Below are 72,089 nucleotides of genomic sequence, written 5' to 3' on the forward strand. Positions count from 1 at the left end.
ATGGTGCTTCTGTATTCTGTATGATGCAATTCTGTTAACTGTCCAGGGTCCTGAAGCTTAATTTCAGTCTTTTCCCTATGCCACAGTATATCATTTACCACAAAACAGTGTACTAAGTATACTGATTAACTATTTCATTGCTGAGAGGGAATAAAATGAAAGAGGTAGTATCTGCTCTTGAGATTATTACAGCCATTTGATATAAAGGCAATTTATTTGTAATATCTAAGTGAACAGTACACCAAATGAAGATTACTTAGAGTATAGCAGAATTATTTTGTTTTCGGATATACTCAGTCAATATGTCTATGACTTTTTTTTATTTTGTTGTTATATTTTAGGTAAATATTTAAGGTAGATTTGGGTGGAGAAAAATATTGCAGTGGCTCTAGCAATGTGATCACGTGGCAATGTGTAATTCTACATTCTTCCCTAAACTGACAATTGTTTGGTGCTCCTGTTACAAATCTGTAAAAATCCTGATTGTTTGCCTAACATAATGGCTGCTTCCCGCTTCAGTCAGTGTAAGGCTGAGTCCATGCTCCCTGCTTGCTCGCTGAGGCGCGCTGAGGCTCAGGGAAAGCGGGTGCTTTCCCTGGCCTTGCGGTTGCTTACCGCACGCGCCGTCAGCGGGCCTGCAGGGGGCGGGCTGGGCGTGGGCGCGTCACTGGCCGGGGGCGGGCCAGTGATGTCACGGAGCTGGTTCGCCCTCATTGGGCAAACCGCTCACGTGACCGGCCTGTCTCGTCGGCAAGCGGAGGAATTTTAAATTCCCCTAAGACCTGCGCTTCCGCAAGCGCGCGGAAGCACAGGTTAGCCCCTACTAAAGCCGCTCTAATTGCGGCTGTAGTGGCTCAGTGCTGAGCGGGAGCGCGCCCCAGCGCGCTTCCGCCAGCAAGCAACTAACATGGCCGAGGCCTAACTGAGCAGCTACAATGTATCCTTGTATTACTAAAGTAACATTATCTATTGTTACAGTTTATAGCTCAAACTGCTGGGAACATTTGCAACAAATCATCCCAAACAGGAAAGTGTTGCAAACAACTTGCACTGCTGGGGATCGATGTTAAAACCTGCTTTAGAAATCAAAGGACGCTTTAAAACTCATTAAAATGACATTAAGAGTTGACTAAGAACAAGAAAAATAGTCACTATTATGTAATACTACAGAACTGATTTATTGAAAAATACAAAAACAAATAAGATTTCACATGTCTTGCTGCTTTAAGTAACTAACTTTTGTAATTTCCTTGCAACATTCATTTCGGACCCACACGGTCCATTGCTCTAGGCTGCATTGGTTGCCCTTTATGCTTCAATAAATGTATTTGTTCATCTGGAGAGTGCTGTGGACCCTTTGTTGTATATTTGCTGGACTGGTTTGGCCTTCCCTGTCCCTCTAGGTGCACCTCTACTTCTGTTAAATATACTTTCTCCTATTTTTTATAGTTTTTTGAGTGCACCCAGCATATTATATATATATATAGTCAATGAAAAAATAGTTTGCACTCACGGTTTTTCAAATGAAGGCAGATGCTCGTCCCATATAGAAACATGTACAGGGTAACCAGGGAAATCCAGGTAACAAAGAGACAGCACACCGCAATAATGAAGTAAATAAAGTGTATTAACAACACAGGGCAGTATATATATATATACAGTGTTCGACAAACCTATACATTTGCTCGCCCCGGGCGAGTGGATTTAACCCCCGGGCGAGTAAATATTGACCCAAGCAGCACACGTTTGGTACTAGGTGGCGAGTAGATTTTTTTGTGTGGCGAGTAGATTTTTTGGTGATTTGTCAACCACTGTATATATATATATATATATATATATATATATACACACACATATATATATATATATACACACACACATACACACACACACACACACACACACACACACACACACACACACACACACACACACACACACACACACACACACTGTTTCTAGGAAGCCTGTGAGTGCCTGTGTATTATATTTGTGTGGGTGTACATTGCTGTATTACACTGAATTCGTTTTCTCTCCAACACACCACAGCCACACACAGATAAGTGTAATTGCAATTTAAATTAAGTCATTATCTACACTGCAACAGACTTCCAGCTATGTAAACTGATAAGTCATACAACACTGTTTATTCCATGATGTAATAAACCTAATGATTTTCTACTGCGGTATCTTCCAGACTATTTTTTTTCCTGGAGCAATTGAGTCTACTCCCAGATCAACACATTTGTTAATTGAAATAAACACATAAATCTCAGTGCAAGGGGAATATATCTCTTTATTGTTTAAAATAGAGCTTCAAGACTAGAAAACATGGATAGATTGGACTTCTGTTTTAGCACATGGTGACGGGGGCTGGGGATCACCCATGGTAACACCCATCCCCCATAAACTGTTTAGTATTCAACAGGGAGACTATTTTCCCAGAAAACCCTGCATGATTGGTACCATCGTGTGTGTCTAAGGAGGGCTCATTAGTATTTAACAAAGAGTTTATCTTCACACCCTAAACTCTACCACTCGGTCATGACCCAACAAACACAAAGCTATGCAGATTGTGTCTGGATTGTTGTAAGAAGCTACTGAATTTATGGAAGACTCAACTGGAAAGATGAACATGTGGCAGCAATATATTGGAGACAATAGAAAGGGTTGCTCTACAATGTAATCTGTAATACTCCCTGGACAAATATGTCGTTTTCGTGATTTACATAATCTTTTTATGCTGTCTACAGTAATACTTGCTCTATCTCTGCTTCTGTACAGACACTTGCTAATTATTATAGGGATTAAAAGAACACCATATACCCAGACAAATCTTCAATACTCCCAGTTGTAAAGTGTGTTTCAAATTGTTCTGACACGTGTAAGAAACTTATTAAGGAAGTGTCTTGGGTTTCATGCAGATCTGTTAGTCATCTCAGACCTGGGGGATTTTGGGGCATGAAAAACAGGAGAGAAAATGGACAAGCTGCTGACATACAAATCTTGAGTGTGACACCAAATCAAGCAGAGACAGCATATTGTAGGTGCAAATGACCCTCATACATTGATGCTGAAATCATGTGCATTGAATATGTTCCTCAGATTAAAACAAACTGGGACACCAGTGTTAAAGAATCACACCAGATTCAGCAAAGCAAAAAAAGTCACATTGCTGTCTGTGGGATTCATTGTCTTTCATAAACCTGGGGTTGCTTTTCCCCCCAAAAAACTTTGCTGCTTTGAGACTGATAAAAAAATACCATCTACCACTTCTAGCATAAGTGTATGACAAAGCAAAGGGTTATAAAATAATCATATTATATAATATAATGCACAATATTGGATATACAGTATATACATATTCCATTTTATTTTGCTGTGTGATTGGTGATTCGAGTATACAATGCTTTCTTACAGGCTCACAATAAACTCGTGCTGCTCTCTTATAGCATAACATGTTCACCAATGCTGTCTCTGCTTCGCCTGTCTGCTGTGTGGATGCAGGGGAGGGGTTTGAACAAGGAATGCTGGTTATTGAAATCAAACAATCTCTAAAAGCAGCGAGAACCCCCTCTCCTTGGTGATTTTAATACATCACAGACAGGCTCAGGGGGGGACAGGGATTCCCAGTGGGAAATCGTTCCAGTCACATCTCAGGGAGGTTGTAGTGACTCTTCCAATAGAAACGTGCAGGCAAAACGCATAATGATTGTGTGCAACGTGCCAGAGGAAAGAAGACAGCATACAGGACCCGGGAACATGGTGACTCTTTGTTATTGTTTAATTGCTTGTGGGTGGGCGGATACCTATAGCTATACCTGTGCAGGAAGGAAAGAAAACACCCAGTGAGACACCGCCAGCTCTGCATGAGATCTGGGATATCTTCCTATCCATCACACCGCAGCCTGACCTACACCATGCAAGGAGAAGCTGACCGGGGAGGGGGTTCAGCACTGGATGTTATTGGCAATGGTTTGATGCTTTGATCTGTGGAGCTCAATGTTGATGCAGACAGGGGAAGCCCAGCCTGGTAGCCCTGCCATTGTGTGTGGTTCGCATTGTGCTCTCCACACTCACAGCATTTGAATATGTATGCTGAGAAAGCCACCCTCTGCCGCAGGGACTCCCCATGTTCCTGCCATGTGCTGTTAGCCACCCATGCGTATCTCCAGCGGGGAACTCCACCAAACAACACGGCATCCTCCTCATCTCCCAGAGTCTAAAATAACAGCCAGTAAGTAGTAAGTATCCACCGCAGAACCACGTCCAGGGCCAGCTCATGCCATAATCATCTCCCTTCTCAGCCTTCTCCTGCTCCTCACCTCTCTGTAATGTACTCAATACTCATCGCTGTGGCTGACAGGAGACCCCTGTCTCAGCTTAGACATTCTCTCTTCTTCTCCTGATATAGAAGTAGGGAAGTTCTCCCTTCATCAGGATCCCTGGGAGGGAACTCCTCATCTCCCCCAAGCACTGCAGTGTGTGATCCTAAAGCCATGACGTTATACCGGGTGCGTTTCTTTGGCTCCTGACCATCTGGCTTTCATTATCATAATGCTCGTAGTCCCTTCCACCCAAAATAGGGCTGTATCGCGATATCCCACCCCACACACTCATATTAGTAATGCTGCAGTGGTCCATCAGTTGGACAAAATTCTTCTCCAATCCAGAAGGGGACCTGCCTACAGCTGATTTTATCATAGGGTCACCTCTGCCCCCCTTTTTGTCTATGATCCAACCACTTCTGGTTAGGATTGTCTCATCTCATCTCACTCCCTGTCTGGAGAAGCCCTGATTTGCCCAGCACAAGGCGCAGGCTCCAGATAGCTGTTGTTGAATGAACTGGTGCAGGCAGCTGCCAAACGGTGCGGGTTGGGATTTTTCTTGTGTTTTGTTGCACGTTTAAAGGAGAGATGAAATTTCCAATAGAGACTCCAAGGAAGCAGGTGAACTGGGATCCGCAAGGTGGGTTCACTGCTTGTTACTTTAGCCTTGATATTGACTCAATTTGACAGTTGAGATGTGCCTGGCTTGTGCTAGGTGTTATCTCACCTCTGTTTATGAATGCATTGTTGGTAGAACTGCATGTACAGGGTGAGCAGAAGATTGCTGAAGCTTGAGAATCCCACTGCTGCATATTGTTTGCATTATTTGTGATGCTATGTTGTCTGAGGGCTGGGCTGCAGGTCTCAGATCTGTGCCTGTCTGACTGATGCCCTCTCTGGGTAATGCATTATCTTGCCCAGCTGCTGCAGTGTCCACCACAGGCTGCTACTGCTGCTGAACTTAATGCAGCCCAGAGGGATCTCTAACGTTAACTCAATTCCATTAACATTTCAATAGCAACTGCAGCAAGAACATTTCTGCTGTATTATACTTCTCCTACAAGATGTATGGGGAGAGAGAGAGCCTACACCAGGGGCAGGGCTACTGTATAAAGTTCTGTTTCTGGCACACAGTGGAAGTTTAAGTCCAAAGCTTATTAATGGTGACTTGTTTAAATAACAGGTTGCAATATTTGGAATGGAATGTCCTGCATTACATAAGAGATGTATTTCATAAGTTTTCCAATGCAATAATGCACTACATGGCTAGCTGCCTTTCAGCCTGTATACCATGACTTTACATACTAGTAATTGAGCTGAAAATAAAATAATGGAGAAGGTATCCTGTAACTATATAGGTTTATGTGTGTGTGTGTGTGTGTGTGTGTGTGTGTGTGTGTGTGTGTATATATGTATATATATTCACCAGCAATGTACACAACGCTTTACAGAATTAGTACAGGGAAATAATATACAGGTTCGGAAATGCAGAAACATGAAGTTAGCAATGTGAATTCGGAAGTCCCTGTCCCAAAGAGCTTACAATCTATAGGGAATAATTGGAGACTTACAGAATACAATAGGAACAAGTGCAGAATTGAACATATCTGAGGGGGCAAGTAAGTGTATCAGTCAGGAGAGGGCAGGCTCAAAGTCCCTCCACACTACCCTAGTGCTTTGCTGAAGAGAAGAAGTGGGATGTGAAGATGGGCAGGGAAGGGGATTGGTGAATGTTGGGGGGTAGGGAGCCAAAAGTGAGAAAGATTAGAGAGGGCTGTAGTAGAGACCATTGGATCAGAGACGAGACAGCCTTCAGCAGATCATGAGGCAGGAGAAGGAGCATAGCGAGATAGTAGAGGTGAGATGTAAGCGGGGGTAGAAGAATGGAGAGCCCTGAAGAAGAGAAGGAGAATGTTATAGTTAATGCATGTCAGTACTTTATATATTACTCCATATATAAAGTGTGTGTGTATGTGTGTGTGTGCATATATTCTTGTGGCACACACAGTATGTTATTATAATGTACATACATAATAATAACTGTCACCAGTTCCCCACTTTTCAAGTTTCAGCCAATAAAATCAGGACACCGATAATTGGGATCCATGCTATGAACAGCCCACTGACAGCCAGTTGAGGAAAATTATTGAAATGATAAAAAATAAACAGAACAAACTGAATACAGTAGGGTAAGCTGCTGTACAAACCATGCACTCATCTGCCCTGACCCCTGTGCACTGCGGCTTCTACAGACACTTGCCTGCTTCTTAGGTCAGGAATGAAATCGTTTGTACTGAGGCTCATCATCATAAACCCATTACATGTACACACACAAACACACACACTATAAAAGCAAGAACAGAAAGAAGCTAACATTTCCATAGCATCATAAATTCCTTTTAATCATAGAAACCAGTAAGGTGTCATATTTGCACTCACAATGGGAGATGCTTTAAACAGTGATATAGTCAACGCTGGGCCAGTGTTATATCTATGTGGTGCTAACTGTGCAGTGATAACTAATGACCTCCATGCTGCCAAAGACAGAGGTCATTACACTCTGCTCATACTACTTGACTGCTCTGCAGCATTTGACATCGTGGACCACCCTCTTCTCCTCCACATTCTCCATACTCTAGGTATTCGGAACAAAGCTCTATCCTGGATCTCATCCTACCTCTCCCATCGTACTTTTAGTGTCTCTTCTGCTAACACCTCCTCCTCTATCGATCTCTCTGTGGGGGTACCCAAGGGCTCTGTCCTGGGACCTCTTCTCTTTTCTCTGTACACACTCTCTCTAGGTGACCTATTCACATCTCTTGGGTTTAAATATCACCTCTATGCTGAAGACACACAAATTTACTTCTCAACCCCTGACCTTACCCCTGCTGTTCAGACCAAAGTTTCTGAATGTCTCTCTGCGATATCATCCTGATTGCCCACCCCACGACTGAAACTTAACATGGCAAAAACAGAGCTCCTCATATTTCATCCCAAACCTGGCCCCACTACCTGCTTCAACATTACAGTTTGAAGTACTATAAGTCACCCAGTAGCACAATCACGCTGCCTAGGGGTCACACTTGACTCCTTTCTCACATTCTCCTCTCACATTCAAAACATATCTAAAACCTGTCGCTTTTCCCCCTGCAATATTACAAAGATACGCCCTTTCCTCTGTTGCTCGACTGCTAAAACTCTGACACAGGCCCTCATTCTCCCATCTCGAATACTGTAACCTCCTGCTGCCCGGCCTTCCTGTCTCTCACCTGTTTCTCCTACAATCTATCTTAAACGCTGCTGCCAGAATCACTCTACTCTTTCAGAAATCTGTCTCAGCATCTCCCCTCCTGAAATGCCTCTCCTGGCTTCCGATCAAATCCCACATCTCACACTCAATTCTCCTCCTCAACTTTAAAGCTTTATACTCTTCTGCCCCTCCTTACATCTCAGCCCTAATTTCTCGCAATGCACCATCCTGACTCTTGTGTTCTATTCAAGGATGTCTTCTTTCTACCCCCTTTGTATCTAAAGCACTCTCCTGCCTTAAATCTTTCTCACTGACTGCCCCACACCTCTGGAATGCCCTTCCCCTCAATATCCGACTAGCACCCTCTCTATCCACCTTTAAGACCCAACTTAAGACACACTTGCTTAAAGAAGCATATGAGTAGCACCGTGGCTAATACTACGCATAATACATAAAGTTTGGCCCCCTGCAGACACACTTACCAGAATTCCCTCCTACTGTCTCTGTACGTTCTCCCTACCAATTAGATTGTAAGCTCTTTGGAGCAGGGACTCCTCTTCCACAATGTTACTTTTATGTCTGAAGCACTTATTCCCATGATCTGTTATTTGTATTATTTGTTATTTATATGATTGTCATGTGTATTACTGCTGTGAAGCGCTATGTACACTAATGGCGCTATATAAATAAAGACCTACATACATACATATTGTCACTGCGGGGCCAGTGTTATATCTGTGTGGTGCTGACAGTGTGCACACCAGAAATTAAGCTCTGCCGCAAACACCTTGCTAGAAAAGCAGCCGTTGTATTTCTGTTCTTTTAAGCAGCGGTGGGAATGTGACAGTGTGGAGTGGGATGCAGACTCGGTACTTTTTAATTAGCCGGAGTACCACTTACAAATTTAAACTTCCACTTATATTTGAAAGAGAAATAGATGTATTTGGAATGATTTCATCTCGTTCTGTTTCCATAGCCCCAGTATTGCATAAATCCCCCTAGAACGCAGCACGATGCTTTTTGCCCCATTGTTTAGCAGGTTTAGGATTCCTTGGTATCACTCACTGGCCACCAGCTCTTTTAAGGTTCTTCGTTGTAACCAGTATGTAATCATAGACCTAGCTGGCTCCAGACAGCTCTGCTCCTTAGGCTTATACTTTCCACTGGAATCTGGTTTTGCAACACTGCTTTTTATTGGCACTTTGCGGCAGAAAATTAAAACACAATAACTGTTGAAGTTGCATCAATTCTTCAGCAGCGACACCTCCGGGGGCTATGACATCACTGTGATGTAAGAGAGTGGCTTAACCAGTTCCTTGCTTTTGTGGTGTTTCTAAAACAACAAGCATGTTTGAACAATGCAGGGACATAGCTAGGCCTGTCTAGACTCGGCACTAATCACGATATAATAACTCGTTCCTTCTGTAACTTAATTACACCTAATTACCAGAGTCCCTTACTCTAACAAGCTTCTCTTTCATCTATTACTCTCCTCTAAAATCTTTTTTTCTCCCTGATCCTTGAACCCGATGTCTAATAGCCAAAATGTATAAATACAATGCTGATTAATAAAGGATTTTACTGCATATAAAAGAAAAGTTAAGAGTTACACATCCTTCTTTTTTTTTTTTTTTAATAATTTTCTTGACTTTTCTTTTTTTTTCTATCATGATAAAAAATGTGTAATGTATATAACATGGTGTTTGATAATGTGCCTTTATGTAGGATACATGATGATAAAAAAAAATATATATATGAGGGGCTGCATCTTTAAGTCAGGTGGGGGAGGGACTCTGTACACGCACTTGCTGATCACACAGTGACATCACACAGTGACATCACACAAAAGGGAGCAGTCAGAGGAAATCAAACCCCTCACTGTTAAAAATAATGTAATATTATTATTATTGGTGTCAGATTTGGGTAATAAAAGGTAACAATTACCCAGCTGAGACCCCTTAAACATGTAAAGCGTTCACTTTGGTTCTAGGAGCGATTGCCCCTTTCAACGTTCTGTGCTGATAAACGTGAACATTATGAAACTATTACAAATTGTAGGGGAGTCATTGAAAGGCATCAGGCTTCCATGTTATTGCATCCCCAACATATTTTAATAATTGGGGTGATTTTATAATGAGAGAAATAAGCAGGCCAGCATTTTAAACAAGAGGTGTCATTTAGTTACAAACGGTTTCCCAAACGCCTGCAAGTTGCTTGAAATGTTGCCGATGTTTTTGCAGAGTTGTATACATGTGCTTTTCCCATTAATATCTAGAGCACATTTTGTGCTCTGCCCCAGAAACCTTTTAATTACACGGAAATGTACCAAATGAGGCATATTTATTCACTTTCAGAGACATTTGTAGTGAACACATTGTTTTTAGGCGTTTGGATACTTGTTACTGCCAGGTATCTGCTGGCTAACTAAACGCTCACAATCGAGGCGGGAAATGAAGTCTTAAAAACAGGAGCAAGCTGGAACAACAATTAGTAAGAAATACATGAGGGGGCTTCTGTAACGATAGCATTTATACATCTCCTCCAAAGGGGGTATTCAACCTTTAAAATATATAAAACTAACGGAACTACCTGGCACTGCCTGAGGGGGGTGGGGGGGGAGGGGGGGTCCAAGGTAGGGAGAGTTCAAGGTAATTCTTGATGTTCTGGTAACACTACAACTGTGTGACCCCTACATATCCCCCCAAACCTGTCTGCACCCTGCTCTTGGCTTCCCCCCCCCCTCCTTATTACAACCACCCTCTCCTTCTTCCTTGCTGTTATGGGACGCCAATCTCCTTCCTGCCTCCTATCCGCCATCCACCATTTCTCTAAGCAAGTTAGCCAATGGGTGTGTTGTACCGGGTAGGCTATATATCTGGCATATAACATCATACTGGTGACATCATAATGAGTTGCAGACACCTTGTACAGCTGAACCTTTGAACGGAAACATACCTAAGCTATATATATATATATATATATAATTGATAAGATATATGAAGCTATGGGCCAAACATACCAAAACCCCACCTACGCGCTTCCCTTTGATCCTATTAGATAGCATGCCAAGTTTGGCGGCACTTGGATTAAGCGTGTGAATTTGTATACTCGGAGAAACAGACAAACTATCTGAATTATAGTATAGATAGGGCCCTAAAACGTACCACTAATCTTCAGCAAAGTGGTTAAGGATTAATGATGAGTCTTTAATTAGAAACATCGTTTGTGTGCTAAATACTTTGGGCTACTGGACAAATGTGTTTTACAGCAAGGTATAACCAGGCACATATAAATTTACACACACACAAACTAATACACTAACACATTAACACTAACACATTAACACTAACACATTAACACTAACACATTAACACTAACACATTAACACTAACACATTAACACTAACACATTAACACTAACACATTAACACTAACACATTAACACTAACACATTAACACTAACACATTAACACTAACACATTAACACATTAACATACTAACACATTAACACATTAACACATTAACACACTAACACACTAACACACTAACACACTAACACATTAACACACTAACACATTAACACATTAACACACACACACACACACACACACACTAACATACACACACTGATACACACACACACGCACACACTAATACACACACTAATACACACACTAATACACACACTAATACACACACTAATACACACACTAGTACACACACTAGTATACACACACTAATACACACACTACCACTCTCAGTATTTTGGGATTTACAAGCATAGGGATGGCAATGTGTACACCTGGAGTAATATCAACAGCAACCGATGAGTAAAACACTGATATATTCAATTCATATTTTATTTATAAATTATTTGACCAGGAAAAAAATACATTGAGAGTTACCTCTTATTTCCAAATGTGTCCTGAGCACAGGGTCAAGTGTGTCCTGAGCACAGGGTGAAGTTGACAACATTACAATTTACAGTTGCAAACATGTTTAAGATGGAAAACGGCGACGTCTTGAAGGAATATCCATGACTATGATTTCTTGCGTTCCTTTGCTATGGAACTCTGTGTCCCGATTAAATATTAATACAGGGGCTGGGTCATGCTATTTTAGTAACCCTACCTGCCTTCATTATCCATAACTAAATTCAGACACGACCGTGTTTGTCCCTCCCTTCCTAACAGCAAATCACACCCCTCTCTCTGTGCCAGAAATCACTTACAGCGCTTCACAAAGTAACGCAGTGTCATGTACAATAGACAGACGGATTTCATTCCAATCCCTTGGATTGTACCTGGGATTTCTTGTGTGGACACTCTGGGATTAGCTGTCACAGTTCTGGTACTTCTGTGAGTAAGAAAGTGCTCCGGGTCTTCTGCTTTAGTGATTGTGTTTGCATGTCCAAGTTCACATCTGTGGCATTCTAACCCTTGACCTGATGAAGATGCTTCTCCACCGAAACATAGGATGCTCTTTTGATACATTTTAGTCATTAAATTGACTTTAGTTGTTTGTCTGATGTGCTTGACTTCCATTTTCGTTATATGATTGTTCTATCTACAACCAGGATAGCTGAGTTTGAAGAGCACATATGTATCTTCTATTTGTTGCACCTTTGATTTAGGTCATCTCAAATGGCTGATACTGGATTGTGTTTGTGCTATTTACGTAGGACTAAAATATTGTTTTAGAAATATTTTGCTAGGATGCTGAAAGGGCATCTTTCCTGCCCAAAGTCTGCAGGATTTATGGACCACTGAGATATAGTTGAATAGCAGCAGCGACCTTCCTGAAGTACATGACTAGAGTGAAACCGAGTTATGCAACAATGCATGTTTCTACATTTTGAAAGGGTGATGCTATTGAAGTCTATAAAGGCGACCGATGTGTGTAAGAGGATAATCTTGACTTTTTGAGAGAGGGATACTGTCAGTCATGGGAGATTTTGGTAGATATGAGGGTGATGCCCTGTATATCAGTGCTAAACATGTTGCAGATTCCAAATAGCCCCCCCCTAAATATCCACCATAAGAAATCTCCATTGTGTGGTTTCACACCAAGAATTAACACTTTTTGTTTTAAACTCGTCTACTATTGTCTATATGGTAACATTGTAAAATGCAAGCACAATATCAGAGATGGAAAAAATAGCTGAGCTCAAATAATACAATGTGTGGTTACTTTTTGTCCTAACAATACAAGTATTAAAAACCCATTGGACCATTGTTCAGGTGTTTGCAGAAACTTGTAGCATGATCCTGAAATGTGCTGGTGAACTGGTGATGTATCTACTGCATGCATGTTGTTTACATGATAAAAGGATCAATTGGATCCAACCCTTTCTTGGGCTTCTGTCCCACTGAGTCTGCTGCCCAAGCAGGTGCTATTACTTTGTGTATTGATGTCTCACTCCGGGAAAATGTACGTTTTACACAAGTCTTTCTCTTGTTATTTCGCTGTGTCCTACTATCCAATGAACAAGTAAATCATAGAAAAGACACTGGTTTATAGCAAATGATTAACGCTAGTTTCAATTCAAACTGTCTCACTCACCCAGACATCGTTCTCTTTTAAATTACATTAGGCTTAATGCACAGTCTTCTTTTGTGGAATGATTTGCTGATATGTACTTTCTATTCTGCAGTGGGGTTTTGCTGGAGCTATATAGGTGCGGGGAGAGAACTAGATGCATTTGCAGGTAGTGATATTAATGGATCAACATAAGAAGGCTTCATAAAATAGGCCTCGGGATTTTATAACTACCGATTTCAGTCAGAAAAAGAAGAGACTTGCGAGGTTTTATAAACGCGTGTGTAATGAGTCAGCCAATCGGTTACACTGTATCACACCTGCACGACACTGTATCACACCTGCACGATACTGTATCACACCTGCACGATACTGAGCTACAAGCTACAAAAAATAATAGTTCATTTCAAGCACTTTCAATGAACTTGTCAAATACTATAAAACAAATAAATAAGGGTATTCCCAATCATGTTCATTTATTAATGAATTGGAGAAGGAGAGGCTCAGTGAGTAAAGACACTGACTGACACTGAGTTTGAAGCAGGGGAACCTGGTTCAATTCCCGGTGTCAGCTCCTTGTGACCTTGGGCAAGTCACTTTATCTCCCTGTGCCTCAGGCACCAAAAACATAGATTGTAAGCTCTACGGGGTAGGGACCTGTGCCTGCAAAATGTCTCTGTAAAGCGCTGCGTACAATTAGCAGCGCTATACAAGAACATGCTATTATTATTAATTAGCTGGGTCAGTTTGGATGTTTCTGCTGTTCCTGAGTACAGTTACAGCAGTAAATATTTGCACGTATCAGGATACACAGCACGTTATATACTGAGGATCGGAAAACGAGGTGTTCTCTAGTTAAATGATCATTTATTTTTGTCCGCAGTGGGTGCTGGGTGCTATGTGAACAAGATCTTCCTTTATTCCACTTACAGTACACAAGAAATGTTAACTGCTTCCACTCTTGTCTGTAGGCCGTTTGAGACCTGTGTACTAAGCATCGCAAACTGCTTCTTTGGTGCATGTATGTACTAAAAAAGAATATTATTGTGTGCCACAAATATCAATTAAAAGTGCATCCGTTTAGTGTTGCTGACAAACATTAGGCGGATTAAATTGTGTCAGCGCAGAATTAAGTTTAAAAAAAAATGGATGTTTGACACAGCACGGCTCTCTATAGGTTAACATTTTTTTTTTTACTTTCACAGTATGGCTATTATAAATAATATTACACAATCATTTATATTTACTAGTACTAGTTATGATTAAAAATACATATCGTTCTGTTCATTTCAATTGTATCGATCAGGTGCAAACCATAAGGGGAAGCATCAAAAATAATTTCAAACAGCACATTACGTGTTGTACTGTATTATGAAGTCTTGATCAAAAAGGATGCACATTTTTGAAAGTGTGTATTACTTGTTAACCCTGATAGGCTACAGCCAGTGAGGCAAAACCATTACCCCAGGGGTTCACAACTCCAGTCATCAATACCCCCCAACAGGGCAGATTTTCAGGATATCCCTGCTTTAGCACAGGAAGCTCAATCAATCCCTGCTTCAGCACAGGTGGCTCAATCAGAGACTCAGTCTTTGACTGAGACACTGATTGAGCCACCTGTGCTGAAGCTGGGATATCCTGAAAACCTGACCTGTTGGGGGGGGGGAGGGGTTGAAGACAGGCATTGAGAGCCCCTCCCTTAACCTTTCCCTCTCTTATTACTGTCCGCGTAGAAGTTTCCCACAATAAAGTCTAACAAACAGTTTTTAATAAAATGCACAGCGTGTAGGCTGCAGGTAGAAAGTAATCCAGTTGTGGGACTGTTCCAAAATGTATATAAAACAATGTATTTTTGCAACAAATTAACTCTGCCCAAAGCTGGAGCTTCACAAACCCAGAAGGGCTATGATACGTGTGTGATTTGTGTCTGGACGTTGATGGATCTATTTATGACCCTGGTTTGCAAAGAGTACAAGAAATAATCCCATTAAAATACATTTTCACCATCATTGTGCAAGATTTGGAGTAGAGGAACCTTAATTATAGTAAATCCCCCAGAATTCAGTCCAAGGGTATTCTGTAAAGCGGACAATCGCTAGGGATTTTGTCAGAAACCGTCCAATGTATAGATTCAGCAGATTTAGAAAAAGAAGCTAAAAATATATAAACAAATCGAACATGAATCCCCAAAAACTCATTTAAATACCTGTTTAGTTTTAGTATTATTGTCCTTTTGTGCAATATCACCAGGAAGAAAATCTCCTAACCCAAACCCCAAACCCCAAACCACTCGAACTCTAATTTTGAAAGGAAAAGTGCAAAAGAATCAGCAGAAAGATGCATATGCACCCAAAAGTCGCCATCAATTCAGTGATGAATATCACTCCACGTCTGCGTGCCAAGCGCAATCTCTGCCTGTTCTCCAAGCGCATTCCACGTCTGTGCTCTAACCGCATTCCACATCTGTACCCCAACCGCATTCCATGTCCGTGCTCCATCCGCATTCCACATCTGTGCCCCAACCGCATTCCACATCTGTGCCCCAACCGCATTCCATATCTGTGCCCCAACCGCATTCCATATCTGTGCTCAAGCACATTGCAGGTCCGTGCAGAAAGCGCATTCCAGGTCCATGCGCCAATCGCATCCCATGTCTGTGGTCCAAGCGCATTCCACATCTGTGGTCCAAGCGCATTCCACGTCTGTGCTCCAAGTGCATTCCACGTCTGTGGTCCAAGCACATTCCACGTCCATGTGCCAAGCGCATTCCACGTCTGTGGTCCAAGCGCATTCACGTCTGCTCCAAGGCATTCCACGTCTGGTTTGCGTCAAATATTTTGATGCACATCCTTGATGCTTAGCGCACATTGAGAAAAAATAAGGGGAGTACATACATGCACTCAAGCGCAATTAAATTTGACATTCATTTTATGCCAAAAATGCAATTTGTGATGCCTAATACATAGACTTCTACTTGTGGATATGTTTCTAAATGTTCACATCTCTAGCACAGCTGAAATGTGTGTGCTACCTAGTTACTGTTCCTCCTGCTAGGGCTTTCTTGGGGTTTCTGTTTATTATGACGACAGCTTATTAAGTAGTTTGTTCAAATGATTGATTTAGTAAAAATAGCGGCACAATTTGACGATATATGCTGAAGATGCTGTGACTAGTAAATTGATTAGAATGAAAACTTTGGTTTGAGAGGTGCATGCTGCACGATGTACTGTATATAAATACATTACAAGTCCTGTCAGTAGTGAAATGGTTAAGTTAGGTATTAAATGCCAGGGCCATTAGTGGAAGGGCAGTTAGAGCTGTTGGAAGCAGGTAGTCTGCAGGAAGCAGCCAGTAAGGTGATCATTAAATCCTCGTCATACTATATATAGATAATGACCGTGTCAATGAAATGTAAAACCCACAGCAATTAGAAAAACCCGGTTAGCAATCTGAGCCCAAAGCAGGTGCTGGGAGAAGTGTTATCCCCTGTTCTGACTGCTTATATGATATCCTATAAAGGGCCACCAACAGGACAGGTATTAGAGATATCCCTGCTTCAGCTCAGGTGGCTCAATCAGTGTCTCAGTCATTCTGGCTATCCTTTAAACCTGACCTGTTGGTGGCTCCTGAGGACTGGAGATGACCACCTATACCTATACATCCTGCTTTTGTTAGGATGTAGTTTGGACTCATACATTACCAAGGAAAGAATGTATCAGTGATCCTCTGTGCTCAGGACTGATATATTAAGCAATGGTAGATAGTCAGCCATTGTAGTAGCCCCTGTAAAATGTTTATAGCTGGATATTTATCCAATTTAGGAGGATTTCACAGTGAAAATGGGAAGAAAATGCGGATAGATGGCTTTGAATGACATAGTCCAGTTAGTGCGGGAATGACAAGGAACGTGCCTTGGTCAGGGAGAGATGGGGTTATTCTGGTGCTGCTGTGTGATGTCAGAGTGAGGATGAGCCTGCCGGGAGATGCTATGAGGCTGGATGACCTAAACTGCTCTAGTGAGCAGTCTGCAGAACATTGAGCTCAGCCAGTGACGTCTTGTTTCCATTCCCTGATAATCTTTTATTCAGGAACTGGATAATTACGTTTTCTTAGTCATCCGCAGTGTGTCCACTTAGACCTGAGCTACCAGAGACATTATGTCCTGCTCACAACACAACCGGTGTGACAGGGGACTTCTACAAACTGTGCAGAAGGAGTCTGGGACACTGAAGAAAACCAGATGGGATTATTTGTGTTCGAGTTGTCACTTTCTTTATTCACTATCACATCTCAATGTGTTTCACAGCTTTACAAGGCTGTCCCTGGAGGGGTTGTTGGCATGCTTCTGTAGCCCACCTATCCCCACCTCTCTCCTGGTGTAGGCTACTAAAAGTACACTAGGAGTTACTGATGAGAATAGGGGTTAGGCTCCGCTCAGTGGTGAGACCACAGTGCTATCATCAGAGGTACACTATATAGGAAAGGAGCAGGGGATTCTGGGAGAGTTCAAGGATGGCAGCTAAAGGGAAGCATCACAGCTCAGAGCTAGGGAAGGCTTTCCCCAAAGTATAGTTTAGGTCAGGCCCCCCTTTTATTGTGTTTCAGATAGGATAGTGCCCCATGAGTTAAGGCCAGAATAAGTAAGGTAATGTAGACATGCCTATATGGGCCACGCAGAAGTGCCACCAGAATGTCTGGAGATCAGAAAAATGTGTCAGTCATGCGCTCCGGGAGGTGCTCTGAAATTGGCAAGCAGCTGTAACTGAAGCGGGGGCAGGTGCAGCGGGAATCCGTCCGGTATGGAAGTCTTGTCCTGGAGATATTAGTGACACTTGTAGGGCTGATCTCCAGACAGTGATTGCAGTAGAGACGGTGAATATCAGGGCACTCAAACAGGATCGGGAACAGCCAAATGCATAAAAAAAATTAATGAAAAAAGGGGACCAGCTTATGCAAAAGTAAAAAGGCTTTATTTGGAACAAAACGTGGGGGGTACTCCTTGAGAAAGCGCAACACTTGCGTGAAACGCGTGGGAGGACTTTTTTGTCTTTTGTACCACCCACGTTTTGTTCCAAATAAAGCCTTTTTACTTTTGCACAAGCTGGTCCCCTTTTTTCATTAAGTTTTTTTTTTTATACATTTGGCTGTTCCCGATCCTGTTTGAGTGCCCTGATATTCACCGTCTCTACTGCAATTACTGTCTGGAGATCAGCCCTACAAGCAGATCCCCACTCACAGGTGTTCAGTATCCCCTGAGGAAATGGCAGTAACAAAGCAGGGGTACACAGACTAGGATCGCAGCGAGGCACTGCAGTAAAGGGGAATTCAAGTATATGGCTACGAATGGGGGCCCTGATCCCCCAGATGAGTATCACTAAAGTAATGAGAAGATGCCCCTCCCATGTATGTTACAGGTGGGCACTGAGGGAAGATCTGAATAACCAGTGATATCGGTATGGCTGATAACACTTGCAACAATGTGTATGTGCCGTGTCCCCGAGCTTGGGGACATTAATAAAGATTGAAGTTGCACTAGAAAACCTCCAGGCGCTCATCTTTTCCATCGTCCAGCCGACCGCAGCCAGCACCTGAGACAAGGTCAACGACTGCGGATGCCTTCTACTCACTTACACCTATATAACCTCCCCAGGGAGCCGGCCGGGGAGGTTACACTCAGCACAGACTTAAGTGTACAAACTGCTTAGGTCAATGACCCCATTTCCATTAGTCTGGTTTATCCGCTCCAGCTGTAACTTTCACACCCAACCTATTCACACTTTATAAGTGTGAATAGGTTGCGTAACAGCTGAGGGACAGGTTTAGGGAACAAGCCTCTTCATGTGTTTATTGGCATCAATAAGATCAGTCTTACTATGGAACGTTTTGCGCAATCCCTCCCAGCCGTGTTTAACTCCTATAGGAGCTGATTCTATATGTGTCGAAGCAGCCGATTGGGCTGTCTTCGCCCAAATTACCTATTGACTTGAATGGGGTGTTTAGGGTGCAAACGTGAATTGGCAGCTTTGGCACATATAGAATCAGTCCCTATATGTTAGCATATTGCCACTATTAATACTGTGAAGGGTTATGTACACTAATGGTGCTATATAAATAAAGACATACATACATATGTTAGCACATTGCCGCTATATGTAAGCACATTGCCCCTATACAATAGCACATTGCCCCTATACAATAGCACATTGTGCCTATATGATAGCACATTGCCCCAATACAATAGCGCATTGCCCCTATATGATAGAACATCACCCTTATATGATAGCACGTTTCCCCTATATGATAGCATATTGTCCCTATATGTTAGCACATTGCCCCTATATGATAGCACATTGGTCCGGTACGTTAGCACATTGGCCGTATATGAGAGCACGTGGCCCCTATATGATAGCACGTGGCCCCTATAAGATAGCACGTCGCCCCTACATGATAGCACATGGCCACTATATGATAGCACATTGCCCCTATATAATAGCACATTGCCCATGTACATTAGCACATTGCCCCTGTACGTTAGCACATTGCCCCTGTACGTTAGCACATTGCCCCTGTACGTTAGCACATTGTCCCTGTACGTTAGCACATTGCCCCTATACGATGGAACATTGACCATATATAATAGCACATTACCTCTGTACATTAGCACGTTGCCTCTGTACGATAGCACATTGCCCCTGTACGTTAGCACATTGCCCCTGTACGTTAGCACATTGCCCCTGTACGTTAGCACATTGCCCCTGTACGTTAGCACATTGCCCCTGTACGTTAGCACATTGCCCCTATACGATAGCACTTTCCCCCCTGAACATGTCCAGCTCTTACAAGCAGTTTTTCCGTGCTACAAATCATTGTATCCTTTTAATGCGCTGCAGAACGCTCCGACGGAGCTCACACTTTCTAACAAAACCTTGGAATCTGCGAGATCTCATAAACAAACAATTAGAGTGGATTTTTATTCTGAGTTAATAAGGGCTCTAGTCGCACACAGACATACCTGTTCTTACATTAATGTCATTGCATTTGTTTTATTGGTGAAGAAATGAATGTTGGAGCTGGCATTCTGTTGGTGAGCCAGTTGATTATTGGAGAAAGCAATGTCTGATCCCTGTGTAATCACATTCTCCCAAACCTTAGGCACGGCCTGTAATGTTGTCACTATTGATTGGCAAGAAATCCCTGACAACTGGAATGGGACAATTCACCGTGGCCGTTTAGCCCCTGCATTACCCCCCCCCCCCCGCATTACCCTCCACACCCCATACACTACCCTTGCCCCCCCTCCCCCCCTGAATTCCTAGGCCGCTCTACCTGTGCCTCTGTGCATGTGTTACAGACCAGAGTTCTTTGGTCAGTTCTCAGGGGGATGAATTAAAGTCCCTGTCACCTCTCCAGCTACTAACACAGGAGGAACACGCTGACTGACGTACAGCAGAAAATATGGAAATCAATGCAGAGAAACGCAAAGCAGCACATGAAGCGATGATTGCCGGGAGAAGTAATGATAGAGGACCACTGTATCCTGAAACTTAACCCATACAGGCCAGCTATGCATTAGGGCCAGGAGTGGCCAACTCCAGTACTCAAGGGCCACAAAAAGCTCAGGATGTCAGGATATCCCTGCTTCAGCACTGGCGGTTCAATCAGTGGCTCAGTCTTCAACTGACGCAGGGACATCCTGAAAACCTGACCTGTTGGTGGCCCTTGAGGACTGGAGTTGCCCGCCCCTGCATTAGAGCACAGGAATTTCACATGATCTATATTAAAGCAGCATGGCCACTTACATACGAGGTTGAATTGGGAGATATATATTAACATAATGACATTAGTATGGTTACAATGATCCTGGCTTTAACCACTGCAGTGCCAGAGGAAGCGGCAGCGGTGGGATCAATGTGCTTACGATGTTTTTTTCTACAGAGAGATATAGCGGCATGAACAACATCTCAAGCAGCCACTGTTAGACCAGGATCTCCCACTTCAGAGGTTATTGCTAGAACTCATTTGGCGGCAGGTGATCTATGGGTACCTGGTACTGGCTGTGGTCAGTGATGGAGCCTCAAATGACCAACGGAAGGATCCCTAAGGGCCTTTTACTGAGAGTCTGAACACTGACCCTAACATGAGACATGCAAATCCCTTGTGCATGTGAAATTGGGGGATATGAGTGTGAAATTGGGGAATATGAGCAGTCAGGGCTTTCCCCTTAAATCATCTCTAGCAAAGTGCATTTAGGTCAATATTTACTAAGTGGTGGTAAGCTGAAAGGCACCCTATAGTTCGCCATGCACATCAGTAGGTCATAAAGCGCCTTATGCCTAATATGTCCCTTACTCGTCATTTCGTTTTCTCCCCATGAAATTGTGTAATCCTAAATGTAGCTCTAACACTAATCTGGAACACAAATCGCCAGTAGATCACACACTGGTTTTATTCCCAAGTTTATTAGTTGCATTTGTAGATTTTGGTAGAAAATTGTGAATAACATCGGACTAAAATCTCCAGCACAAGGAAGGGGCGTCACTGCACGCGGAATAAGACCCTAACGGCAGAATTCCCTGCGCGCCGCTGCGGGCGAATACAATCCATCTGGTGTTAACTGGTATTGATTGGAATTGCAGGTAACGCCGGATCTTTGTGACTCTCCTAAGTAACAGAAGGCAGACTAATGCAGTCTGGATATTGCACTTTTGTGCCACGTACTCTACTTATAGTGAGTCCGTGGCCAGCGACCAGGACCGCCTTATACGTTAGGCCGACTAGGCGCAGTGCCTGGGGCCTACGAACCGTTTAGGGCCTGCAATATTTCACTTGCAAAAATACCTAAACAAAAAAAAATCACAAAATAAGAGAAAACAGAAATGTTTTATTTAAAATGCCTTCGAAGTATCGATACCTTTAAATATCGAAACAAAAGTATCGATGCCAAATATCGCTAGTATCGAAAGAAACAAGCAAACGATGAAATATATATATATATTTATATTTTTAGGCCCCAACAGCATAAGAAAATAATCCAATAGAATATGAAATACACACAGTACTGCTTTTTACAGAGATGTTTCATTACGGGATCAATCACGAACCAAATAGGAGCAGATTGATTCAGAAGTTAGTGGATAAAGTTGGTCTATTCGGTAATTCCTAAAAAGGCTGCCAAACATCATTAAACAGCCACGATTCATCTTTCATTGAACGTAGCTACATGTGACCTTGGAGTGTGTGATTAGGATGAAGATAAAGCCATTTCTAAATGAATAGTATTTGTAAGACAGGACAGTGGAAGCTCTTCCTTCCGTACATATTGTGCTTGCTTTGTAGGGAGCAGCAAGTTCAGTGGTCTGCTCCCCGTTCTCATCCTCAGCCTGGGATAACCAAGTCTGACAACGCTGCCAACGTCCTCCGAGAGTTCGAGTTTTGGCTCCGTCGTTGTGTGTGAGACACTGGATGGTCTCAGAGCAGTAACACTCAGGGACATCACGCTGTGTTTCCCTGCACATACTGCACTGAAATAAACACTCGCCATCCCAGTCCTGATATTCAACATGTTTACACGCAACAGCCCACATTAAGCAGGTGCTTTGTATTTGCACCTTTTATAAGTTGTTTATCGGAGGGTCCCCTGAGCGTTGGTGTTGGTGTACATCAAGAATGAATCAGTACATTCAGTCTGGGCTGGGGTAGGACCCGTATTTCCATGTCTCTGAGCAGGTAAGAGAAGTTTAATGCTGTAGTAATTGTAGTGTGTTAGTATTATATTGATGTACTCCTATACCCCAAAGTTTGTGCCCAAATAAATGAATATGTAATACTTCTCTTCTGGTAATTTCCCCAATGCTTTATGAATATTTGGCTATTGTTTGAGCTCAGACACAAAACATTATGTTCTTTGTCACTTAAGGTCTTACATGTTCATATTGCTCCTACTGTACATCTGTCAAGATCTCTTATGTTGCTCTACTTAAAAGTATCGTCCTACCTGCAGAACAATCAGGAAATCAGTCAATTGTATTGATGTATGAAAGAGTTTTCAGCTTTTTATTAAGATGAACATTTCCCAATATCTCCCTGTTATAAATAACCCGCAATAGAGGAGTATTTTCCAGAGAGAAAGCTGCTATTCACTAAAGTGCAACTGTCATTAGATCATTGTTATTTATGGGTTGACCCAGTCACTCAACAGGCTATTAACAATCAAAATTGATTATCGTTTTTTAATGAATAGGTTTGGGTGGTGGATACATGGGAGGGGATCCCAACAGAGGTGGTGAAAGCAACTACAGTGCAGAGAAACAAAATCAAGTGAATTATGTATTATGATTAGAGAAATGTTTCAGGATTGCTCCTATATCCTTTACACGGCCCCACAGAGATTACTGAATACCAGTAACACATGTGGTAGTTATGCACGGCCATCTTATGTATGTGTGTATTGTGTGCATGTCTTTATTTATATAGCGCCATTAATGTACATAGCGCTTCACAGCAGTAATACACGTGACAAACATCTAAATAACAAATAATACATATAACAGATCATGGGAAGAAGCGCTTCAGACATAAAAGTAATATTTAGGAAGTCCCTGCTCCGAAGAACTTACAATCTAATTGGTAGGTAGGAAGAACGTACAGAGACAGTAGGAGGGCATTCTGGTAAATGCGTCTGCAGGGGGCCAAGGTTTATGTATGAGGTGTAAATTATCAGCCATGGAGCTACTCATATGCTTCAATAAGCAGGTGTGTTTTTAAGGTGGAGAGAGAGGGTGCTAGTCGGATATTGAGGGGAAGGGCATTCCAGAGGTGCAGGGCAGTGATTGGTTTAAGGTGGGAGAGGGTTTTAGATACAAAAGGGCTAGAGAGAAGACATCCTTGAACAGAACATAGGAGTCGGGCTGTATGTATGTATGTATGTATGTATGTATGTATGCTATTTTTATAGCACCCACCAGGTCCTCAGCACTTTACAATATTTACCGACATACAGTAACAATACAAGGAATATAATAATACAGGAGGGATAATTGACTCAAAGACTTAAATGTAACATGGTAGGGAGGAGTCACTGTCATGAAACAGTAGGAGTAAATTTGAGTGCATTGGTTAGGGTGCGTTTAAAAGCAGACTGTAGTTTAGTGAGCAGTGGTGTTTGTGTTATTACCTACTATATGGGGTGTTGCTAACCTAAATGTTATGTGGCTTAATTTGCCATTTTGTGGGTCAAAAATTATGAATAACGCCAATCTTTTGTCCTCAGTTACTTGGCGATTTCTTTGCATATTTTTGGGGGCAAAATTAAGGATGGGGCTAAACACTAAAATTAAGTGGGGACAAAAACACTGTCTCAAACTACAGGCCAATCTCACTTCTCCCAATTCTATCCAAAGTTATGGAAAAATGTGTCCACTCTCAATTAAGCGATTTCTACACCAAGACAAAATTCCCTAGCCAATTCCAATCTGGGTTTCGTCCCAAACACTCCACCGTAACTACCCTGCTAAAAGTTTGCAATGAAATCCAGTGTGGAATGGAATGGGGACAACTCACTGGTGCAGTATTCCTAGATTTTGCAAAGGCTTTTGACACAGTTGATCATGTTATCCTGCTTAACAAACTCCAGAGCTCTGGAATAGGGAAGCATGCTTTAAACTGGTTTCAGTCCTACCTATCAGGAAGATCCCAACATGTGTCCATCTCAGGCTCTAACTCCAACCCCCTGGATATCACCTGTGGTGTCCCGCAAGGCTCTGTTCTGGGGCCCCTACTCTTCTCAGTGTTCATTAATGATCTTCCCACAGCTTGTAAGGAAGCCTCAAAACACATGTATGCAGATGACATAATCCTGTATGCACACAGCCATAGCCTCTCTGACCTTCAACACATACTTCAGTCTGACTTTTTGAGACTCGAAAACTGGATTTCCCAAAACAAACTGTTTTTAAACACTGACAAGACTGTAACAATGGTATTTGGGACCAATACTAAATTTGTAAAGCTTCCAGTGACTGAGCTCCTGATTAGAACCAACGCTAACACCACCCTAACACCTGTCACTAGTTTTAAATACCTGGGCTTATGGTTTGACTCCCACTTAACATTCGGGATGCACATTGATACCCTGACAACCAAGACCTATGCCAAACTAGGGGTACTTTACAGGAACAAATCCTCCCTAAGTCTCCTGGTCAGAAAGCGTATTGCACAGCAGATGCTAATGCCAATTATTGACTATGGAGACATAGTATATGGCTCGGCTCCTCAAACCCACCTCAGCAAACTTGACACCCTCTACAATTCAATTTGTCGTTTTGTTCTCCAATGCAACTACAACACACATCACTGCGAAATGCTCAAAGAACTAGATTGGTCATCACTAGAGTCTAGGCGCAAAGTTCACCTTTCCTGTCTCACCCTCAAATACTTTCTGGGCAAGCTACCCAGCTACCTGAACAAGCTCCTCACCCCTACCACATGCAGTACCTATCACCTGAGATCAGACTCCAAAAGACTATTCACGGTCCCAAGGCTCAACAAAGTATCCGGACGTTCCTCCTTCTCCTTCCGTGCACCCCAAAACTGGAACAACCTACCAGAGACTCTCATATCCACCACCAGCTTAAGTTCTTTCAAATCTAAGGCTGTCTCACACTTTAATCTGGTCTGTAACTGTTTCATACGCTCATAATATATATTTTCTTTAACTGTGCATGCAATGTCTTGTATATAATGTATACCTTGTTCATTTATGTAACTGTATTTGTAACCATGTATTATTTTGTTTTACTCTGTGCCCAGGACATACTTGAAAACGAGAGGTAACTCTCAATGTATTACTTCCTGGTAAAATATTTTATAAATAAATAAATAAATTATTTTCTAGAGTTCAAAACACCTTCATTGGACACATTGTGAAGCGAACAATGACTTTGCCGTTCAATCAACAAATAGCAACATTCATAGGGTTAACGTGCTCTGTGGGGACCACACATCGCAGCAAAGTAACACGTTGATTGTTTGTTTGACTACAGCCCAGAGTGATATAATGTGTCTCTTTTCCTTTCCTTTCAGTGGCGGTCCCCTCGGCCGTGCCATCGCCTGTCCCACTACCTGTACTCCCTTCTGATCCGAAGCTCAACGGGCATCACCCCACCCCGACCCCCACTCCCACCCCCACTTCCACCCCCAGAATGTCTGTATGCTCCCGGGCAAGCATGGTGACCACGATGGACAGCACGCCCAGCGGCCTGCACTCCGTCATGAAGTGGAAAACGGTGCTGGCCATCTTCGTGGTGGTGGTGGTGTACCTGGTCAGTGGCGGTCTGGTCTTCCGCGCTCTCGAGCAGCCGTTTGAAAGCAGTCAGAAAAGCACCATCGCCCAAGAGAAGGCGGATTTCCTCCGCGATCACCCCTGTGTCACTCAGCAGGAACTGGATGCATTGATACAGGTGAGGGGCTCCTAATTTGTCACCTTCCAAATGATCGATTCCCAGCTGGATGTTTGAAACGGCGTTGATAGATTGACTCGCGTAGGAAACAAGAGCTAGCCTTGACTGGGTTGCTTGCTTTATATTTCCAATGTATGACTGTACACGCTGCTTGAAGCAGCAGGCTCTAAAGCCCAAATAGTTTAAATGTAACACCACGAGTTTGCAGATTCGATGTCCACGCTCGGTATCAGAATATCGTCAGTTTCAGGACCATGGGTTATTCTCGAGACTGGAACCAGTGGCTTGAGGACTGCAGTTGAGCACCCCTGATATAAGGTACATTCACAAATGTTAAGTGTTGTCAAACTTCCATAGTTCTCAGTCCTCCTACATCCTTACAGAACAAAAACTACAACAGTGATATAACCATATTATAAAACATATACACATATTACAAGCCCCCGCGGACGGTTCATATCTTCCCAGAAAGCATTTTCCTGAGTTAATGCATGAATACATTTTGTTTTCTTCTTGTAGTCTGTCATCGTATTTCTGTGTACAGAGTATACGTCATCAACGCCTCTCCCCCCCAATGCTTCAATTAGCTGGAGGTGTCTCAAATTAAAAGTAGCGTACGGTCAGAAGGATAGAGCCAGAGGAACAGGAAGTTAAAGTGGCTTATTACAAAGGACAAAAAAAAAGATGTTCATTGGGGCTAAAGGTGAGAGAGCCCAGGTCACGCGGTCAGTGTCTTCTCCATATGTAGATTCGTTAGGGGGGGTTCTTAAACCATGCAGATAAGTCACATACCTTAGTGCACGGGGCGGCCAACTCCAGTCCTCAAGGGCCGGCGGCAGGTCAGGATTTCCCTGCTTCAGCACAGGTGGCCCAATCAATATCTACTTCAGCACAGGTGGCTCATTCAGTCTCAGCTTCAGCCCAGGTGGCTCAATCAGTGGCTCAGTCTACCTGTGCTGAAGCAGGGATGCCCTGAAAAGCTGACCTGTTGCGTTGGCCGCCCCTGCCTTAGCGTATAACTTTAACCCCTCTTCTTCCAAAGTGGCTCTGAATAAATGAGGTCATATTTAGTGTGCGGTGCTAAGCTATAAGGCACTTTATGGCACAGTCACATGACTGGCCAGACTGAGCTTAGGAAATATAGTCAATTAAGTTACAGTTCCAAATGAAAATGAGGCTGACGTTTTCCTTGTAACTTAGTCCAGTGGCAATTCGGCAAAATAACTATAGATATTTAACCCCTTCCATGTCAGAGGGACCATGGGCCAGAAACACATTGCCCTGTGATATGTTGTAGGCTCCTCTGGCAGTGAGGGGGTTAAGGGTAGAAAGCCAATTCACCAGTGGTAAAAGCGTGTTTGTGAGTGGATACAGTACTGCAATGCAGCAGAGCCATCCCCGCACTGCAAAGCCGTGAGCTCAGAGAGGAGCGGCGTGCGTGGAACCTGCTCCAGCAGAATACATACTCACAGCAGGAATTACAGGCTCTGCTGCCAGGGACTTCGCCCATTAAACCCGTCCATGCTTCATGAGTTATAGGGGGGCTGCCTGACAGATGCATGGGGTAATGTTATACAGATTCTAACAGGCAGCACAAGATTTGTATGAGAAATCCCCTGGGATTGTGCCGGGAGGTTGTTTTGCACCAGTGTTGTGCTAAGGAAACTTTCGTGGATAACCTCTAACGAGAGGCACACACAGTACATTGAATTAGTGATCTGGTGTGAAGTTGTGTTACCATTTGTGATGAACAAAATCATATATTCACTTAGATCAGGGGTGTTTTCAGGATAGCCCTGCTTCAGCATAGGCTCAATCAGTCTCTGCTTCAGCACAGGTGGCTCAATCAGTCTCTGCTTCAGTCTCTGTCACTGATTGAGCCACCTGGGCTGAAGCTTGGATATTGTGAAATCCTGACCTGTTGGCGGCCCTTGAGGACTGGAGTTGCCCACCCCTGAGTTAGATTGTAAGCTCACCGGGGTAGGGATCACCTTTCTTACGGAAGCCATGCACTCTACAAAAAGAAACGAAGCCACAGAATTCCGGGTGCATAAAACCTCCCACAAGGATCCCAACGTGGAACCCCAAAATAGACAAGGGCAATATGGAGAAAAGGGAAGGTGTACAACCCTTAAATAAAGGGCCTGCACGCTGATTACTACACTATCATTTCTAATAGAACTAGCAAAAAGACAATAATACAAACCCTTGGGAAAGCCTCCTGGAAAAGGGCTTTTCCCGAAATGTGGAGGATTCTCAGTAACGTGTGTAATCTACGTAAAAGCGTTTTTGGATCAGTTATTCTCTGATTATTATTGTCTTTTTACTTTTTGTAATACAAATCATAGTGTGGTAACCAGCGTGCGGACTCATAGAAAGGTTTCTATTCTTATAGAAGGGCTGCTATTCTTATAGAAGGGATGCTATTCTTATAGAAGGGCTGCTATTCTTATAGAAGGGATGCTATTCTTATAGAAGGGCTGCTATTCTTATAGAAGGGATGCTATTCTTATAGAAGGGCTGCTATTCTTATAGAAGGGCTGCTATTCTTATAGAAGGGATGCTATTCTTATAGAAGGGATGCTATTCTTATAGAAGGGCTGCTATTCTTATAGAAGGGATGCGATTCTTATAGAAGGGCTGCTATTCTTATAGAAGGGATGCTATTCTTATAGAAGGGCTGCTATTCTTATAGAAGGGATGCTATTCTTATAGAAGGGATGCTATTCTTATAGAAGGGCTGCAATGACCTTTCTCATCGTCTAATTTTATGTTTGCTGAATGTATTGTATTATAATTCCTTTTTATGGTATTGTCTCTTTGTAAAGCACGGCATACATTGGAGACGCTATATACATATACACATATACTGCTTTATAAGTACTTGTTTGAACAGTAGTACCATAGAAGTAAAAAATCCACCTGCGTTTAACCCCTTCACTGCTAGATGGATCTGCAGGACATTGCAAAGCATTGCTCTCCTCTTGCAGTTAAGGGGTTAGACCAGTGTTTTTAAACAGGGTTTCCTTGGAATGAAATACAGAAGAATTTACAATGCATCTGATCTCAGAAGCACTATTAGAGAGGGTTGGGGTTCCTTACAATGCATCTGATCTCAGAAGCGCTATTAGAGAGGGTTGGGGTTCCTTACAATGCATCTGATCTCAGAAGCGCTATTAGAGAGGGTTGGGGTTCCTTACAATGCATCTGATCTCAGACGCGCTATTAGAGCGGGTTGGGGTTCCACAGAATTTCACAATATAATTATAGGGTTCCTAATCCCCAAAAAGGTGGAAACCCCCTGGGTTAGACTGTTGTAATGTGTGTTGCTTGCATCCTTGTACAAGTCATTCATAGCATATGTTGACAGTGGTTGTACAAGACTGAAACTGTATCCTTTGTTATGTCCCAAGACGCAGCGGTACTGGTGATGTGCATGAAATGTACAGACATGATAAGCATGATATTAGAGAAAAGCTCATTGGCTTTAAAGCACCAATCCCACTTACTTAGTATACCAGGGACAGGCTGAGCTAGTCCTGGTATATAACACCCCTTCCATGCAGAGCCAGATGTTTCTGGAAGCCATGATTACAGAATCCCCCCTTCCTTCTCTCCCTTCTCCCCTAATTATTCTAAACTTCAGGATTTTTTAAAAACAATTTCCTTTTCTTTTTTTCTCGGTCAGAGACGAATTCTTCGGTGTAAACTTGTTCCATATTCATTTGTTTTGTAGCTAATGCAAGTTTGTAAATATCCCCATCACCGGACCTGCAGCAGTATTGTCATTGCCCACATGTGCTGGGACGTGTGCAGTGGGATCTGTAATACAGTATGACTTTCTGAAAAAAACAGACATCGTTAGAAAACAAATTGTACGTTTTGAAAGAAATGTTACATTTAGCAGTGAATGTGTTTTTTTTATTTTACAATCATAATTTTGTTTCCATCTCTTGAACTTTTTTGTACTTGTATTCCTTATGCAAAGGGCCAATTTAATGAAAATAAAAGGTTGCTAGTAATTGATTTTGTAAGCAGTGTGTTGCATGTAAGAATTGGGGTCCGTTATATGTCTTTGCTTGTCTCCAAGTACCGTGTGCAGGAACGGGGGGGGGGGGGGAGGGAAGGGGAAGGGGGCTGTGAATTTACAAAAATTCGGTATGCACTTATATATCTATACTCTGTTGTAAGTCTATTGAAAGTTACCATAATCCAGAACAGGGGTGCTCAGTCCTAAAGCCCCCACCCCAACAGGTCAGGTTTCCAGGATATCCGTGCTTTAGCAAAGGTGGCTCAAACAGTCCCTGCTTCAGCACAGGTGACTCAAACAGTTCCTGCTTTAGCACAGGGGGCTTAATTAGTCCCTGCTTCAGCACAGGTGGCACAATGCATCCCTGCTTCAGCACAGGTGGGTCAATCAGAGGCCCAGTCAAAGACTTTGACTGAGCCTCTGATTGAGCCACCTGCATTGGAGTTGGGATTTTCTGAAACCCTGACTGGTTGGGGGAGGGGGAGAGGGTGGCCTTGGGGACTGGAGTTAGCACCTCTGGTCTACAACACAAGACTCCATGACTACACCGCCCCCGCCCAGAGCTTGTCCTACAGTCTGTGTGTGAGCAGAATGCGGGTAAAGCCAAACCTTCCTGTAGCCAGAATAGCAATGGGAGATGTCTCATGAAGTATTGAACATGCCAATGCAAAGCGGCAGTACTGAGAAGGCATGTTTGGGTTCCGTATGTATGTATGTATGTATGTGTGTGTGTGTGTGTGTATGTATGTATGTATGTATGTATGTATGTCTTTATTTATTTAGTGGACATAGCGCTTCACTGCAGTAATACACGTGACAATCATATAAATACATAATACAAATAACACATAATGGGAAGAAGTGCTTCAGACATAAAAGTAACATTAGGAAAATGAATCCCTGCCCTGAAGAGCTTACAATCTAAGTGGTAAGTAGGAAGAACGTACAGAGACAGTTAGAATATGTTTTGGTAAGTGTGTCTGCAAGGGGCTACGGTCAATGTATGAAGTATATAGTATCAGCCACAGAGCTACTCTGATGCTTCGTTACAGAGGTGGGTCTTAAAGGTGGATAGAGAGGGTGCTAGTCGGGTATTGAGGGGAGGGCATTCCAGAGGTGCGGGGAAGTGAGTGGTTTAAGACGGGAGAGGGCTTTTGATACAAAAGGGGTATAGAGAGGACATCCTTGAGCAGAATGCAAAGACGGAACAATAGCGAGAAATTAGGATAGATTGTAGGGGAGGCAGGTAGGCCGGGCAGCAGGAGGTTACAATAGTAGAGATGGGAAAGAATGAGGGCCTGTGTTAAAGTTTTAGCAGTAGAGGGACAGAGGAAAGGCCGGCACATGTTCATGGGATGTGTCTTTTTCCTTAGAGAGCCATTGCTGCTGACAATGCTGGTGTCAACCCTATTGGAAATTACTCAAATAACAGCAGCCACTGGGACCTCGGAAGTGCCTTTTTCTTTGCTGGAACTGTAATCACAACTATAGGTGAGTGTACGCAGAACGAGAGCTGTGGGGGGAACGAGAGGTGTGTGGAACAAGCCATTCTGCTGATAGTCTTTACCATACATATAAGATGGGAATGATTAAAGCCAAACCAGCCATTGTGACTTAGTAACTGTCACTCATAGTCTCTATAACTTTGGATACATTGTATCATCTCTGGTTAGTTTATTCAGTGCTGTATTACAATCTGTTAAAGCCCTCCACTAGTTAAGGAAGTCTCCAAGACTAAGTGAATAATGATACCCGACACAAAGAATATAGATTTTTTTGTTGTCTGGAGGAAGTGCAAATATGGAACTGAAACAGCGACATAAAAATAGACAGTAAGTGAGATGGGCAAGGTCCGAGGTATGAAAGCTTTTCAGGCGAGGAAATTGGAATTGTTTGGGTAATGAGTTTGAAGGCCAAAGACAGACGTTCGCTTTGCTAACTGTTTGCTGTACAGATGTGCCACAGCTGTGCAGTCATTTGTTGTGGAAAGGGAAAAAGAGTCAATCTAACTGTATCCTTAACTACAGAAATCAATACAAGCCAAGAGAAGTTCAAATATGAACTGTGCTCGTGCACTGCATTTTTGGGAAGAGGTTGCACTACCCCCCCCCCCCCTACATCTATATTATATGGAACAAGAAGGGGGAGAGAGGGCAGATGTAGGGTTGGTTTGCACATTGGTCTTCGGTTAATCCAGTTACTACCAGAGCCATTTCCACTCTACAGAGTTAGTGTTACATAGCAGATGAGGTTGAAAAAAGATATACGTCCATCAAGTTCAACCTATGCTAAATTTAGACGACAGATACTTATCTTATATTTGTATTTACAGTATTGTGATCCAGAGGAAGGCAAACAGAAAACCCCAGTGACACATTATCCAATGATATCTCATAGGGGGGAAAACAAATTCCACCCCGACTCTAGTAATGGCAATCAGATTTTTCCCTTCCCATGTTTACTTATTAAGAATATCCCTGTATATTTTCCTTTCTCAAAAGATGTCCAACCTTTTTTGAAGATATCTATTGTATCTGCCATCACAGTCTCCATGGGTAATGAATCCCACACTGTAAATGCCCTTAATGTAAAGAACCATTTCCTTTGCTGCTGGAGAAATCTCCTTTCCTCCAACCTTAAGAGATGCCCCCGAGTCCTTTGTACTGCCCGTGGGATGAATAGTTCTTGTGAAAGCTCCTTGTACTGACCCCGTATATATTTGTATATAGTTATTATATCCCCTCTTAGATGCCTCTTTTCTAATGTACACAGATCTAATGTAGCTGCCTCTCCCCATACATCTGTGTGATCTTGTGCAAATCACTTTATCTTTTTGTGTCTATTTAACGTATATTATTATTATTGTTTATTTGTAAAGTGCCAGCATATTCCATAGCGCGGTACAATGGGGGTACAGAGATTCGATAATTACAGAAACAGAATACATACCAAACAAGCACAAACAGACACAAGGTAATGAGGCCCTGATCCCGGGAGCTTACACTCTAGAGGGATTAAGGGGCAATGTTGAAACAAAAGGTAAAGTAGTGGCTCATAGTGGGACGGAGTATGTCTCCGGGTGGGGATTGGTCCAGTCAAACAGCTGATCCCCTTTAGGTTTGGGGGTGTGGATGTTAGGGGGTGTTAGCATGGAGTTTGGTCCAGCCGCACAGCTGGTCACAATAGGGTTGGAGGGGGGGTGAATGTTAGGGGTACGCCACATAGGCTTCCAGGATCAAAACAAAGCAACGCCGCAGTCTCTCTGATATTTGCATGTAATACTAAACTTGCTTCCCCAGAAAAATAAGGATTTATAAATCATCAGTTTATGATATTGAATTTTATGTAAGTCCATTGGTGTTTGTTTATAGAAAAAATTGGAAAAGTAGCGAGGCAGAGCGCGCAAATGCAGGACGCCACTGAAGAGATTGTACAAAAAATATGTAATCCTGCAGCGGGCAAGTGAAAAACTCCTCTGACTCGTTTCGTACCGAAAGGTGCTTTATCAAAAAGTTTTTGTTTATACACATTTTACCGGACAAGTAAATCTTTGAGTAGTAGACTTGTAGTAAATGGAATAACAGGCCACTGAATTCATGTGTCTACTATATCTTCAAAAGGGATTGAAGGTAACAGGCTTTTGTGGGATATGTCATACTTGAACACCTGTGATATTATTAAACTACTTTTAACATTTAGAGCCAGTGATTAAGGGATAAAAACAGTTAATTCGATGAGATTTACGGGACTATTCTAGTAGCTCCAAAGTTGTGAGTGCCAAATCTGATCGGGTTGTCGAAGAAGCCTCAAACTCACATTTTTTTGTCCACAGCTGCTATTCTAGTACCTCCGTTATTGCTTCTAAAAACTTTACATTTTTTAACAGCACCTAAAGAGCGGCGACATTTGTAATGCGAGTTCCATCCACAGCCTGAAATCTGGGTTTGGCTGAGAAAGCAAAACCCATAAGCCAGACTGGGGATGGAGTTAGCCCCTTAGGTCACTCCGCTTCTAACGCACGTACAATTCCGGCGGTTTGGCTGTTACACCGGGCGGTTTGGCTGTTACACCGGCCTGTTACACCGGGCGGTTTGGCTGTTACACCGGGCGGTTTGGCTGTTACACCGGCCTGTTACACCGGGCGGTTTGGCTGTTACACCGGGCGGTTTGGCTGTTGCACCGGGCTGTCTGGCTGTTACACCGGGCGGTCGGGCTGTTACACCAGGCGGTTTGGCTGTTACACCGGGCTGTTACACCAAGCGGTTTGGCTGTTACACCGGGCGGTCTGGCTGTTACACCGGGCGGTCTGGCTGTTACACTGGGCGGTTTGGCTGTTACACCGGGCGGTTTGGCTGTTACACCGGGCTGTTACACCGGGCGGTTTGGCTGTTACACCGGGCGGTTTGGCTGTTACACCGGGCGGTTTGGCTGTTACACCGGGCGGTTTGGCTGTTACACCGGGCGGTTTGGCTGTTACACCGGGCGGTTTGGCTGTTACACCGGGCGGTCTGGCTGTTACACCGGGCGGTCTGGCTGTTACACCGGGCGGTCTGGCTGTTACACCGGGCGGTCTGACTGTTACACCGGGCGGTCTGACTGTTACACCGGGCGGTTTGGCTGTTGCACCGAGGGGTCTGACTGTTACACCGGGTGGTCTGGCTGTTGCACCGGGCGGTTTGGCTGTTACACCGGGGCGGTTTGGCTGTTACACCGGGGCGGTTTGGCTGTTACACCGGGCGGTCTGGCTGTTACACCGGGCTGTTACACCGGGCAGTTTGGCTGTTACACCGGGCGGTTTGGCTGTTACACCGGGCGGTCTGGCTGTTACACCGGGCGGTTTGGCTGTTGCACCGGGCGGTCTGGCTGTTGCACCGGGCGGTCTGGCTGTTGCACCAGGCGGTCTGGCTGTTACACCGGGCGGTTTGGCTGTTGCACGGGGCGGTTTGGCTGTTGCATGGGGCGGTTTGGCTGTTACACCGGGCGGTCTGGCTGTTACACCGGGCGGTCCGGCTGTTACACCGGGCGGTCTGACTGTTACACCGGGCGGTCTGACGGTTACACCGGGCGGTCTGGCTGTTACACCGGGCGGTCTGGCTGTTACACCGGGCAGACTGGCTGTTACACCGGGCGGTTTGGCTGTTACACCGGGCGGTTTGGCTGTTACACCGGGCGGTTTGGCTGTTACACCGGGTGGTTTGTTACTTGTTTTAGACTCGGTGTAGAAGAAGTGGTTTGCAATAGAGAATAGGTTTTTATTTTTTTTTTCTCTCACATTTCATGAACTAGAATAAGCCCCAGAGTGAAACCACTTCTAATAAAGCCTTTTCCGCATGGATTGGACATGCGAGAAGGGCTTACAGACTACAAAGTGCGCCAATCAGCTTCTAAAGTGCACCTAAGTCCCGGTGGAGGCTGCTGCACACGCGCCTGGCGTCCTGGCGGCGCGTGCATACCTTAAAAACGTGATCTGCGGTCTGTAGGGAGCGATGGGAGGTGCAGGGGCGGGCCAAAGTGATGGGGAGGCGTGGCCATGAGCGTGGGGGGGTGCGGCCATTGGTCAACAGTAGCTGCGCTCCCATTGGTCCGCGCTATCTGCCCTCGTATTGGCTCCCAGCGCACCACGATAATTGTCTTGTATCCTCTGCGGGCTGACGCGCCACCGCACTGTGTGAGCCGACACACAAGAAGACACTGGGGCCTGCCACTATTGAGGTGAGTGATGGGTGTGCGGCACGCACGCCGCCGTCACCACTGGGGACCTAGCCTTAGAAGTGGGTTGTCACACTTCTGAGCTACTAGAATAGGCCCTTAGCCAATGTAGCAGCTGGTGATAGACTGGTAACCCTACCCCTCGGGCTCTGTCGCCTTTTAAGTTAGAAAAAGAAACCTTCCTGGAAAACGTTATTTTTTAAAATTTGTTCTAGAAAACACACAACGGCAAAATATTAATGAGCTTTTTGTAACTAGACAGCAAAACCACCCTATTCTAACAGGAGAAATGGCAGCTATTTGATTTTATATTATGGATCACATCTTGCATATTGAAAGACAAGAAAAGGATACTTATCAAATTCTCTGAGCTGCAGAAAAACGTCCGATTGATGAATTAATAGAAAATTCTCACTGCTTCCTTGAGAGATAACTGTCCTCTTGCTGTGGTGATGGGCTTATAATGTACAACTGCAGACTTTACACTGCGGGTTGGGTAGAAAGTGGTAAGGAACCTCATCGAAAGTAGTCTAGGACAGGGGGGCTCAACTCCTGTCCTGAAGACCCCCCAACAGGTCAGGGTTTCAGGATATCCCAGCTTCAGCATAGTGCGCTCAATAAGAGGCTCAGTCAAAAACTGGGCCTCTGATTGAGCCCCCTGTGCTGAAGCCACTGATTTGAGCCACCTGTGCTGAAGCTGGGATATCCTGAAAACCTGACCTGTTGGCAGGGGGAGGCTTGAGGACTGGAGTTGAGCCCCCTGGTGTAGGAAACATATCCTCCCCCCTTCCTGTTGTGACAAAGTTTGGGCTTTTCTTACCAGGGTACGGAAACATTGCACCAAGCACTGAAGGAGGCAAGATCTTCTGCATTCTGTACGCCATTTTTGGGATCCCTCTCTTTGGCTTCCTGTTGGCTGGAATTGGAGACCAGCTGGGCACAATCTTTGGGAAAAGCATTGCGAAAGTGGAGAAAGTTTTCCGGGTAAGATCCTTGTGTAACCCACACTTCTGTACATAATGTCCCTTTTATATTATTGTTACAATGCAAACACTACACCGGAGGTTTGCACAATGAACACAACTAGGAGAGCAAACAAATTGTGAAAATGTAAGTAAAAACGTTTTTGCGACGATTAATTGTGTGCCATGTTAACCCTTTCACTGCCAGAAGTCACAAGCACTTAAAATGGAAAGGGTTACACTTTCTTAGGGCAGCGACCCCTATAATTTATTCCTTTAAAGCTAAGGACATGCCAAGGAATATAGCCTGTTACAGTGCCCAATGTCCTTTTGGACACAATGCTTGGATAAAGGTTGCATAGGTGATCGAATTGTCTGTACAGGTATCTCTGAAACAGCCACGTCGTTCCTGTGAGGCTGACAAGGGCATTACATCTTTATTTTCAATCATATTTTGTTTCTGTAACTGAAATAGACAGGAATTGCTGGAAACAGGTGATGAACATAGAAAACCAGTCCCAGAGGTGGCAACTGCTGGAGTGACGTGATTTATTGCATTACATTTGCTACTATAACTATATGTGACATTTAACATGTATTTGATTATTGGATCTGCTGTGAGGGTTACGAAAATATTTCCCCCCTGGGGAGTTCCCATCAGCATTGCTCATGTATCTGGTGACATAAAGGATTCATTAGGTCGGCCCCATCTGTGAGGTTTGGGTTTGAATCACAAACGTGCTTAGAACATTTTTCTCCATTAATGTAAAACTCTGCTCTCCGTTCCCCGGTGGGTTAATCCTATCACACACACAACACTTTATCTACTATAGTGTAGGAAGTCAGGAAAAGTATCCTGTAAGTTTCTCTTGCCATCAGCAGAGTCGGGAACAGCCAACAATGCAAACAGAGTTGAGCTATTGCTGTGCGTGTGTTATCTGAGTTCTTCCCCTGTGCTGGATTCTCGTATTACCTTGAGAAGTAGAAATCTATGCAAAGTCTTTATGCATTCTTCATGAGGTCCAAAGGCTCAGAAGATGGTTCTGAAAGGGCAGTAGGTGCATGGATATGTCTCCTAGCGATGGTAGTGGAATGCATCATAAGCCGTATAGACCTTCATTCATAGAAGAAAAACAGACATCAAGTACAGTATGTCGGTTTTGCAATAAGCAGGGGATGTGGGAAGAGTGTCGGAGAATTGCTGTTCTCTCTGTTGGCATCAACGCCTCATGGAAGATAATTGATCATCTGGTTTGTAACATTGGACCCAGACCTATTTAGCCTGTATATTTATACCGGGTGAGAAGGGAAGACCAGTGGTTGGTTATAAGATGCAGACATTGATACCTCATTGGGATCTTGGCTTCCAGTAACTCCTTCGTCCCTGTACTTATTCTCCATATAATTAGAAGCACAGTAAAACCCTCCAAAGAATGTGGTTACTATTGAAACATGACATTCATTTTAAACGTACTTATACTTGTCAGCTTTGTTTAAAAATCACCAACATTTAATCTCATAAACATACCACACTGCCATTAGATTACTCCGACCTGACTAGAGACAGTCCGTTTAATAAGTTTGCCATCAGATAACTTGCAACATATGGCTCTGTAAAGCATTTTCCGATGGCCCCACTAGCAGTGATAATTTAATATGGGTAACAGATGATGTAATGGAGCAGACAGTCTTCTAATAATAATAATCTGTGTTTATTGAAGCCAGTGAAGCTCCCCAATAAAACTTTTATCATGATGTTGGTAAACACAATGTCAGTTTTAGATTGGAACAGTGTGGTATCTATGGATAAGGTTTCCTGGGTTACTTTTATACACTGGTGTATGGTGCCGTTCTGGAAACGTTTCCTAAGAATGCCTTGTACAGAACGCTTATCATGTACAAGAAGATTCAGACCCCATGTTTTGTCTCCAGAAGAAGCAGGTGAGTCAAACGAAGATCCGAGTCATTTCCACCATCCTGTTTATCGTGGCCGGGTGCCTGGTTTTCGTGACGATTCCTGCAGTCATCTTTATACAGATAGAGGGGTGGACAGAGCTGGAATCCATTTACTTTGTGGTTGTTACCCTTACAACTGTTGGCTTCGGGGATTTTGTAGCAGGTAAGACATCCAGGAAGAGACCAATTCACATGGATGAACTACAGTCCATGATACTTGGTTGAAAAAAATATTCTGGTGATGTTACTGTCAATGTTTGTAAACTTACAAACATGGATCCGTTTGATAATGAGAAGTTTATTGCAGAGTATGATCACACACATTCAAAAGTCTATAAGGCTAAGGACCCAGTGCCTCCGCTGCACGCACGCCCGCCCGCAAGTCTGGCGGCGCGTGCAGCCGATTCCCTGGTCTGCAGTGAGATGCAGAAAGAGAGACCGGGAGGGGGGGGGGGGCGTGATGGGGGTGTGGCCATGACGTCACCCGGCAGGTTCGCCCTCATTGGCTGAACCGCCGGGGGGCGTGGCCTAACGCTCCGTCGCGAGTCCTGCTCTCAATTCTATTGAGAGCAGGAGAAACTCTCGCCACAGCGCTGCGGCCCCCCCTCGCAGCGGGCCCGGCATCATTGAGGGGAGGGCTCTCGTCTCTGCAGCGTCCACCACAGCGGATGCGGGGACTCAGCCTAAGACTCTCTGCCAGGGAGTGTCCGAACAGTCATTTCATACATGTTTGATTCCTTTGTTCAAAATAGGTTACCAGGCAGAATATACTAACCACTCCATAATTCTTAAACCAATCATCTTACAGATCATTAAAACCTGGTTAGAACTGGCTTAAAAAAAGTTCTCTACAGTAACCAGGTACAACATTACACCAGGAATGTGGGCGTTACTTCAGACACAGTCGTAAATCTACTGTGAGCAAAACACATTCAAACCACACACTCACTCTATGGAGACTGAAAACATAACAGACAAAATGGAAACAGAACATCGCTTTCAATTCTTCTCCAGAGACCCCCACCCAGTCCATTTCAGTAATATAATCATTTCAGCAGTCTGATTTCAGCAATATTACTTCATCATTACCTTTTACGCACACACTCTCACACACACACACACACACACACACACACACACACACACACACACACACACACACACACACACACACACACACACACACACGCTCTCTCACACACACACGCTCTCTCACACACACGCGCTCTCTCACACACACGCGCTCTCTCACACACACGCGCTCTCTCACACACACGCTCTCTCACACACACGCTCTCTCTCACACACACGCTCTCTCTCACACACACGCTCTCTCTCACACACACGCGCTCTCTCACACACACGCTCTCTCTCACACACACGCTCTCTCTCACACACACGCTCTCTCTCACACACGCTCTCTCTCACACACGCTCTCTCTCACACACGCTCTCTCTCACACACACGCTCTCTCTCACACACACGCTCTCTCTCACACACACGCTCTCACACACACGCTCTCTCTCACACACGCGCTCTCTCACACACACGCTCTCTCTCACACACACGCTCTCTCTCACACACACGCTCTCTCTCACACACGCTCTCTCTCACACACGCTCTCTCTCTGACACACATTCTCTTTCTCACTCATACACACACTCACACACACACACTCTCTCTCACACACACATACTCTTTCTCATTCACACACACACGCTCTCTCTCACACACACGCTCTCTCTCACACGCACGCGCTCTCTCTCTCTCTCTCTCACACACACACATACTCTTTCTCCCTCACTCACACACACACAAACTCTCTCTCACTTTAATTTGAGAAAGTAGCAATTGTTTTGCTGTCTTAATTAAAATGTCAGGATGTTTTTCCTTTTTCTGGGGCAGACTCCGGCAGATCCAGATTTTTTTTCCATTCAGATTTGCTGTTTCTTTGTCTGTTTACTGATACAAAACCTTGTGTTATTTGTGACACATATAACAATAATCACAACGAGGCACAGTTTGGCCAAAATGGGATTAGTTGATATATTGCTGCTGTGCCTCAGACGCTTTCACTAAAGATCCAGAGTAATGGGGCTAAGAAAGGGATTGATTGAACTAATTTAATGATGGATAGGTTACTATAGCGGATGTGACTGTTATGACAGCATAGGCTATTTCACTCAAGACTCCCCCCTCTCATATGACCTCATCCTGCCATGAATTATGCATGATGCACATCTGTCTGAGGACGCGGCCGAGGGCTCCTGATTGCTACATCTTTAATAATCAACTAACCATTAAAGATTTTTCTACTCAGCCATATATATAATAAAAATTCCCATTGATTTTAAATGTCCTTTTTTATATATATATATATATATATATATATATATATATATATATATATATATATATATATATATATATATATATATAATGTATGTATGTATGTACATATGTATATATATGAAAAAAAACAGAAAACAACAGGCGCACTCATAGTGTAGTAAGTTAATAAATTTATATTGGACTGGTAAAGGTAAAATTGCGCACTCACAAACAAAGCAAGAACTTAAGCAATTATGAGTATTCTCAATCGCCAACAGTGCAGGATACCAGCAAGGCAAAGCGTCTCCGGGGCTCCACCAGGAGTAGCAGATTCACCGTTCACGTCGCCTCTGTATGCCGAGTACTTCCTCACTCCAGTCGGAGTCTTGCGAGGGTTGTGATGTCAGCGGGAGAGTTTGAATAACCTCCAATTCCTCACCGCAAGCAGGCAGGCTCTGTATCCGTAGGATGGCAAGGCAGATGTTCTGGGGCTCCACCATGTGCAGCAGACAGCACCCTCGCGTCGCCTCTGTGTGCCGGCAATCCCCCACTCAGGTCGGAGTCCCGCGAGAACTGCGACGTCAGCGGGAGCTTGTTTCTAACTCTACACCGCAAGGCGCTCTGTATCCGTCAGACTCGATCAATATGACATTGAAAATAAAGTCCAAATGCCACTGATGTGAATGCGCATATAAAAACATATAGATCAATATGTGATATAAAAAATATGATTCTGAAACGCACCCTACGCGTTTCGTCCTTAAGACTTCATCAAAGGGTATATAAATGACATGGAACTGCAAACCTATTATATACACATGTTGACCAATCATAGCTAGACATAACTAATTGCATAATTGACAACAAGAGAGTGGTTCATATATTAACCTCTTTCACTGCTGGTACTGATTAGAATAAATCTGAAAAACAACAATATATAATGATAAAACAATGTATAATGTTATAACAATACTTTCAGAGTAGTGAGAAACAACCAAACCACACAAGCATATAGAAAAATATATTCCTGCCTGTATATTGGGTTGAACTGCGTAAAAGAACAATATTATCTAATAGGAGAAAAAAGAGACACAGAAGGAATCAATAATGGGCACAAACTGTGTCCATCACCATCAATGTATAATACATAATAGGTAGATATTGATAACATATTTTAATATATTTTAATAGAAAGAAAATTAGACCAATAACTATATATAATGGATATAATAAATATATGTAATTAAATGATCAGCATTGAAGGAGGATAAACAGAGAGAACAGAACACAGATGAAGAGACCAATGGTGGCTTTTTGGCAGCTATAGAACTAACGTGAATAAAATAAAATAGAAATATAATTATTAATAATGATAAATAAGAATAAATGTATGTAAATATTAATTGTATAAATGTACCATATATTATCTATATTAATTTAATAATATCAACAAAAATAATAGTAACAATAAATATATATTAGTGACTTGTGTAATGAATCAGCACATAATTCATCAATTATAATACAGGATAAGCATACTCCGGAGGGAACAAGAAACTTGTTCAACCCAGACCTCCAGAGGAGCCAACCCATGTGAAAAACTAGTGTAAAATAAACTAGATGAGCCATGTATAAATATTAACAATATTGAATTGGATATTACAAAATGACAGATGTCACCGGAGGGAACAAGATGCCTTGTTCAAACCAGATGTCCAGAGAGACCCGTCACCCGTAGAGACCAAAAATTACAGAGGAACAAGAAATTTACACTCATACCACTGTGCTGATATCAATGGTATCATTAATTCATTAACATTGGGATGTAATGTCCCCAGAACATAAACCCAATAGGTTTCCCTGATACACAACTGTTTAAATCTGTCACCCCCCAAAAAGGAGGGTGGAATATGTTCTATGCCCATAATGGAAAGGGAGCAAGGATTTTTTCCATGGATATTAGTAAAGTGACAAGTTGTGTAATTGATAACCATGTATTACGTTTCTTCGATGCTCAAGGAATCTAATACTTAGGGCTCTAGAAGTGCAGCCCACATATTGCAGGCCGCACTGACATGTTATCAGGTATACCACATATATACTCAAACAGTTAATGTAACCATTTACTTCATAAGAAGTACCATTGCTGTGTGAAGTAAATCTATGATTTTTATTCAGATGCCTACACGTTTGCGATTCCGATCTGACCCTGGACTTTAGACAATCACCGTTTCTACCAAAATCTACTTATTTCCCTTACCAATCTAAGGGAAATTTCATTGATACATTTTATACTATAGTTCTTAAGGATCTCGAACAGTTGTGCCAGATACATACGAGTCTGACTCATAGAAATCTCAGTAGAGAAGAAGAACTGGCACTCAAAGATATCAGAGATAATGCTGATCTCATTGTAAGACAAGCTGACAAGGGAGGAGCAATTATTCTGCAGGATAGGTATGATTACATTTTTGAGGCGGATCGCCTCCTGCAGGACAATTTATCATACTGCGTGCTGGATAAAGATCCAGTTATGGACTTCCAGTTGGAATGTTATAATTTGATTCAAGAGGCACTTAAAATTGAGGTTATCACAAAAGCAGAAAGCACTTTTTTGTTTATTAAGCACCCTAGAACACCTGTTTTTTATCATTTGCCCAAATTACACAAAGACACTTCCCATCATCCAGGTCGACCTATTATATCGGGAGTGGGGTCGATGACATCCAACGTGTCCCAGTATGTGGATTATTTTTTACAACCTTATGTCTCCCAATTACCATCCCATATTAGGGACACGTTGCATGTCATTGGCTCCACCTCTGATATCACCTGGAAGGACACTTTTTTTGTGGGTCACATGTGATGTCTGCTCACTTTACACATGTATTGATCACAATAAAGGGTTAGGTGCTATGGATCACTTTGTACAATTAGATTCACTATTACACACATCACAAAGAGTTTATTTTGGCATGTATTAAATTTATCTTATCTCACAATTATTTTTTATTCAATGACACTTATTTACAAACCTGTGGAATGGCCATGGGAACCAGATTCGCCCACAGCTATGCCAACTTCTTCATGGGGTTGTGGGAGAACCTCCATGTTGGGGGAACGCTCGGCTGGCGGCGGGTCTGATTTTCTATGGCCGTCATTGACGACATCATTTTGATCTGGGACGGTGATAAAGGCCAACTGGAGGACATTTTGGATTCATTCAATTGTAATGATATGGGTTTACAGTTCACATATCATATACATCCAGACACTGTGGTATTCCTCGACCTTGAACTATTTATTGACAAAACAGATGAGAGTATTAAAAGTAACACACATTTCAAACCTGTGTCTACTAACAGCTACTTACAATACAATAGTAACGACTATAAAAGGTGGCTAAACAATGTGCCAAAAAGCCAATTCTTCAGGATCCGACGCAACTGTTCTCTAGACACTGATTTCAGTGTTCAAGGTGAGATCCTGACTAATAAATTCCTTGATAAAGGTTATGATAAGGATGTGGTAAGAAAGGCATTCCTTGAAGCCAGTCATACTGATAAGGTGTCTTTGTTAGAAAAGTCCAGGGCCAAATCGGAATCGAGCAGATATGAGAAAATTGAACACACTGCTACTCAGACTGTCCCTAAATTTATTACACAATATAGTCAATTATCATCTCAAATCAAACAAGTATTTAATAAACATTGGAGTATCATTCAAAATGACCCTATTATTGGGTCTCTAGTCCCTACACGAGCCCCAATAATTTTCTAGAAGGCAAGGAGCCTAAAAACAATTATAGCTCCTAGTAAACTTAAATCCCCACAGAATATATTGCACAAAAGGCGGGGGGTAAGGGAGTGATCGACTAAACCATACTAAATGTGTATTAGTGTAATAATAATAATAATACAATTGATAATGAAAGGTAGGTGCAACTGTGAACTGAAGTGAATCAGAAAAAACGAGGGATACAATGGTTTGTACACCAAAAGAAATTCACTTAAATGCACACTTACCAAAATTTAAAATCTAACCTTTAATAATCAATCCTTAAAACATATATTACCAATATATAAATGTGAAAACATATAAAAATAGATTAAATAAATATCTAGTGCAACCAAACAGTCTTGATACTCGTCCCTGATGAAGCTCCGTAGCAGGAGGGAAACGCGCGTTGGACGCGTGTTTGATGATGTCAGCCCCCTTCATGGGGGTGTTTTAATACAGTACTAGGCAGCCATTCATTAGATCAGCCAACTATATATATATATAGGGTAGTGGCCAGGCAGGACTTGCAGTACTAGTCTAGGTTCTGCTTATGACTTTGAGCCAACCACCCTTATGAAGGTTATTATTCATTAGGCTGATCAATGTGGTAGTGGGCTTTCTTGCTCACTCAGGCTGATAAGCATCCATGCAGTCTTTTACTTTCCAGCATTGAGCACATATATCAAGACTGTTTGGTTGCACTAGATATTTATTTAATCTATTTTTATATGTTTTCACATTTATATATTGGTAATATATGTTTTAAGGATTGATTATTAAAGGTTAGATTTTAAATTTTGGTAAGTGTGCATTTAAGTGAATTTCTTTTGGTGTACAAACCATTGTACCCCTCGTTTTTTCTGACCCACAGAATATACACTTACAGAATCCCAAGAATCTATTACCCAAGGGCAATTTATCATGTGGGAGAAGTCGGTGCATCACGTGTAGGCATCTGAATAAAAATCATAGATTTACTTCACACAGCAATGGTACTTCTTATGAAGTAAATGGTTACATTAACTGTTTGAGTATATATGTGGTATACCTGATAACATGTCAGTGCGGCCTGCAAAATGTGGGCCGCACTTCTAGAGTCCTAAGTATTAGATTCCTTGAGCATCGAAGAAACGTAATACATGGTTATCAATTACACAACTTGTCACGTCACTTTACTAATATCCATGGAAAAAATCCTTGCTCCCTTTCCATTATGGGCATAGAACATATTCCACCCTCCTTTTTGGGGGGTGACAGATTTAAACAGTTGAGTATCAGGGAAACCTATTGGGTTTATGTTCTGGGGACATTACATCCCAATGGTCTTAATGATACCATTGATATCAGCACAGTGGTATGAGTGTAAATTTCTTGTTCCTCTGTAATTTTTGGTCTCTACGAGTGACGGGTCTCTCTGGACATCTGGTTTGAACAAGGCATCTTGTTCCCTCCGGTGACATCTGTCATTTTGTAATATCCAATTCAATATTGTTAATATTTATACATGGCTCATCTAGTTTATTTTACACTAGTTATTCACATGGGTTGGCTCCTCTGGAAGTTTCTTGTTCCCTGCGGAGTATGCTATCCTGTATTATAATTGATGAATTATGTGCTGATTCATTACACAAGTCACTAATATATATTTATATTTATTGTTACTATTATTTTTGTTGATATTATTAAATTAATAAAGATAATATATGGTACATTTATACAATTAATATTTACATACATTTATTCTTATTTATCATTATTAATAATTATATTTCTATTTTATTTTATTTACGTTAGTTCTATAGCTGCCAAAAAGCCACCATTGGTCTCTTCATCTGTGTTCTGTTCTCTCTGTTTATCCTCCTTCAATGCTGATCATTTAATTACATATATTTATTATATCCATTATATATAGTTATTGGTCTAATTTTCTTTCTATTAAAATATATTAAAATATGTTATCAATATCTACCTATTATGTATTATACATTGATGGTGATGGACACAGTTTGTGCCCATTATTGATTCCTTCTGTGTCTCTTTTTTCTCCTATTAGATAATATTGTTCTTTTACGCAGTTCAACCCAATATACAGGCATGTATATATTTTTCTATATGCTTGTGTGGTTTGATTGTTTCTCACTACTCTGAAAGTATTGTTACAACACTATACATTGTTTTATCGTTATATATTGTAGTTTTTCAGATTTATTCTGATCAGTACCAGCAGTGAAAGAGGTTAATATATAAACCACTCTCTTGTTGTCAATTATGCAATTAGTTATGTCTAGCTATGATTGGTCAACATATGTCTATAATAGGTTTGCAGTTCCATGTCATTTATATACCCCTTGATGAAGTCTTAAGGACGAAACGCGTAGGGTGCGTTTCAGAATTATATTTTTTATATCACATATTGATCTATATGTTTTTATATGCGCATTCACAGCACAGTGGCATTTGGACATTATTTTCAATGTCATATTGATCGAGTCTGACGGATACAGAGCGCCTTGCGGTGTAGAGTTAGAAACAAGCTCCCGCTGACGTCGCAGTTCTCGCGGGACTCCGACCTGAGTGGGGGATTTCCCGGCACACAGAGGCGACTCGAGGGTGCTGTCTGCTGCACATGGTGGAGCCCCAGAACGTCTGCCTTGCCATCCTACGGATACAGAGCCTGCCAGCTTGCGGTGAGGAATCGGAGGTTATTCAAACTCTCCCGCTGACGTCACAACCCTCGCAAGTGAGGAAGTACTCGGCATACAGAGGCGACGGGAACGGTGAATCTGCTTCTCCTGGTGGAGCCCCGGAGACGCTTTGCCTTGCTGGTATCCTGCACTGTTGGCGATTGAGAATACTCACAACTGCTTATGTTCTTGCTTTGTTTGTGAGTGCGCAATTTTACCTTTACCAGTCCAATATAAATTTATTAACTTACTACACTATGAGTGCGCCTGTTTTTCCTGTTTTTTTCTTAGATATCCATGAGGGATTTGGTGGTCCCTCTTTTCAGGCTGCAAAGACTCGGAAGGACTGTGTTTTTTGGATTGGACTTTCACCTGTATTGTATATTTTACATATAATCTTTTTTGTGGTTTTATTGGTTTATTTTTATTTTTTATTTTCTTTTATTTATTTGTATTTTTATATACATGGTTATTGCTTATAACTTTTAATTTAGTATCTTCACATCCAGTCCTGTGTCAGTGGGGTTTTGGTTAGGCGCTAATACTTTTTTCTTTTTTCTTGAGATATATATATATATATATATTTTTTTTTACCCCACTATTGCATCACGTCTGGCTTGATACATCCCCCAAATAATCATAATGGTTAGAATCAGCCTTTCATTCACCCCAGGGGCCTTCGGACTTTCATTAGAATGGGCCCAAGATTGCCATTTTTCACATGTGATAAAACCCATAAATAAATAACAGTAACACACGTGTTTAACCCTCTCAGTGCCCAATGCATTGCCAAGTCATAGCACTCAATGGGGTGAGCGTGAGGTTATACAGAGAACTGCACTTCCCTTTAAATAATCTGGTGTGAGAATATACTCTGCCTCAGTATATCACAATATGTCATGACATGCAAGTGTCACCTGTGCGGTGTTCAGGGTGTGAAAAATACATATAGAGCAGTAGCTGCTAGATATCTTCATTACATATCTGTATTCAAATCCGCACAACTGCACAGACTAATTGAAATGGGCTTAATTAATTTAAAGCATCCCTAATTGGATGAGATCACAGATAAGGATTTCTCAGATGGCTGATTGTCTTCTGCTTGAATTTCCCCCCTCCTTTGCATTGCAAAGGTATTGAAACACCAGTATTGCTGTACTTGGGTATGTACAATGACATTTTACTACATACATATTATCATAAAAATATTAATACAAATGATGTCTATATTGAATAGATCCTAGATCCTCCATTGATCTGTTTCCAAACTAGATAACCATGGAACAATTCAGCAGTAAAAATCAGGACAAAACAGGAAGGTTACAAAACAGAACCATGCTTTGGGTAGTTACTGTAACAATAAATGTATCACATGGCTCCATTATTGATTTCAATGGGACATTTTTCTTAGGTACATGTGGTGCAGTGATTTTGCCCCAGAAGGGTTCCACTTTTCCCTTGATACATATGCCCCAAAGGGATCACGTGGAGGTGCTGATTCATTGCAGGTTGATTTAGGAGACTACTATTCATCAGTTAAAATGAACAAACTTGGAAAATACAACTATGCTTCTCTTCCAGGGGGAAATACAGACATCAATTACCGGGAATGGTACAAGCCTTTGGTGTGGTTCTGGATCCTGGTTGGCCTCGCATACTTTGCCGCTGTCCTGAGTATGATTGGAGACTGGCTACGGGTCATATCCAAGAAAACAAAAGAAGAGGTATTGTTGCTGCCAGAGTACTTTGTAACCAGTGACCTGAGGAAACTGGGGAGGGTCTCTGCCCCTATATTCAATATGCTGTTAAGCCCCTTCCCTGTGCTAGGAAAGATTTTAGCCATATTAATTTGAGTAAAGTTGATCTCTTCTCTGGCACTAGGAACTGTCTTCACAGCATATTATATAGGAGCCTCTAATAGTAGAGGTGTGTGTGTGTGTGATACAGGTTTCTATATATTTCAATTAGGATGCACAGCTATATACCATCAACAGTTTGTACAGAGGGAGATCCATTTGCACCCAAAATAGCTACAGACTTCAGCCTTTTAAATAATTGTTGCTATCCTCTCACTTTATCCCTTTCTCCTTTAACTTATCACCAAGACATTAACCTTTGCAGCATATCATACTATGCTGTGTCATGACATATTCATCTAAAGGCGCAGTTCTAAATGGCCAGTTTTATTATGGGTTTTTTTTCTTTAAAAAAGTGAGATGGGGGGCTCATAAGTTAGATTGTCCATCCCCTTTATTAATTTGGTGGCTCTTCTCTGCACTCTCTCTAGTTCCATAATGTTTTTTCCAAGGAGTTGTGCCCAAAATTGTACTCCATATTCAAGGCGTGGTCTTACTAATGCTTTGTAAAGGGGCATAATTATGTTTACTTCCCTTCCACCCATTGCCCTTTGAATGCAAGATAAGATCTTGCTCGCCTTTGCAGCTACTGCATGACTTTGGGCACTATTGCTAAGCCTGCTGTCTACAAGCACTCCTAAATACTTCTCCATCAAGGATTCCCCTAATTTATCCCCATTTAATTTGTAATTCGTCTTTTTATTCTTGCTTCCCAAATGCATAACCTTACATTTATCTGTATTAAACCTCATCTGCCATTTATTTGCCCAAGTTCCCAGTCTCTCCAAGTCCTTCTGGAGAGAAATTTACATCCTGCTCTGATTCTACTACCTTACACAATTTAGTGTCATCGCCAAAGATGGAGCCTTTGCTCTCGATACCAACCTCAAGATCATTAATAAATAAGTTCAAAAGCAGTGGTCTCAGTACCGATCCCTGAGGTACTCAACTCAGAACTTTAGCCCAACCTGAAAAAGTTCCATTTATGACAACCCTCTGTTGTCTATCCTTCAACCAAATTTCAATCAAGGGGCATATATTTTTACAGAGTCCGATTTGCTTTATTTTGTACACCAACCTCTTGTGTGGAACCGTATCAAAAGCCTTTGCAAAATCTAAGTAGACCACATCAACCATTACCCTGGTTTAAATTCCTACTTACCTCCTCAAAGAAACAAATAAGGTTTGTTTGGCATGATCTATCCTTCATAAATCCATGCTGACTATTACTAATAATTTTGTTTTCCATTAGGTATTCCTGAATATTATCCCGTATTAAACCTTCAAGTAGTTTCCGAACTACTGAAGTCAGGCTTACAGGTCTGTAATTCCCCGGTTGTGATCTAGTTCCCTTTTTAAATATAGGCACCACATCTGCTTTACGCCAATCTTGTGATACTGAGCCTATGGAAATGGAGTCCTTAAATATTAAATGTAATGGTTTGGCTATTACTGTGCTTAACTCCTTGAGAACTGTTGGATGTATGCCATCAGGGCCAGGTACCTTATTTACTTTAATTTTATCAAGCCGCCTATGAACATCTTCCTCAGTTAACCAATTGTTCATCAATATAGAGATTGTGGCTTCCTCCTGCGGCACTACAATTGAAATTGATTCTTCCTGGTAAACACAGAGGCAAATAATGTGTTTAATACCTCAGGTTTTTCCTTATCTCCAATAATCTGCCTGCCAATCTCACACTGAAAGGGTCCTATATTTTCTTTTCTCATTTTTTTGTTATTAAGGTACATAGCTTTTTAGGATTGATATTAATTTCTATTGCAATCCTTTCTTCATTATCCATTTTTGGTAATTTGATTGCCCTTTTGCAATTTTTGTTACATTCCTTATAATTCTGATACGATGTCTCCGTCCCTTCTGACTTAAAGAATCTAGACACCTTCCTCTCCTTTTCCATTTCCTCCCCTACCTATTTATTTAGCCACATTGGTTTTCATTTATTTCTTTTATACTTATTACCCAAGGGTATACACTGATAAGTGTGCTTTTCTAACAATGTTTTAAAGACTGCTCATTTATCTTCTACGTTTTTCCCTGCAAAAACATCACCCCAATGATGTAAATTAATCCTCAATTTATTAAAATCTGCCTTTCTAAAGTTTAAGGTCTTTGTTGAACCCAAGTAATCTGTTTTTTGGTCATTTATTTCAAATGAGACCATGTTCTGATCACTGTTACCCAGTTGGTGCTATTAGAACTCCCTGTCTACACACGTTTGGACTTTGACGGAATGGACGCCTGACTCCTGTGGAAGTTTTATATCCTTTGGTTTTGTTTATACAGTTATGGGTATTGGTTACTTACTTATATTTGCTGTTCTTCCCATTTGTAAGTGTAACGTGTGGTGTGCCTTTTGTGTGCTAAGTTACAGCAATTACTAAGATCCACAGCTCTCTACACGGGCTCTGCCAGCTCCCACATAAGTCTACTGTATCTTTCACAAATGTCACAGATCACAGTACTATATAATATAATATTTAAAATAGCTTAGAGATAACTCTATGTTGAGATGTTACGAAGGCTATGGTATTCATTAGATTTTTATGTTCTCCCAAAGGTTATCTTTTGTGTACTCCTGTAATTAATACATTGTCTCTGTTTATATAGTGACTAATCTATTTTACTGTTCCGATTTCCTGTAATAGTTCCTCAATATTGCAATGTTTTGATGGTATTTGCACAGATAAGTCAGTAAATGTATAGCTTAACTACTATCCAAGTCACCTCAATTACTGTGTATCTCTTTAGGTCCTATTAGCCGTATTTACTTAAGGGCTGTTTACTTAAGGAGTATGGGAAACCCCAAGAACTTATCTCTGGTGCAAACACCTAGTCTCACTGTACTACCTAATTTTTGTCTTGTATCAAGCACTGCTAATAGCTCATGGTTTATAACTCAGTATCAGAATCATTGAAACCTATTCCAACTTCACATGGCAAAACCAGTATAACCAGCCACACACTGAAGAGACCCAAAAGGTTGAAAAAGCTGTCTGTGAGCAGGGTTACTGGCTCCACACTTCATTAACCTAGGCTGTGCTGCAAAGCTGTGTAATGAGGCAGGCATACACATAAAGGGGTTTATGTTAGAATGGACATGAAGCAAAAGGTGACACGTGTGCTTATTTGCATTTAATTTCCCTGAATCCCTGGCTGCAGTGGCGGTACTGTATACTAAGTGATAATGGGGAAGGGCAGGGTTGCAGACCTGGCTGAGACGTGAATGTGATCACAAGTGATATATTTATTTCCTGCACACTGTACGGGGGAGGGGTTTTATCACACTTTTTACCCACCATAATTTATAGAATTTGTGAGAAAGTGAAATCTGTGTTAAAATCTCCCAAAGCATCGAAGGGCTCAGGCCCAGATGATTTTACAGGCCTCTATTACAAACAATTTTCTATGATTGTGATCCCACACCAGATGAAATTATTAAATAGCTTACTTGAGAGCACAGACTTCCCCAGTGAAAGGCTCAAAATTATTGGCCTAGCTCACTAATAAATCTGGATGTTAACATTTTGGCCAAAATCTTGGCGGTGAGACTGAGTGAAGTTCTACCTCCTCTTATTCACCCAGACCAAGTGGGTTTTATTCCCAATAGACAAGCTCCTGACAATGTTATTCTCACTGGAAAAGGCCTTTGATAGAGTTAACTGGTCTTACCTTTTCTCTTTGCTGCGAACCTTTGGCCTGAGATAACTTCGTAAACCGGCCCAGATTATTAAACATCTCGCCTTCTGCAACAATCAAAAGTTCAGGTTGCGGTTCTGCTGTATTCCCAATTAAAAATGGCATCAGGCAGGGGTGTCCTCTCTCCCCCCCTAGTATTTGCTTTATCAATAGAACCCTTAGCCAACCTGATCCGTAGAGACCCAAATATTTCAGGTACCTTGATTGGAAAGCAAGAATTGAAAATGACCCTATTTGCAAATGATATTATATTCTCAATAACTAAAGCCCTGACGACAGTAATGTGCTAGGGATGTTTGAGGCTGCCTCAGGCTTCAGGGTCAACAGTAGCAGATCAGAGGCCATAAATATCAATGTTCACTCGCATATAACCAAACTAATGTCTATTAATTTCAACTTTAGGTGGTAAAATCACTATGAATTATAATTCATTATACCATTGCAATTAGGCTCAAATGTTTAAATCCCTTAAAAAATACCTAGAAACATGGTTGAGATATTCGATCTCCTGTATTGGCAAAATGTACTCAGTTAAAATGACCCTATTACAGAAAACTCTACTCAGATCCCTTCCCATCAGGGTCAACGCCAAAGATATAGAGGACCAGCGAGAACATGTTACTTTACTTTCCTTGTGTCAACTTGCGATTTGGATAAGGCAGGGGGGCTCCACTCCAGTCCTCAAGACCCCCCAACATGTCAGTTTCCAAGATATCTAAGCTTCAGCACAGGTGGCTCAATCAGAGGCTCAGTCAAAGATTGAGCCTCTGATTGAGCCACCTGTGCTGAAGCAGGGACTGATTGAGCCACCTGTGCTGTAGCTGGGATATCCTGAAAACCTGACCTGTTGGAGGGGTTTGAGAACTGGAGTTGAGAGCCCCTGCGTTGGTAAATCCCAGAGATAATTCATTGCCACATAAAGAAACATTAAACGCCATGAAGTCTCTCCGCACAGGAAGAGTTTCACATGACTTTAATTCTCACTGTATTTGATACATTTTTATATCATTGTTGCAAATAAAGATGAATTTGAGATTAAAACTATATCACAGTTGGGGTTCCAGTGTGACCGCGTTCTCTTGACGGTTTCTGGACAGAATGCCGCTTTATTATCGCACATCGATTTCTCTCATTCTTTGGATATTTCCCTCCCTTCTTTGTTATAAAACCTTTATTACCCGGCAACTCAAATATTCAGCCACGCTCCCTATTGATTTGCACTCTGCTTATTCTTGCGGGGGAGAGATAGGCCAGGATTGATTGAGACAAGCTCTCTTTCCAGTCCGCGTGAAATGCTTATCTGGTGGTTATTAAAATGTGCTCACGTCCGTGCAGCTCTCGTGCACATGCTGACTCAGAGAATGCGCGTCTGTATAACAGGAAATAGCATGTTATGGGCAGGCAACAAAGAAGCTGGAACTGAAAACCTATTTGCCCTGCTCAAAATATATTATGTGGTTTATCATGCAGTGAAGAGCAGCCAGTTTATAAAGCCTATTTAACACATCAGTGCCAGATACTTGACCTTGTAGGTACATGGCTCGGTTACGAGCTGCATGAGATGCAAGGGGGTTTTGGTAGGCAGGGGCATAGCTCTCCTAAAGCCAGTTTAACCACTAACTTCCATGCGCTTGAGTTCAGTAAGCACTCTGCTTCATAATGCAGAGGACGAGCTTCTGTAGAAAGGACAGACGTGTGTAACTGGTTTCCAACAAATGGTTAGTGTCTACACACTTAATTGCCCTCGGCTTTGAATGCAGGAGAGAGCAATCCTTTTAAATCAGGGGTGGCCAACTCCAGTCCTCAAGAGCCACCAACAGGTCAGGTTTTCAGGATATCCCTGCTTCAGCAAAAGTGGCTCAGTCTTCTGCCACTGATTCAGCCACCTATGCTGACGCAGAGACTGATTGAGCCACGTGTGCATAAACAGAGACTGAGCCACCTGTGTTGAAGCAGGGATATCCTGATAACCTCACCTGTTGATGGCACTTGAGGACTGGAGTTGGTCACTCCTGTTATGATGGGAAAAGCCAGCAGTGGTCCTTTTAATGGTTCATGGGATATTTGTGCTAAAAAAAAAGCCTGCTAAAAACAAGATGGAAACTCTTTTTTAAAAATAAGATCAGGAACGTGAGGTGTGTAAATGACAATGTAACCAGTGCACATGAAGAAGTGTGCACGTAGAGTGTTTGGTCTATGCTGTGGGTGCATTTAAACCACAACTAATGGTAAATCTAAGCAACAAAGTGGGGATACTAAGCAGCCCTAAGTCCCAATATGGTCTAGTGAATGAATGCAATGTAACCTTTTTCCTTTTCATTGTTTAGGTTGGAGAAATCAAGGCTCATGCAGCCGAGTGGAAAGCGAATGTAACAGCAGAGTTCCGAGAGACACGAAGGCGGCTCAGCGTGGAGATCCATGACAAGCTTCAAAGAGCGGCCACCATCAGAAGTATGGAAAGACGGAGGCTTGGGCTGGACCAGAGAGCCCATTCACTTGACATGCTCTCTCCTGAGAAACGCTCTGTCTTTGCAGAGCTGGAAACGGGACATTTCAAAGCCGCATCCCAAGATAGTATCAACAACAGGCCCAACAATCTTAGGCTCAAGGGGGCAGAGCAGTTCAACCTACATGGACAGGGGCTATCGGAAGACAACATCATCAACAAGTTCGGGTCCAACTGTTCAAAGCTGACGAAGCGGAAAAACAAGGACTTGAAAAAGAACCTTCCGGAGGACGTGCGGAAAATCTACGAGAACTTTAGGAAGTATGCGGTGGATGAAGTGAAGAGGGAGGATGAGGCGGAGAGCATTTCAAACTCTGACATGGCGACTCTTTCTGACTTCATTCAGCATTCGGTGATGGAGAATGGCTCCGTATCCAGTGAAACCAAAGAAGAGGAGCAGGAAAACAAAGCATTACTTGAAGAAAGAAAGTGAAGGGTTCATTTTGAGATCATTGCTCTATCATAGCAGAACACAGCTTGGCGCTGCAGAGCGGGACAGAAAATGCACATTTTCTTCCGTTCTGGAGCCTAGAAACGCTCTGTACATTGACTGAGCAGCAACCGTTATCATCTTCTGTGCTGGAGGGGCCAGTAATTCCATGCATTGCCCGCCCCTCCACCACTGAAGGGGGTAAATAATTGTGTGACATTCTGTATGCTTCACTCAAAAACAAACAAACCCTGATATGATTGGATTTTTTAAAGGAAATATTAAGACACGTGCCTTATGCAAACTTTTACTTCATTTGGAATTCTATACACGTCGTTAATGAATATTTTGTTGCCATATATGACTGCCAAAAAATATGAACTTCTGCAGCGGAAATGATGGTGGAAGAGTCTGAATGTGGGCACGTTAACTTGTGCAAGATCACCATGGTGAATGGTACCCGGAGTTAGATCCGGGTAATGAGAGCCGAGGTGTAATATCATGGAATTATGGAGCTGGCAGCGTTCTTCACTCTGTGATTTGAAACAGGGTAGCAAATGTTAGCGAGTTGGAAAATACATATATGCATTTTATGGCACCTGTGTAGAAGAAGGATTGTTTTAATGACATTTATCATCTTTCTAACCTCCATATCCGGCTGGGTATACCCTGGCCAGAATAACATCAGCACACTCAGCAGAATAATTGTGCGTCAGCTTTTGAACCATAAGCAACACTGTGGGTACGACCATAACCAACGAGAAGAAACAATAAAAACTGTGACAATGATACTACTGGCAAACAAGGACTAGGACTCTCCAAGCCCTACATGTTGGAAAGATGTCACCGGAAAGCATTGCAAGGAAGGTCATATGTATTGTTTTTTTATATATCTTGTAGACACTTTATATCGCTGAAGAAATGTCCGTTTTCGATGCTGTAACACAGAGAAGGAAGCAGGCGTGTCGCATGAGGTTTTGAAACGCCTAGCTTTCTTTCTATCATGAGAATTTCAGATTAGACCTAAAGCTTTGTGACGATGGTCATGGGATTTTAATAAACAATTCTCAGGGCTTTGTGCCCCTTTGATACAGCAAAGGATTTGATGGGCACTGCAATTTCCCCCCCAAAATCAATCCCCACATGAAAAATACGACATGATAGAGTGTGCAGGAGTATGAGTCAAATGTTGAAGTGCTAACTGCTTTAAGTGCCATCCTATTTTGTAACTTTAAAAAAAAGTATTTTAGATATTTAATTTTAGCTTTATTTGTATTTTTTTTGCACATCTCCAGATGGCCCATTCTTTTAAATAGTCAAATCAATTAACTGGTCTTATCTAACAAACAATAAAAAGAGAATAACCAGGACTTTTGATTCTCTCATAATGATATCTGAGCCTGGGGGGTGACATTTTGTCCATTTCGATGAGCGTCTGTGTTCCATTTATTTTCACCATGTGTATTGCACACTACATATCGTAGGTTCTTTTTTTATAAGAGTGGATCAGTGTAGAGTTGCTAAGTTTCCTTCTCTAGGAACGCAGTCATGTTTTTGTACTAGAACAGCCCAACAGCAAAACATCGAACTCCCATCCCTTCCTGCAGAACAGGTGCCTCATCTCAAACTACGTTGACAAATATCTTAGGGTGTAATTCCTAAAGTGGCTGCAAAACTGGGTCAAAATCAGTGTAAAAAACATGCACCATATTCGTCAAAGAAAACAAATGAGTGTCTTCCTTTAATAATTTGGGTGCAATTCTTTTGCACTGGTTTTGCCTTAGATTTACCGTGGGCAGACTTTAGAAAATAACCCCCCTTGTGCCTCTTCTGTTTATATAAGAAGTGCAATCAGTTACTCGGGGGCACAGCATGTCCCAGTTACTCGGGGGCACAGCATGTCCCAGTTACTCGGGGGCACAGCATGTCCCAGTTACTCGGGGGCACAGCATGTCAGGCAGAGGCAGGCTAAAAGATCTGCTAATGCATTCTTTTTAAATGAAGTGAATATTTGAAATGGTGACATGAGAGGTAGTAATGGTTATATTAATACTGTCAACTGAAACCTATATGAAGGTATCGCCCTCATTGGAAACCGGTCTCTGTGCTTGGATGGCAGTCTTCATGTGGTTTGAGTTTCACTATTTCCCAGGGAGTATCACTCATTAGCAGACTGTCCCACTCAGTAATGGTCACATCAGGTCCACTCTTGTATTGTGTTATTCCATTCATTTGTAACGATATTGTCCAGAACTCATCAGACTCTCACAGTTATGGTATACTCTAAACATCTAAAACATGAGTGTCCATGTCATGTGTCTCCTTAGTACCCATAACGGTAACTGTCAGTAAGTGAGGTGCTAAGGACAAAAAAGTACTTTGGCTGGCTGAACTTTGTTAACAGTCAACATTTTAAACCCAACGCACACGATATGTACCATCTGTCCTATACTTGAAACTGTATCTGTGCATGCTCGGATAAGATATGCATCACATTGTGCAGAGTTCTTTTGCGGTATTTGCAAAATTAAATAAACCAAGTTGGGGCTGGAATAATCTGGAACTCATTTGAGAGAAATCCACTTCACAACAAAATGTCCAGCAATGACATGGTTAATCTAGTTTGAATGTCTACGTGCAGTGCTACGAAGAGGCCTATGAAAACAGCGGAAAGTGTGCAGATACACACTGTCACACAATGGCATGACACTACAGCAGGGGCGGCCAACTCCAGTCCTCAAGGGCCACCAAGAGGTCAGGGTTTCAGGATATACCCGCTTCAGCACAGGTGGCTCAATCAGAGGCTCAGTCTTTGACTGAGCCTCTGATTGAGCCACCTGTGCTGAAGCAGGGACCGATTGAGCCACCTGTGCTGAAGCATTGACTGATCCAGCTGTGCTGAAGAAGGGACTGATTGATCCCCCTGTGCTGAAGTTGGGATCTCCTGAAACCCTGGCCCTTGAGGACTGGAGTTGGCCAGCTCTGCACTACAGGTATGCAGGTAGCTCAGTATTCGGGGGAAGTGAAGGTTACCTGCATCGCTTCATACAGTTACAGGTGTGCTTTGCAAATTCTTAGAATACATTCTATGCAGTCACTGGTGATACAGCGGAAGCTCGTGTACAGCGGCACCGATCAAGAATGTTCTATTCCAAAGTATCACAGGATTGGCAGCATATTACAATAGGCTGTGTTTCAGTCAATGGTTTAATTCATTATTACTCAGCATCCCTCTTTCATTTTGCTGCTTTAAACTGCTTCATAACTCCTTGTATAAGGTCCCGGGCACAATATAGAATAAGGTGTGTATACATGATCCTCCAACATGTTCATGTTTAACATCAGTATTCACTATACAACACAAGTCCCAAAATGTTTCATTGACAGGTGGAGTGAAAATTGGGAGTATTTCCCAGGTCCCACATCTGATCTGCTGCTGAAATAAAGGAACACTGACCAGGCTTCCAGCTGGACGATTTCAGTGGAGCATGGAGGTCTGGGAACAAAAATGGGACCCAGATACTTCTATGCTGATGATTGTAGGGCTGAGAATATCATACCAGCATTTACATGGTATATACACATCACTGACCGCAGTGTGATGATAACCTGCACATATCCTCCGATAAACCATATCATATCACAATTGTATTATTGACCAATGACAAAAAAAAAAGCTCTTTTCAAGAAGGTAACATCTATAGCCGCTTTGCACGTTTCAAGAGCGATTGGGCGCAGGAAACGATTGCTCGAACCAATGTTCCAGGGAAATCTTTGTTACCTCGTGTGAAATATCAGAAACCCTCTGATGCAACCCTCTCAATTCTCCGTCACTGTCCACAGCAGATTATTGAATGTTATCCTGTGTCCTGCCCGCACCCGGAGGCCCTCTCACTCCCAGCTATGTGCAGGGGGCAGTTCTATGTCCATGTCTTGCCTCTACGCTTATCAATCCTTTAGGATGGTAAAAAGCAAGAAAACTATGCAAAGCCTGCCTCTGGTATGCATTTAATGCAGGGGTGGCCAAGTCCAGTTCTCAAGGGCCACTAACAGGTCAGGTTTTCAGGATATCCCTGCTTCAGCACAGGTGGCCCAATCAGTGACTCAGTCTTTGACTGAGTCACTGATTGGGCCACCTGTGCTGATGCAGTGACTGAGCCACTTGTGCTAAAGCAGGGATATCCTGAAAACCTGACCTGTTGGTGGCCCTTGAGACTGGAGTTGGCCACCCCTGATTTTGTGTATCTCTATATTTAGTATATATCTCCGTTTTTGGGTGAGAGACACACAACATTGTTTTAAGTCAAGAACGACACAGTTGTATTTCAGAATATCTTCATTGTGTCTGTGCAGGGTGCAGATAATATTCATGGAGATACAGTATGTGTACTGTTATGGACTCCATCTCCTGTGAGTCTTAAATACCATCACCATTATCTGTGGTCTCATATAATGCCGCAGAGTACCACACTGAATGGACAATCCCGTTACAATCAGCAGTGAATGCCATGTTTTAGTGCAGAAACACCAAATCCGCCTCAATTCTCCATTACTTTCCCCCCCAACTCTGTGCTTAAATTCTTCCGTATTTCTCACTGAGACTTTGCAATATATGCGATTTGCAGTGAATAGGCGGTTTAACCCTTTAGTTGTTGAAGTTGTTGTCGCTCACCACGAAAGATGTTGACTTGATGATGATCCCTCTCTTGATTTGATACTTTGTCAGTTCATATTGTTTTCTGTTCATCCTTTAACCCAGAACCATTGTACGTTTGAAAACACCGCCACTGTAAACGTTAGCACTGTATAAAATGCTGCATTGCACTGAGTTGTTGAGTGTGACGTTGTGATGAAACGGACGCACTATTTGTGGTGAAAGTATTGTGTCATGTATCACATGATGTATGCAAGGAAATAATACAAAACAATGGAATGGTTCCTACGTCAGTGTATTCTGTCATTTTACTTAACTTTCCAACAACACAATGCACGCAACACTATACAGGCATACCCCGGTTTAAGGACACTCACTTTAAGTACACTCGCGAGTAAGGACATATCGTTCAATAGGCAAAAGGCAGCTCGCGCATGCGCCTGTCAGCACGTCCTGAACAGCAGTACCGGCTCCCTACCTGTACCGAAGCTGTGCGCAAGCGGGGAGATTATAGAGCCTGTTACACATGCGTTATTTACATCAGTTATGCACGTTATATGACGATTGCCGTACAGTACATGCATCAATAAGTGGGAAAAGGTAGTGCTTCACTTTAAGTACATTTTCGCTTTACATACATGCTCCGGTCCCATTGCGTACGTTAATGTGGGGTATGCCTGTATATTCTATTCTATAATACAATATAACACTACCCACGCCTCGCACAGACTCTGAGACCAATGAGCTTTGTCCTGACAGTGTTGGTAAGATGATGTTTAGGGCTGGTGTTCCTGCCTGTACCTCTGCCTTATCATTGCCCCCTTTCCGATTTCATCATCAGACAGAGAATGAACATCTGATACTTTTATTATTGGGGAGAGAATCTCACCGTCCTGCCAGAGTTCTCATTGTAACTGAAAACATAACACAACGTGCGGCCTCTCAGAGCTGACTAATAAATACCTGTATATCTGTCTTCTAATCACATCATTTTAACAGGATTAATGTGTCACTGTCATTTAACTACTTTGGTTCTAGATGCACTCGTGTAAGCACCCGGTCACCTCACTGACCAGTGCTGAGTGAGTACAAGTGCTGGCTCGGTGAGTACAAGCGCTAGCTCGGTGAGTACAAGCGCTGGCTCGGTGAGTACAAGCGCTGGCTCGGTGAGTACAAGCGCTGGCTCGGTGAGTACAAGCGCTGGCTCGGTGAGTACAAGCGCTGGCTCTGTGAGTACAAGCGCTGGCTCGGTGAGTACAAGAGCTGGCTCAGTGAGTACAAGCGCTGGCTCGGTGAGACCAAGCGCTGGCTCGGTGAGACCAAGCGCTGGCTCGGTGAGACCAAGCGCTGGCTCGGTGAGACCAAGGGCTGGCTCAGTGAGTACAAGGGCTGGCTCAGTCAATGACTGAGCCACTGATTGAGCCACCTGTGCTGAAGCAGGGATATCTTAAAACTGGACAACTTGGTGGCCATTGAGGAGTGGAGTTGGCCACTCCTGCTCTATGGGACAGGGACTCATAGTACCTGCAGAACTGTATGTACAGCGCTGGTACACTGTCAGATCTATATAAGGCACATAGATGATATATGTTTTACATCACGGGACCCGTAGGGTCCTCTGGAGTAGAACCCTGTTATTTTTAGCTCTGGCGCCTGCTCCTGCTTCTCGGGATTCTTACCAGTGCAGTGACACGTGTCATCGTCATCTCTCAGGATGCAATATGGCCACCAGATCTTGTGCGTCCACGGGCCAATAGGAAGCTGCAGCGTCATCAGTTGCAGCTTCCTATTGGTCTACCGTTTAAATATCCAGCAAGTAACACTGACAGCTAAACCAGGGGTCCCCAGTTGAAATACTGAAACAAGAAATAATGTGACTTAAAGCTGCAGTTCCAGCAATATCCTACATCTGTGTTTTTTTTTAAAATAAATCAGTTCTTTACTATGAGAAAATACTTGTAGCATTTAAATTAAAAAAATTAAGACATTTTAATGTATTCTAATGTAACAAGCATTTTTGTTTCTTTAGCAACCATTTACAAAGTCACACCCCCTTCCCCTTCTGAAACAGCATCACCTTTTTGAGCCCTGCCCTCTCTCTAGCAGTGAACCAATTGAATCTAGTGACTGCCTGGTCACATGATCTTACCCACAGAACTTTGACTGTCAGTGCAGCAGAAGAGTACCCACGATGCATTTAGTGAACCCCCAGCCGAAATTAAGCGATCGATTACAGGAGAACGGATCGATCAGCAAATTATTATAATTTTTTTTAAGACGACTACTTGAACTGCAGTTTTAAGCATGTTATTTGGCTGTGCAGAGGCAACACATCACATTAGCATGTTATTTGGCTGTGCAGAGGTAACACATCACATTAGCATGTTATTTGGCTGTGCAGGGGTAACACATCACATTAGCATGTTATTTGGCTGTGCAGAGGTAACACATCACATTAGCATGTTATTTGGCTGTGCAGAGGTAACACATCACATTAGCATGTTATTTGGCTGTGCAGAGGTAACACATCCCATTAGCATGTTATTTGGCTGTGCAGAGGTAACACATCACATTAGCATGTTATTTGGCTGTGCAGAGGTAACACATCACATTAGCATGTTATTTGGCTGTGCAGAGGTAACACATCCCATTAGCATGTTATTTGGCTGTGCAGAGGTAACACATCCCATTAGCATGTTATTTGGCTGTGCAGAGGTAACACATCACATTAGCATGTTATTTGGCTGTGCAGAGGTAACATCACATTAGCATGTTATTTGGCTGTGCAGAGGTAACATCACATTAGCATGTTATTTGGCTGTGCAGAGGTAACACATCACATTAGCATGTTATTTGGCTGTGCAGAGGTAACACATCACATTAGCATGTTATTTGGCTGTGCAGAGGTAACACATCCCATTAGCATGTTATTTGGCTGTGCAGAGGTAACACATCCCATTAGCATGTTATTTGGCTGTGCAGAGGTAACACATCACATTAGCATGTTATTTGGCTGTGCAGAGGTAACATCACATTAGCATGTTATTTGGCTGTGCAGAGGTAACATCACATTAGCATGTTATTTGGCTGTGCAGAGGTAACACATCACATTAGCATGTTATTTGGCTGTGCAGAGGTAACACATCACATTAGCATGTTATTTGGCTGTGTTATTTGGATGAGGTAACACATCACATGGGCTGAACGGAACCCCAGGTAAGTCGGCCCCAACAGGAGAAAACATGTCAATAATCTGCTTTCAGGAAATGGATTGCACACAGGACAGGGGATAGGCACCACTGTGGCTGTCTCTGTGGCCCGATACGTGGAATGTTTGCCAGGATGTTGGTGGGATTTGGGGTAACCACCAGACTCCAGCCAGTGCCACTTTCTGAATGTGTGTTTAACCCCCGAAGTGCCAGGGTGATATGCAGCACATTGTGTTGCAGGCCTATCAGCAGTCTAGGGGTTAAAGATTTCACGCGTGGCGCTATCAGTTTGTGCCTGTGAGGCACAATAGGAGCTTGTTGTGACTGGAAGTGATAATTTGTTACACAGAGTTTACCGTGGAACCAGCGGGATTGGAGAACCGATTCTACACCCGGGGATCTCTGTGTGCAGACAGGTGAGGTGCGGAAAACCCAGACTATTAATGTGGCATGCACATCTCAAAGCATTAACCTCTCGCCTGCCAGAAGGGCTGCAACACAAGGCAAGGGGATAACGACTTTGTTGTGCCGCAGGCAGCAATAAAAACGAGTTATTCCCTTTTCTTTCCATCGGGTTCCAGGATTTCCATGATATAAATGAGGGTTCATTCTTTCGGATAAGAAGCGCCTGGGCTGTTTGGGTGAGAGGGGGAAAGTGTTCTGAGTATGATTAAAGTGAGGGTGAGTGGAGAAGTGAGTGGGCCTGGATGCATTGCACGAGGTCACCGCGTGGCTGGGATGTGGTACCTGTCCACGTAATGCACTGTTCGTGGAAATGGAAAAAGAAAGGAGATGTGAATTTTGGTTCACGTGGCGAGCATACCGTGGCAGTCCCGCAGCGTGGGATCAGTAAGTCACAGGCGCTCACGGGGAAGTGACAATCTGATTGGGATGGGTAGCATAGGTCACTGTAGCTTTTGGTGTCGAAAATAGCTTTGTAGAGTCCGAATTGTCTGGTATTAAATGGAGGGCAGCAGCATGTGCGCAGGGAAGAGAGAAGGTTTCCATTGAAGGTTGCAGTGGCGCTGCTAGACTGAGCGGCCCCGGGACCCCCGGCAGCAGCTGCACCCCTGGAAGGTCCTATTATTTTAATTATGGGAGAGAAACCGGCTGCATTTCGGGACCTATTTTGCTAAAGTTGTTTGTTGCCTCCAATGCTACCCATGGCAAACCCAGAACTTCTGCCCCAAACCCCCATAATATCCTTACATTTTATCTTGTGAAATACAAGCATACCCCGCATTAGCGTACGCATATATACATACCCCGCATTAACGTACGCATATATACATACCCCGCATTAGCGTACGCATATATACATACCCCGCGTTAGCGTACGCATATATACATACCCCGCATTAACGTACGCATATATACATACCCCGCATTAGCGTACGCATATATACATACCCCGCGTTAGCGTACGCATATATACATACCCCGCATTAACGTACGCATATATACATACCCCGCATTAACGTACGCATATATACATACCCCGCATTAACGTACGCATATATACATACCCCGCATTAACGTACGCATATATACATACCCCGCATTAACGTACGCATATATACATACCCCGCATTAGCGTACGCATATATACATACCCCGCATTAGCGTACGCATATATACATACCCCGCATTAGCGTACGCATATATACATACCCCGCATTAACGTACGCATATATACATACCCCGCATTAGCGTACGCATATATACATACCCCGCATTAACGTACGCATATATACATACCCCGCGTTAGCGTACGCATATATACATACCCCGCATTAACGTACGCAATGGGACCGGAGCATGTATGTAAAGCGAAAATGTACTTAAAGTGAAGCACTACATTTTCCCCACTTATTGATGCATGAACTGTACTGCAATCGTCATATACGGGCATAACTGATGTAAGTAGCGCATGTGTAACAGGCTGTATAGTCTCCCCGCTTGCGCACAGCTTCGGTACAGGTAGGGAGCCGGTATTGCTGTTCAGGACGTGCTGACAGGCGCATGCGCGAGCTGCCGTTTGCCTATTGGGCGATATGTACTTACTCGCGAGTGTACTTAAAGTGAGTGTCCTTAAAGCGGGGTATGCCTGTATGTAGGTTTTACTACCTCTCTCTCTGGGCCAGTTCTGCGCTCACACTGTCCCTGTGAGGCCTTTGTTACTACTTGAATGTATCATTTTATTTATATAGCACTGAACCATGTACGCAGCACTGTACAACATCACTAAACAATGTAAATAGTGTATGTTACAAGCAATGGGAGTGAGTGCAACAGGTAACGGAGACCCTGCCCCAAAGGGCTTGCAATCTAAGTCAGCGGTGGGCAATTCCAGTCCTCAAGGGCAACCAACAGTTTAGGCTATCAGGATATCCCCGCTTCAGCACAGAGGGCTCAATCAGTGGGTCAGACAAAGATGGAGCCACTGATTGAGGCATGTGTGCTGAAGAGCCACCTGTGCTGTCTTCGACTGAGCCACTGATTGAGCCCCCTGTGTTGAAGCAGGGATATCCTCCTGTAGGTGGCCCTTGAGTACTGGCGTTGCCCACCCCTGATGTAAGTGACATGTTGGAAGCCATACATCGCGTGAGGATGGGAAGATCATGGGGGATGCTGGGGAACGATAGGAAGATCATAGGGGAAAATGGGGAATGATGTGAAGATCATGGGGGACGCTGGGGAAAATGGGGAACGATAGGAAGATCATGGGGGATGCTGGGGAAAATGGGGAATGATGGGAAGATCATGGGGGACGCTGGGGAAAATGGGGAACAATGGGAAGATCATGGGGGAGGCTGGGGAAAATGGGGAATGATGGGAAGATCATGGGGGATGCTGGGGAAAATGGGGAATGATGGGAAGATCATGGGGGACGCTGGGGAAAATGGAGAACGATGGGAAGATAATTGGGGACGCTGGGGTGCATTATTAGCAGTGCCCCTGGGTGGCCACCTGTGCATTCCTGATCCGGAACCTCTTTCTGTGAATGGTTTTATTGCTGGCTGCGTTGGTGGCTCCAGATTGAGCATCTTTCCCATCCTGTGTTTCCGACTTTGATCTCAGTCTTTTATCATTTCTCATAGAAGTTTTATGAAGTGTGAAGAAACATGATGTGGATTTACTCTCGAGGAACGGCGGTGCGAGGTGAGAGCAGATTCCACGCGGCGCCTTTTCGTGGCAATGCTTCTGAAATGGGTTTTATTTCCCACTGGCGGCTTTCATCTGCTCAGCCCATTCCGGTACATTCCAGCCTGTCTGTGCTTCATGTAATGTCGCTGTTAGAACAGAGCTCAGCAGTGATTCACTCATCTCTATACTGAATAAGTGAGACCCATTAACCCCTTCTCCAGGGGTGGGCTGGCCAGGGAGGGCAAGGGGGGACAAGTGGTAATTGCCCCTCCCCCCGGCTGCTCCTATTTGCAGGAACCAGTCTGGCACTTCGCTTTGGGTCTGGCCTCAGTCTGCAGCAGGAGCTGGAGCGATCTGCTAATACCTCTCCCTATACACCCTAACATCTTGCTGCTAATACCTCTCCCTATACACCCTAACACCCTGCTGCTAATACCTCTCCCTATACACCCTAACACCCCGCTGCTAATACCTCTCCCTATACACCTTAACACCCCGCTGCTAATACCTCTCCCTATACACCCTAACATCCCACTGCTAATACCTCTCCCTATACACCCTAACATCCCGCTGCTAATACCTCTCCCTATACACCCTAACACCCCGCTACCAATACCCCTCCCTATACACCCTAACATCCCGCTGCTAATACCTCTCCTATACACCCTAACACCCCACTGCTAATACCTCTCCCTATACACCCTAACATCCCGCTGCTAATACCTCTCCCTATACACCCTAACACCCCACTGCTAATACCTCTCCTATACACCCTAACATCCTGCTGCTAATACCTCTCCCTATACACCCTAACACCCCACTGCTAATACCTCTCCCTATACACCCTAACATCCCGCTGCTAATACCTCTCCCTATACACCCTAACACCCCGCTGCTAATACCTCTCCCTATACACCCTAACACCCCACTGCTAATACCTCTCCTATACACCCTAACACCCCACTGCTAATACCTTTCCTATACACCCTAACATCCTGCTGCTAATACCTCTCCCTATACACCCTAACACCCCACTGCTAATACCTCTCCTATACACCCTAACATCCTGCTGCTAATACCTCTCCCTATACACCTTAACATCCTGCTGCTAATACCTCTCCCTATACACCCTAACATCCTGCTGCTAATACCTCTCCCTATACACCCTAACATCCTGCTGCTAATACCTCTCCCTATACTCCCTAACATCCTGCTGCTAATATCTCTCCCTATACACCCTAACATTCTGCTGCTAATACCTCTCCCTATACACCCTAACATCCTGCTGCTAATACCTCTCCCTATACACCCTAACATCCCGCTGCTAACACCTCTCCCTATACACCCTAACATCCCACTGCTAATACCTCTCCCTATACACCCTAACATCCCACTGCTAATACCTCTCCCTATACACCCTAACACCCCACTGCTAATACCTCTCCTATACACCCTAACACCCGCTGCTAATACCTCTCCCTATACACCCTAACATCCTGCTGCTAATACCTCTCCCTATACACCCTAACACCCCACTATTAAAACCTCTCCCTATACACCGTAACATCCTGCTGCTAATACCTCTCCCTATACACCCTAACATCCCGCTGCTAATACCTCTCCCTATACACCCTAACATCCTGCTGCTAATACCTCTCCTATACACCCTAACATCCCGCTGCTAATACCTCTCCCTATACACCCTAACACCCGCTGCTAATACCTCTCCCTATACACCCTAACACCCGCTGCTAATACCTCTCCCTATACACCCTAACACCCGCTGCTAATACCTCTCCCTATACACCCTAACACCCCACTGCTAAAACCTCTCCCTATACACCGTAACATCCTGCTGCTAATACCTCTCCCTATACACCCTAACACCCCACTGCTAATACCTCTCCTATACACCCTAACATCCTGCTGCTAATACCTCTCCCTATACACCTTAACATCCTGCTGCTAATACCTCTCCCTATACACCCTAACATCCTGCTGCTAATACCTCTCCCTATACACCCTAACATCCTGCTGCTAATACCTCTCCCTATACTCCCTAACATCCTGCTGCTAATATCTCTCCCTATACACCCTAACATTCTGCTGCTAATACCTCTCCCTATACACCCTAACATCCTGCTGCTAATACCTCTCCCTATACACCCTAACATCCTGCTGCTAATACCTCTCCTATACACCCTAACACCCGCTGCTAATACCTCTCCCTATACACCCTAACATCCTGCTGCTAATACCTCTCCCTATACACCCTAACACCCCACTATTAAAACCTCTCCCTATACACCGTAACATCCTGCTGCTAATACCTCTCCCTATACACCCTAACATCCCGCTGCTAATACCTCTCCCTATACACCCTAACATCCTGCTGCTAATACCTCTCCTATACACCCTAACATCCCGCTGCTAATACCTCTCCCTATACACCCTAACACCCGCTGCTAATACCTCTCCCTATACACCCTAACACCCGCTGCTAATACCTCTCCCTATACACCCTAACACCCGCTGCTAATACCTCTCCCTATACACCCTAACACCCCACTGCTAAAACCTCTCCCTATACACCGTAACATCCTGCTGCTAATACCTCTCCCTATACTCCCTAACATCCTGCTGCTAATACCTCTCCCTATACACCCTAACATCCCGCTGCTAATACCTCTCCCTATACACCCTAACATCCCGCTGCTAATACCTCTCCCTATACACCCTAACACCCGCTGCTAATACCTCTCCCTATACACCCTAACACCCGCTGCTAATACCTCTCCCTATACACCCTAACACCCGCTGCTAATACCTCTCTCTATACACCCTAACACCCCACTGCTAAAACCTCTCCCTATACACCGTAACATCCTGCTGCTAATACCTCTCCCTATACTCCCTAACATCCTGCTGCTAATACCTCTCCCTATACACCCTAACATCCCGCTGCTAATACCTCTCCCTATACACCCTAACATCCTGCTGCTAATACCTCTCCTATACACCCTAACATCCCGCTGCTAATACCTCTCCCTATACACCCTAACACCCGCTGCTAATACCTCTCCCTATACACCCTAACACCCGCTGCTAATACCTCTCCCTATACACCCTAACATCCCGCTGCTAATACCTCTCCCTATACACCCCAACATCCCACTGCTAATACCTCTCCCTATACACCCTAACAACCTGCTGCTAATACCTCTCCCTATATACCCTAACATCCTGCTGCTAATACCTCTCCCTATATACCCCAACACCCCGCTGCTAATACCTCTCCCTATACACCCTAACACCCTGCTGCTAATACCTCTCCCTATACACCCTAACATCCCGCTGCTAATACCTCTCCCTATGCACCCTAACACCCCGCTGCTAATACCTCTCCCTATACACCCTAACACCCCGCTGCTAATACCTCTCCCTATACACCCTAACACCCCGCTGCTAATACCTCTCCCTATACACCGTAACATCCCGCTGCTAATACCTCTCCCTATACACCCTAACATCCTGCTGCTAATACCTCTCCTATACACCCTAACATCCCGCTGCTAATACCTCTCCCTATACACCCTAACACCCGCTGCTAATACCTCTCCCTATACACCCTAACACCCGCTGCTAATACCTCTCCCTATACACCCTAACACCCGCTGCTAATACCTCTCCCTATACACCCTAACATCCCGCTGCTAATACCTCTCCCTATACACCCCAACATCCCACTGCTAATACCTCTCCCTATACACCCTAACAACCTGCTGCTAATACCTCTCCCTATACACACTAACATCCCGCTGCTAATACCTCTCCCTATGCACCCTAACACCCCGCTGCTAATACCTCTCCCTATACACCCTAACACCCCGCTGCTAATACCTCTCCCTATACACCCTAACACCCCGCTGCTAATACCTCTCCCTATACACCGTAACATCCTGCTGCTAATACCTCTCCCTATACACCGTAACATCCCGCTGCTAATACCTCTCCCTATACACCGCAACATCCTGCTGCATATACCTCTCCCTAAACACCCTAACACCCTGCTGCTAATACCTCTCCTACACACCCTAACATCCCGCTGCTAATACCTCTCCCTATACACCCTAACACCCGCTGCTAATACCTCTCCCTATACACCCTAACACCCCACTGCTAATACCTCTCCTATACACCCTAACATCCTGCTGCTAATACCTCTCCCTATACACCCTAACACCCCACTACTAAAACCTCTCCCTATACACCGTAACATCCTGCTGCTAATACCTCTCCCTATACTCCCTAACATCCTGCTGCTAATACCTCTCCCTATACACCCTAACATCCCGCTGCTAATACCTCTCCCTATACACCCTAACATCCTGCTGCTAATACCTCTCCTATACACCCTAACATCCCGCTGCTAATACCTCTCCCTATACACCCTAACACCCGCTGCTAATACCTCTCCCTATACACCCTAACACCCGCTGCTAATACCTCTCCCTATACACCCTAACACCCGCTGCTAATACCTCT

General features: G+C 43.2%; 1 protein-coding gene across 4 annotated transcripts; it reads left to right on the plus strand.

Moving 5' to 3' along the window:
- Window positions 1–3,539: 3,539 nt before the first annotated feature.
- KCNK10 (potassium two pore domain channel subfamily K member 10) lies at window positions 3,540–56,832 on the plus strand. 4 transcript variants are annotated; one of them, XM_075614600.1, is made up of 7 exons: window positions 3,540–4,237; window positions 26,196–26,572; window positions 31,976–32,093; window positions 37,135–37,295; window positions 39,206–39,392; window positions 49,606–49,748; window positions 55,926–56,832. In XM_075614600.1, the coding sequence occupies exons 1-7, from the start codon at window positions 4,162–4,164 to the stop codon at window positions 56,535–56,537; spliced, it is 1,674 nt and encodes a 557-aa protein (XP_075470715.1). In that variant the 5' UTR covers window positions 3,540–4,161; the 3' UTR covers window positions 56,538–56,832. The 4 variants fall into 4 exon arrangements, with proteins under 4 accessions (XP_075470715.1, XP_075470716.1, XP_075470718.1 ...); XM_075614601.1 differs by having other exon boundaries at window positions 3,542–4,244; XM_075614603.1 differs by lacking the exon at window positions 3,540–4,237 and adding an exon at window positions 4,448–4,968.
- The last annotated feature ends 15,257 nt before the right edge of the window (window positions 56,833–72,089 follow it).

This window comes from Ascaphus truei, chromosome 9 (assembly GCF_040206685.1).
Source record: "Ascaphus truei isolate aAscTru1 chromosome 9, aAscTru1.hap1, whole genome shotgun sequence".
In the NCBI taxonomy this organism is placed as follows: domain Eukaryota; kingdom Metazoa; phylum Chordata; class Amphibia; order Anura; family Ascaphidae; genus Ascaphus; species Ascaphus truei.

Bases quoted from the DNA above. Each gene is read 5' to 3' on its own strand.
- KCNK10 (XM_075614600.1), top strand. From the start codon at position 4,162: ATGCGTATCTCCAGCGGGGAACTCCACCAAACAACACGGCATCCTCCT. The intron at 26,573-31,975 runs GTGAGGGGCTCC...CTTTTTCCTTAG, and splicing joins AACTGGATGCATTGATACAG to AGAGCCATTGCTGCTGACAA. The intron at 37,296-39,205 runs GTAAGATCCTTG...TTTTGTCTCCAG, and splicing joins AAGTGGAGAAAGTTTTCCGG to AAGAAGCAGGTGAGTCAAAC.